At 37.5% G+C, this 72,089-nt stretch overlaps 2 protein-coding genes and 1 non-coding gene across 3 annotated transcripts; 2 read left to right on the top strand and 1 right to left on the bottom strand.

The window, feature by feature from the left end:
• The first annotated feature begins 7,976 nt into the window (after positions 1–7,976).
• Positions 7,977–8,999, top strand: LOC110791580 (uncharacterized). The gene has a single exon (XM_021996329.2). The coding sequence runs from the start codon at positions 7,977–7,979 to the stop codon at positions 8,997–8,999; it is 1,023 nt and encodes a 340-aa protein (XP_021852021.2).
• Positions 9,000–28,992: 19,993 nt separating this feature from the next.
• On the top strand, positions 28,993–54,368 carry LOC110791578 (DNA-directed RNA polymerase I subunit 2). Its single transcript, XM_021996327.2, has 27 exons — positions 28,993–29,448; positions 29,552–29,628; positions 29,722–29,841; positions 32,181–32,257; positions 35,243–35,306; positions 35,642–35,712; positions 38,179–38,256; positions 38,342–38,387; positions 41,042–41,222; positions 41,533–41,585; positions 41,688–41,764; positions 41,840–41,957; positions 44,129–44,216; positions 45,775–45,890; positions 47,470–47,597; positions 47,677–47,756; positions 47,865–48,106; positions 48,180–48,344; positions 48,821–48,985; positions 49,100–49,174; positions 49,908–50,011; positions 50,088–50,163; positions 50,928–51,056; positions 51,145–51,285; positions 52,258–52,470; positions 52,947–53,201; positions 53,706–54,368. Exons 1-27 carry the CDS (start codon positions 29,280–29,282, stop codon positions 54,117–54,119), a joined length of 3,522 nt encoding a protein of 1,173 aa, XP_021852019.2. The 5' UTR covers positions 28,993–29,279; the 3' UTR covers positions 54,120–54,368.
• A 5,816-nt stretch (positions 54,369–60,184) lies between these two features.
• Positions 60,185–60,291, bottom strand: LOC130466594 (small nucleolar RNA R71). Its single transcript, XR_008926781.1, has one exon. It is a non-coding gene; the product is annotated as a small nucleolar RNA R71 (small nucleolar RNA).
• Positions 60,292–72,089: the final 11,798 nt, after the last annotated feature.

Genomic DNA, 72,089 nt, shown 5'->3' with positions numbered 1-72,089 from the left:
GAAACGAATCTCCAAAAGGACATTATTTCGAGCAAACAAACATTATGTTCTCAAAAATTCGTGGTAGAAACAATACCCTTGTGTCTCATTTGAATAAATCACAATGAAACATATATCTAGACTTGGGCCTTAGTTTGTTGAATAACAAACACTAAGCTCCCACTGAGTTTAGCAACTCTTTAGATATATATAATTGAAAAGATATCCTGAAATTACTTTTCAATAGCTTTGACGAATTTGGTTTAGTTTGGTGGTAGTTGAGCATTTTGTTTTAGAAATTATAGGAAAAGTCTTTATGATTCATCATTGATCGAATCAAGTACTAATTGACTTCGATTATTCCAACTACGATATGCCATATCTTATGGACCTAGATTGTGAAATTACAACACACAATCATTGATGATCATATTGGGTCTCAAGTAATCATCAACATGATCTAACCTAGATCTTTATGATTTCTTGCCAAGTGGATTTTATACTTCTGAATCTTGGAACTACCCAAACAGATTCAACTTATATCACATTTGAGTCAATAAACCTATATTCACTCAAATCCATGTGAAATAATAAAGTCATAAAATCTTTCTTTATCTTTGAACTCTATCGTCTAGGCGTTCTAACAATAGTTCATATCTTTTGTTACTTTCAACAAGTAAGACTAGCTTGTCTTAAGTTGATCTAGAAATCAACCAACTTTCAAAAGTCCATTAAAATAGAGCTTTTGAATGTTAACTTGTTGATATGGTCTAAGCAACAATGCCAAAGATTAGTGGAACTCAAATCAAGGGGTTGATTTGAACCTAGTAAAGTTCTTTAAAGAGTTGTTTGTTTTAATCAAGCATATTGACTCATTCCGTAAATGACCATTTCATTCAAATAAACAAACAAACAAACAAGCATTGTTTTTGTTCTTCTGAATGTGAGTCTTTCTGTGTTTGAAGCAGAAATTTAGGTATGCTGATTATGGAACAAAATAGCCATTTAGTTCCAGCCTTTGAAAGGACTTAAAACAAACTAGATGACCCTACAACTAATGTAGCATTGCCATTCTTCATTTCCCACTTGTAGGTCATTAGTGTATCCTAGCTTCCATTGTTTGAGTTATTACCGAAGTAAGAACCTCAAGCGGTATATGATACCAAGGAAGTTTGATTGCTAGGTCACTTCTCTTTAAACATAAATTTATAGGTAGAAACGGAATCGTAAATTCCTTTCATTTGTTCCTCGTTTTCCTATTTCTTGTACCCTTTCTTATAGTCTTAAGAATTGAATTCTTTAGTGTTGACTTTTATACTTTGTTAGACATGTCCAATGTCACCAACAAGGTTCTTTACCATTTTAATTTATGTTGAATATTTTGTTTCAACTAGATGATCTTACCAGAAGCTTCTAAAGTTCTCTAAGCATCGATCTATTCGAATGTCTAGGGACTAGACTCATTCGAGAATTAAATGGACAAAGATATTAGGTTGTTAACCATTGGTAAAGCTGAGCGTATTAAACTCAATGCTTTATGATCTCAAAACTACATTGTATTTTGAATTCACAAGCACCAATTGGCTTGCCATTCGATTTTGATATTCGAAAACAACCATAAAAGTCGCTAAAAGAAACGTACATTTTAAATTGCTCACTTTCTCTCATTTCCGTGAATCGTTCTTGGATTCACTACCAATCGAGGAAATTTACTGTTACCTTTCTAAAAGGATTTATTGCAGTGCAAGATATTTAATTATAAACAATAATTAAAACATACATTGAAGCATGCAAAGTCTAAACATTTATCATGAATAATAACTTGAAAATCAAAGCAATCATGCAATTTCAACAAGTTATTAGCATTTTATTCGAATTTATTGTTCCGGCAGGTGTGAATAAAATGATTCCAAGATCCTAAAATCATTGAAGAACTAAGCACAATTTGTCGACTTAATCCTAAAACATCTTAGGTAAGCAAAAGCCTTTTGCTAATAGTCTAGAAACTACTCTTGGTTGATAGGTACGTCTAAGAACTTATTAGGTAAACCTATCGATTTTGCCACGACATAAAAGGACTCCTTACTTATATCGTTGAGTTTCACCAAAACTAACATGTACTCACAATTATTTGTGTACCTTGCCCCTTTAGGACCAATAAGTAACACCTCGCTGAGCGAAAACTATTACTAGATTGATGTAAAGGATATCCAAGCAAGTGTATATTTTGGCATGGCACCTTTTAACTCAATTTTTAAGTTTGGAACTTAAGGCTCTTACTATGTTGGTTAGATTTTAAGTGAACTAAAATCCTTAATCATACAACATAATCAAGCTTTTGATCTCATGCATTTTAAGACATATTTAAAAGCAATAAATAACTTAAAACATGCATAAGATAAATGTGATCTAGTATGGCCCGACTTCATCTTGAAGCTTTAACTTCAAAGTCCGTCTTGAAAATCTCCGTGGGAGGCACCATTTTCTTCAAATAGGATAAGCTATAATTAAAACTAATTACAACTATTTGATGGTACGCAGACCATATTTGAATTGAAAATCAACTTTGGTACTTTAGACCAATTACATTCAAATTAATGGTACGCAGACCATATTTTCTATCCTATTTGGGCCATACTAGTCACTTCATAACCTGCAAAACAGTACATATACAATATATACCATTCACCCATTCATTATCATGAATGGCCCACATAGCTGGTTAGTAAAACACATTATGCATCACGTAAACATTTGCAGCAATTAATCAAGGGCACCAATAATCTACCAATTATTCAGTCCTTATTAATTCTAATCAAGTTGTTTTAACCTTAAGGATTTGTAGACCTAATCAAGAGTTTATGACTAAAAGGGGCTCCCACTCAAACCCAATAAATTCATATGCTTTACTAATTTTAAACATAAAAATGTATTTCTAGTCTAACCGGAAACATACAAATTTAATTAAAATTTAAAGCTCATATAAATTTATAATTGAATCCAAAAAGTTTAATTTAATTTCAGTCGTATTTAAATTAATTCATGATTTTAATTTTATTAAAATAATTAGAATAAATAAAATTTATTATAATTACAATATTCAAAATTAAAATCCAAGAAAATAATTTAAATTATTAATTTTAAAATTAATTAAAATTACGTAAACTGAAAATTTCAAATTAAACATTCAAAACGATCTAATCGCAACGCAAACACCCTACGCATCGCACGCCCATGGGCCACACGCACACAGCCATCGCTGGCCATGTGCGCGCAGCCCATGCGCTGCGTCGCACAGCTGCTGCTTCTACCCTTCGCAAGCAATCGCGCGAGTTGGTGCTCGCTGCGCGCGCGCCAGCGCTCGTTCACGCGAGCCATCGCTCGCTGTGCGCGCTCGCCAGCGCTCGCTTGATGCGAGCCAGCGCTCGCTGCGCGCGCTTGCCAGCGCTCGCTTGTGCGAGCCAGCGCTCGCTGCGCGAGGCATCGACGCTGGGCGCAGCACTCGTGGCACGCGAGCTTGCGCTCGCTGCGCGCGAGGCTGCGCGCGCTTGCGCGAGGCAGTGCGCGTTGTGGCGCAGCTCGCTTGCTGCCCACACGCGACTGCCGTGCCTTGCCTTCGCCCATGCCCATTCGTCCATTGCTCATTGCCCACGACACAAGGCAGGGCTGCTGCCTTGTGCTCGTGCACCATGCCCTTGCTCATTGCATTCGTGCCGCATGGGCGACGAGCTCCCTTGCTCGTCGTCGCATGCCCGCACTATACAACACCCCTTAAGGGTAACACGTAGCGTCCATTGCTTTGTGCGTGCAAGTTATATGAATGAATCGCATAAAATTTAAAAAATTTATATTTAAAATTAATGACAAATTAATAAATTAATATTAATTTCATAATTTTAGGGCGAAAAATCGAAAATTTATTATTCAATTAATTTCCGATTAACATGGATTCAAGTCTTGGTCATAAAAATTTAAAATTTATCATAAATTTACAATTTTTATGGTGGTTTTTAATCATAGGTATCTAATTAAATTATAATTAATTATGAAAATCAAATTAATTCTAAATTATTCTAATTTTCAACAAATTAATCATAATTACAAATTAGATTGCATAATTAACAAGGCTAGGCATTCAAACTTGTTAAACATATACAGTAGGTCAATCAAAAATTCAAGATTTATCAACAAGAATCGCAAATATTTAATTTAACATCTTAAATTTAGGAAATTTTGCATTCGAAAAACTAAAACCTTCGAAAAGTCATAGTTAGGCTTCGAATTTGAGAATTCTGGGTTCGGCAGAAAATTATTATTTTTGTCAAAATTTTAGAATGCCTTTTACATGCGGAATTGACACAAAAATCACTCGATTTGGATGAGTAACGAAGAAACTGCCGAAAAACTGCGTACGTATAATTAAATAAACGCAATTTGCAATTAATTAACAATTACGAAAATTAATCTCCCCTTTTAATTCTTGCAAATTTGTAATATTTAACCATGTTCATGCAATTTAGATTATGAAAATAATAAGAGGCTCGTGATACCACTGTTAGGTTATGATACATATGACAATTCATAAATCATGCGGAAAAACCATTTAGCCAGGAATACATATTATTTACACATAATCATATAGCATAGTTTAGATGCATACTCTTTGTTGCGTGCCTTCCCTAGCTGCGCCCGAACCGAACAAGAACAAGTCTTTAGGACTCCAAGTGTCGTCCCTCCGTAGATAGTCCACAGCACGTCCGGATCCGCCTTAAGATTGACCAACTAGAATCGCCCTTAAGGTACTAATAATTTCGGCACTTTTAGGCAAGGTATGTGACTGAATTTTTCTCTCAAAAACTCACTTTGAATACTTGAAAACTCGTTATAAATTGTGAACCCAGGCCACATATTTATAGGGGTATGGAAAGAGAATTGGAATCCTACTAGGATACGAATTAATTAAATTAGAATCCTAGTGAAACTCTTATTTAATTAATTTATCTTTTAGGATTAGGAATTTAATCATTAAACGAATCCTGTACGTTTTAGGTTTCGTATGTGAACACAAACACACACGCACGCACAGCAGCCCACGAGGGGCGCCATGCGCGCGCGCACAGCCCGAGCAACGCAGCCCACGACTGCCGCAGCCTTGGGCGCGCGCTGGGCCTGCCTTGCGGTGGGCCTGGCGCAGCCTTGGGCTGGCGTGTTGTGGCGCGCGTTTCCCTTGCTGGACGTGGGCCTGGATTCGTGCTGGGCCTTCGTCTAGCAAGCTCGTCCGATGCTAATTCGTACGACGCGCTTCCGATTAATTTTCCGATTCCGGAATTCATTTCCGATACGAACAATATTTAACATTTCCGATTCCGGAATTAATTTCCGTTTCGAACAAATATTTAATATTTCCGTTTCCGGAATTATTTTCCGATTCCGATAATATTTCCGATTCAGACAATATTTCCGTTTCCGGCAATATTTCCGATTCCGGCAATATTTCTATTTCCGATAATATTTCCCGATACGTACCATGTTTCCGTTTCCGGCAACATCTACGACTTGGATAATATTTATATTTCCGATACGATCCATATTTCCGTTTCCGGCAATATCATCGTTTCCGGAGTATTCATTTCTTGCCTGTGACGATCTCAGCTCCCACTGAAACCAAGATCCGTCGATTCCGAATATCCATAGATGGAGTATTTAATGCCATTAAATACTTGATCCGTTTACGTACTATTTGTGTGACCCTACGGGTTCAGTCAAGAGTAAGCTGTGGATTAATATCATTAATTCCACTTGAACTGAAGCGGCCTCTAGCTAGGCATTCAGCTCACTTGATCTCACTGAATTATTAACTTGTTAATTAATATTGAACCGCATTTATTAGACTTAACATTGAATGCATACTTGGACCAAGGGCATTATTTCCTTCAGGTAATTCCGAATCCCTACTCAAATCTACAATGTTTTCTACTCTTCTATCTTAATTTCTAAATCCAAAATCCTATGATGTTATCATTAGGGTCACACCCTTGATTAACTAGGAAAAGCAATGCCAAAGGTGTAATCTTTGGGAGGTTTCACTCTTGAAACCCTCTCCAAATGATTGTCCAAAACACCATTTCCATTATGCCATACAAGATTCAATCTTTATTTCAAAAGTAATTAGTAAAGTTGACACTTTTACTATTAAAAGTGTTATTTACAACAATCACACATTTTTACAAAATCAAAACCCTTTTATGATTCAAATACAAGTTATGGATTCTATGATGTTTAAGGTTGTTTACTTGTTTGTAATCACTTCCTTAAACTAGAATTAATGTCAAAGTTATAGAGCACATTAAAGTTGAGATCTTTTTCACATTAAAAGATTTGGACTTTAAACATTTAGCCTCCTAAGTTCAAGATTCAATATTCAAGATTGAATATTCAAAATTCAATATTCAATATTCAAAGTTCAATTTCAATAATCAAAATCTAAGACACTTTGGAATGAGAAACTTATCCTAAAGTTGAGATTTTTAGAATTGAATCCGTGTCGGACGCACTTATTATTAAGTAGTCGTTTGCCGTTCGAATCTCAAATACAATAGTACAATTTCAATATCGTCATTTCAATACAACATTTCAATGTCGCACCTTTCAATAACGCATTTCAATACCACACCTTTCAATATCGCATTTCAATATTGCACCTTTATTCTTGCTATTTCAATTCCGTACTCTTTACTCACCTTATTTTAAGGTGATGTGGTTTTGTACGCACTTTCAATAATTCCTTTAATTATAGTGATGATGCTTTACTTGTTTATTGCTTTCATCACCTCACATGCTAAATTCAACAAATATACAAAAGGTCACATCACGCTTAACAAAGATAATTCTTGGACAAACCGGCCTTAGGTTCCTTTAATTAACTTTAAAGCAAGTGATCACATACAAGTAGCAATATTCGTGTTCTAAATGCATGTTCAAACCAACAGTGTCATGACTAGGGTTATCCGAAAATGCTTCTTGTCATGTACTCGAATACAAGTTTTAAAGCTCGCAAAATAAGCATCTCGTTTCCTATCCCGGATCTCACCCATCCGTTTCTAAGATTCAATGCCTTATCCACAAAGAGTCGACCTTGGTCTTTCCAAACCGGACCCTTAAATATTGTTTGGTGGCGACTCCTTCGAAATTCAAAAGCTTACAAAACCCCGTAGGGGAATAACATACGAAAACAAACACCCCCTACACCATTGATTTGTCTTCAATCCAAATAAACAAAATTTAGCCAATAGTATTGCAGCAACAAAAGTGAACAACCAATAAGAATCCAATATAAAAAAAAACGAATCACAAGTACAGTTGGGAAAATTCCCTTTTAGAGGGAAATTTTGGCACCAAGGGGACTTTTCCCTCCTTTTTTTCTGACTTACATGAGGAGAGAGAAATTTTATCAAATTTCATAGGCAAAAAAACAAGAGAAAAACAGAGAAAACGGAAAAAAAAAATAGGGGAAACATCCTTGCTTTGGCTTCTTTTACTCAGACCAGATGGAGACAAATGATGGAGATTAGTGGCAAGAAGCTGCTTGGAACATCAATGACCATTGGGTGCCAGAATTTGATGAAGATGGGAACAACATCAATGAGCAGGGGCATTACTTTGATTTGAATGAGGCAGCATAAGATACAGGGGACATGGAACATGTAGTGTTTTCACTTGACCTCAATGAACCAACATGCAATCAGCATCTTGACAATTTTCAACAACAAAGCTACGGGCCACGGGGTCATCAGCGCAAAAGGAAGCCAAGGCTCAGCTGCGACACACGGTTGCAAATACTCATGTGGTTGTTGAATTATCATCAAAATGGGGACAAAAGCAAACCATATCATGGGGCCATTAAAGACATTGCTCGAATCTATAATTGTCATCCAAGAACAGTCACAAGGATATGGAAGACAACAAGGGCACAAAAAGAAGCATTCAGAAGATACAATATGGCAACAAAGGCACAAAATGCAAGCAGGAAAAGAATACAATTAGCACAAGACAGCATCACAGAACAAGACATGGGGGACAGAACATGCATAAGGGATTTGGCTGAAATGTTACATATTAGAGCAACAACCGTTTGGAGAATGATCAAACGAGGCGATGTTAGACCACACGCATACCCTCTACATCCCGGTTTGCAAGACCCAAATATGCTACAAAGGGTTAAATGGGTTCTAGATCTACTTATTGGGGACAGTCCACAAGAGAAACGGGAATACAAAACTATGTTTGACTTTGTGCACATCGATGAGAAGTGGTTCTACTTGTCCAAAAAACAACAAAGGGTGTACTTAAGGAAGAATGAAAGAGGCAAATACAGATTAGGAAAGTCAAGCAAGTTTATACCAAATGTGATGTTCACAGCAGCAGTGGCAAGACCCAGGTTCAATGACAAAGATGAATGCACATTTGATGGGAAATTGGGCATATTTCCATTCACATATCAAGAGGCAACAAAGAGGACCTCAAAAAACAGAGGCAATGGGACACTGATAACTAAAGTTGTTGAATTAGTCAGACAAAAGGAGACAAGGGACATGCTCATCACTCCAATTGTACCAGCAATCATGGAGAAATGGCCACACAGTGAAGGTCACAAAACAAGATTCATACAACAGGATAATGCAAGAACGCACATAACTCATTCTGATCCACAATGGCAACAAGTGCATCAACAAGGAGACTTCACATTCATTCTTGTTCAACAACCACCAAATAATCCAGACTTAAATATACTAGACTTGGGTTCTTTTAGGAGTATTCAATCTCTAATGCACAAGAAAATGCCAAAGGATGTTGATGCTATGATGGATGCAGTGAACCAAGCATGCTATGAATTGGAAGCAAGAACACTTGGGAATGTTTGGTTATCATACCAATATGTAATGAGTGAGATTCTAAAGGCAAAGGGTTCCAATGATTATGATTTACCACATGTGAACAAGGCAAGACTTCTAAGTCATTGAATACTTCTAGTTCAAGTAATTGCACCAATGCGGGTTGTACATGAAGGATGGGAATTCTTGTATGGTACAGAAAATGAGGCAGCAAGGGATAATGCACAAGTCATGGCACAGATTCCAAATGCACAAACAGACACAACTGAGGCAGCAAGGGAAGAAATGCCAGAGAGCTCAAATGCACAACAAAACAGAGCAAGTCAAGCATGGACAGACATACCAGAGAGCTCAAATGCACAACATAACAGAGCAAGCCAAGAATGGGAAGACATACCAGAGAGCTCAAATGTACAAGCAAACAGATCAAGTGAACAATGGGAAGGATGTGAAGACATACCAGACCCTAACAGACCATCTAGGGACTTAGGATTTTGGGTTGATACAAGGGTGCAACACTTGTATGTTTTGGGGACATGTATTTTTTTGGGGGACAATTAATCACTTTTGGAAGCTTGATTGTAAGCAATACATGTATGCAAAATATTTTGTAAGCAAAGTAACCTTTTGAAATGAATGGAAAATTTGTTAATCTCAATTAAGTTGGTTTAGGGTCCAATATGAAAGACTCATCACAGATCAGACAACACAAGATCTTAGAATGTCCTCAAGCATCATTGACACAAACCAATCCAATAATACTTAGCTCCTGAAAAGCATCATTGATGCTAATGGTGCATGAGTATTACTGAAAATAACCGGGTTTGAGCCTCAGCAAATACAGACTCATCACAGATCATACGCACAATCACTAAAGGTAGTTATTTCAAACAAACATAAATCCCAGCAAAGCATGAACAAGAATAGGACATTAAGAATCAGATTCATCACACATTGTTCAAACAATGAAGGGTCATAAGATCTCATAAAATGCTAAGTTATTTTTTCCGTACCAAACATGGCAATTAGAACATCAACAAACAAGATCACCATTCTCATTTTATTTGGCATACATCATGTAATGTTTCAATGTAGTGTTTTCATCTCAACAAACATGGCAAGGTAGTGTTTCAATCTCAGTTTATTTGACATACATCTTTGACCATCATGTTTCTATGTTTATCACATCCTCATCATCCTTTTACCAAAAGGAATAAATTTTCACATAAGATCATGTGAAATGTCATTTACTCCCTTTCGCAAAAGGAGATGAGGGACATTTTAGAAAACCAATGGACTCAGAATATCACAATTAACAAACAATGACATCATTGAATATCACAAACACCACAAAAACACAATTGTAGCACAAAAAGATCTCAGAATGTCCCCAAGCATCACAGTCACAAATCCAAACCACAAACACTTAGCGCCGGAGAAGCATCATAATTGATACTAATGGCAGCACGAGTGTTTGTAGTTTATTGGATTTGTTTCTCAGCACAGGAAATACTCATCATTGATCACACACAAAGTGAATAAAGGGGACACAGTTAACAGGGATATAGACATGAATTGGTCTCTCGATCTGATGCCAGTTTATATGTGAAGGAAACTACTCGTTTCCTAACACATGAAAACTGGCAAAAGATAGAAAGACCAAAACAAATCTTGGTTTAAGGATCTCAGGTGTCACCAAGCTTCATTGAAGCACAACATGTTGATAAACCATTGGCACACAATAGCCTCAAACATCCAATGGCTGGATGCTAATGGTGCACTATGGTTTATTAAACAGATTGGCTTCTCAGCAAATTGAAAGACTCATCATAGACCAACACAACAGGGGCAAACAGGGACAATCAGGGACAAACATGGTAAAACAGGGACATTTCTTCATGGTTAACATCAACACAAACAGGGACAACTCATTAAGTAAAACACAAACAGGGACAATTCATCAAGTAAAACACAAACAGGGACAATTCATCAAGTAAGATTATGATTTTAGTTATTGGATTGTTTTCTCAGCAAACGAAAGACTCATCATTGATCACAAAAAAAATGGGACTTAAGGGGGCAATTTATACACCAACAGACGAGACTTGAATTGGCTCCACAATCTAAAGCAAGTTTTTATGTGCACGAATATAAATGTTATTCAAAACACATTAAAACTTGCTAAAGATTGTAAAGCCAAAACAAATCAAGTCTTGACTCTCATCACAGACTCATTACAAACCAACACATCAGACCAACACAACCGGGACAAATAGAACAACACAACAGGGATAAACAGGGACATATGATCACTGCTAGGGGACATAAGGGACATAAGATCACCTATAATTACCCAGTTTTTTAAACATGATGTTATTTTTCATGATTAACAGGGACATTTCATCAAGTAAATATTTCTTTCATTTCTTTTTTTTCATTAACATTTATTTTCTTTCATTTCATCAAGTAAAGATCATCACAAAAGGAGACATTTCATCAACTAAAGAACAACATAAACCGATCAACTTCATCGTGTAAAAATTTGATGATCAAATAACTAAAGGGGCATTGAATCATTAACATAAACATCATACAAGGGACATATCAACTTGAATAAAAATAGGGGAGTATCACATGATAAAATCCTCCAAACTTCACATGCATCAACAAATTCTCCTTCAACAACAACAAATCCAACCCTTGTCAGCAAGAGATCACACTTGCTGGCCTACAATTTCATCAACAGCTAAACATGCGTTCTAAAAGGAAAGCCAGAAACAGAGAGAGAGACAGGGAAGAAGAGAAAACCCCTCTTTGTAGACATGCAACACCAACATAGTTAGGACCTCGAACATGCACCCTCGGATTTTGAACCACCGTCATCAAGACCGTCGTTCACCACCACCGATTGTGGTGGTTTCTTAGAAATTAGGGTTTGAGATCCCCCCAACATGCACACCTTCAAAGCTGCCACCAAGGGACTTTGGTGGTGGTTGATCAACCTCAGCATCAGGAATTAGGGTTTTGGATCCCCTGTCTAGGGACAGCGGCGGCGGCGGCGGTGGTGGTTTTCTTTCCACCGTTTTTTCAGATCCGATGGAAGGAGAAGCACATAAAGAGTCATATCTCCAGCGTAAATACCAGAGATATTCATGGTTGTAGCTATGCTCGCCTTCGCAATACTCACCAAAATCACAATGATCATCGGTGCACTCATACTCGAACGTCTCCGTCTTGCCGACGTTATCATCGAAAGACGAAAAGCCATGAAAACTCTCCGTTTTCTTAGAATCCATCAAGCCAGATAACACGATAACCCAGAAAATCAAGATCACCAAGAAAACCAATATCACCCACAAAGACCACAAACACAAATAAACTCAGACAACCCAGATCACCAAGAAAAATCCAAGATCACCAAGAAAAATAAGAACAACCAAAAAGCCCAGTTAACCCAGATCAACCAGAAAACCCTAGATCTCCTCACCCTAAACCCAGATCAACTAGAAAACCCAAGATCACCCAGAAAACACGAATAAAAAAACCAATTTCACCAAGGAATCCCAGAAAAACAAGATCACCAAGAAAACCCTAAATCACCCAGAAACCCTAAAACACCCAGAAAACCTCGATCTTCAAGATCTACAACACAGAGACCCAGGAACGAAACAAAACTCAGAAAAACGAATATTTTTAACCATCAAAAGAACATGCATGGAAGATCTAAGCAAGAAAAACACGATTTCTAAGTGGACTTCAACTTTTTTCTAGGGTTTAATCTCAAAAAACCTTTGAAAACCTAGAGTGTAACACCCCGACAATTCTCTCATTTCTAAAATAACCTTTTAATATAAAACGTAGAGAATTATCAGGGCATTATCGCCCGTGTGAAAACGTAACGGCTTATTCAGAATTTTGCAGCGGAAAACATAAAACTAACTTTTAGGTTCATAAATAATCGATTACATATTAAGTCTAAAAACCAATTAACGGAAATAAGGAAATACGAATAGTACGACAAATTTCAAATCCAAATTAACAAACCAAATCACTTAACCAAACAAATCTAAATACAAGCTCTCTAATCCCGATCCCAATGATGCATCATCTTCAAACCTGTAGATGGGCAACGCTTATTGATCCTTAGAGACTGCTCACCAAAGATGGGCCATCACAGGATCAATAAGGCATAGCCATGATCAACACACACAAACAAAGCACATAATCAGCAAAGCTGAGTACTACATACTAAAACAATAATAATCCTAACATGATACTATTAAACGAACCATCCTAACATGATACTAATGAACATAAATAAGGGCAGACAAACATGATAATTTGACGACCATACTTGACTAGACTAGGCTAGACTTATAACAATAATATTATTTTAGTTGAAATGGACAATGGACCGAGTTTTCTAGCTAGAGGCTTCACTAAGGAAAACAAGGTACGGGCGCGACTCCGTAACCTCAGTGACCTGCGATATCGAGGAACGTTTGAATAAAAATAGAACACGGTGATCAATCCGGTCCGAATTAAAGGCCATGGGCTACCACCATGAACCCCAACTCCTGTTTGTCCGTCACTTTAGACGTGCACAGTCTAAAGCTATTGCTACTCAGTTTCACTTTACATGATTTACAAATTGAAACCCTGTTATGACTCAACAATCACATAAGGCATACAAACCACATGTATTCACAACTGTTTTTATCTTGGAATTAAGTAAGTGATCATAAAGGTATCAAACAAGACTCATTCCAATTAAATCCAACCTTTCCTTTAATACTAATCAACCCCTCTATATGGGTATAAGGTTTCAACTTACTAAACAAGGTCCACGGCCCTCATAAAGTAGTGAAAAGCTAAAAGGGAACAACGATCAATCGATCTGAATCAATATATATAAAATAATCTAGTGTTCCCAATCAAACATGTTTGCATCAATCATCTACTAACATGTTATAATTCTCATAATGAAATATATATGTTCAACATGTCCATCCAACAATATTAAACATGAAATTCCAACATAATCAAGTCCATCAACAAATTTCAACTTGGTTTCAACAGATAACACACATTCCAAGCACACAGGTATGTACGTACCTTGTGTAAACAAAATGCGAGACCACTTTAATAATTCAAAAGTTGCCTAAAGAGTATTCTCCTCCTAAAACAACCAACAAATAATCCCAATCAATTTCTAATCATTGGCAACCATAATAAAGCATTCTAAATGCATCCTAAACATATTTAGAACATTCCCCAATATCAAAACTTAAACCTTTGATTTCCTAGCATCATAATTATTGAATTAGTGATTGAAATTCGTTGAAAACTCTTTGCAAACATCGTACTTTAAATTTTCAGCAATATAACTAATTTCAAACTACTCCCAAAACTTTGAAATCATAAAAAAACAATAACTTTAATAATTTATAATCATCCTACCATGATTTCAAAACTATTAAAATCTTAAAATTCATGCTTTCAATAATTAAAAATCCTTTTTTCAATTCAATTGTATAATCAGAAAATTAAATTATTAACTATGCAAAACATATAATCTTAAATTCATAATTATATATAATAAAAACTATAATTTAACTTAAGAAAACAAGAATTAAATTGACAAAACATAACTAAAACCCTAACTTTCATAATTAACAAATCTGAAAATAAACTAATTTATAGTATCAACACATAATTGAATTCTAAATATACATAATCCAAACTAATAATTTAAATCATGAAAATATTACTTAATTTATCAAAACATAAATAATAATTTAAATAAGTTGAAAGGGGAAGAAATAAACCAAAGGAGAGGGGAAGAATGCCGGCGGCAGCAGAGAAATTGCGGTGCTACTGCTCGGCGGTGGCAGGCGGCGCAGGTGGCCGGCGGGATTGGTGGCGAGCCTCGGTGGTTGCTGGTTCTCACAACACAGAGCAACGAGTGAGAAAAGAAACGAAAGGTAAAGGTAAAGGGAAAGAACGAAGGAGAAGGAAAGGGAAGTTACCGACGGAGGACGACCGGTGGTCGAGTGATTGGTCGCCGGCAGTCGAAAGCTCGGTGGCTGCTGGGATTGCTGTCGGTGGTGGTGAGAGAAGCACGCAAAGGAGGAGGGAGAACTCCGTGCGAATTGAAAGAGGAAGGGAGGAAGTTGCGACGGTGAGGGTTGTGTGGTTGGTGGTTGCGCAGCACGCAGGTGGTCAGCCGCGGTTGTGGAGGGCGGCGGTCGGTGGTGGCTGAGCAGCAGATTGGAGACAGCGTGAGGGAGAATGAGAGAGATCAGTTTTGGGTTTTCACGTGAGTTTGCAAGGGGAAGGGCTTGCTTGAGTTTTACGTGAAATATACGTTAAAATATATAAATAAAATGTATAAAATTACGGGGATTACAATCTACCCCTCTTAAAAGAAGTTTCGTCCCGAAACTTGACACGAAAATTCACATATCTTTCCAAACTTTTCAACTTATTCTTATTGTAGAAGTACTTTGTGCCACTCTTGTGCACTCTTTTGCCAACTAAGAGTTACTTGTAATATTCACGAACACATTTTCTTATGCGGAGAATCTATTTACTTTCATCAACATGTATAAGTTGCTAAAAATAAGCATAAAATGCATAAAAATACCATAAAAATAGGTAAAAATCGCGAATTTCTATCGCATTCTACCCCTCTTAAAGAAAACGAGTTACGCCCTCGTAACTCACCTCAGGGAATAACTTTGGATATTTCTATTTCAGCGAATCATGTCTCCAATGCTATATTTCCACAAAACCGTAGCAAGTGGGATTTCTACACTTCTTGCCACACAATGCCTCAATAGGTGCTATCTTAAAGCTCACATAGAACTATTGTTGCAAGAAATTAAATCGAATCTAGATTGTCTTCCCAGTTACACTTAAGGTCAATAACACAGGCTCTCAACATATTTTCCGTTAGTAATCTCAGTTTGTCCATCGATCGCAGGGTGGAAAGCCGTACTCATTTTCAATGTCGTCCCCAAGATTCACTAGACCTTTTGCCAAAGCTTCATACTTTTATGGTAAGGATCTCAAATGTTGCCCCATAAAGATAATGTCTCCAAATCATTCAAAGTGAACACAATAACAGCTAACTCTAGTTCATGGGTAGGGTAATTGATTTCATAAGGTTTCAATTGTCGCGACGACAGGTGCGGAGGTCAAACATTCCTTTAAAATCTGGAAAGCTTCTTCACATTTCTCACTCCACTTGAATTTCGATTCCTTTTTCAACAAGTTGGTCATTGGTTTTTCTTTGTTCGAAAAGTCTTTCACAAACTCCCTATAATAGTCAGCTAGGCCTAGGAAACTTCAGATATCAGACACGTTCCTTTGGAGTAGGTCACTCACTCATAACTTGATTCTTAGTAGGATCTACAGAAACTCCTTCTACTCAGCTTTCTCTTTCTAGTGATCCTCATTACGCCTTTCATGGATGTATAACTCTTGGGCTTAACTCTTAGCACTTTCACCAATTCATACATTACCATCTTTTCAAGACAACAAATGATTTCTAACGATCCTGGACCGCTCAAATCTTCTCTTAAATTTATTCCCTTACGTAACATAGCTCTCAATCAATTTAGTCCTTCACTTTTCCGTCGGTGTCACTTATACACATATGACTTCAAGATTTATATACTTCATTTAATAAAACTAGATTCTTTCTAAGCGTCTCCAAGTAATTCTCAAGTGTTTGTCATGCTCTTTCTCATTCCTTGAATAAACCAGGATATAATCAATAACATAATAACGAATTTAATTCGAAATTCGTGGAAAATCTTATTCATCAAATCCATAATTATGGCAGGTGCATTGGTTAACCCAAAAGACGTTACTCTAAACCCTTAATGACAATAACGAATCCTACTGAGGTCTTAAGTATATTCTTATCAGCTACTCTCAATCGGTGGTACTTTAAACCCACATCAGTCTTCGAGAACACACTCGCCCAATTCAATTGCTCCAATATGTCATCTATCCTAGGCAAGGGATACTTGTTCTTGATGGTGTTTAGTTCCCTAAAATCGATGCATAATTCCATACTCTTATCTTTCTCCTTAACAAACAACACAGGAGCTCCCCACGGTGATGCACTAGGCCTAATATATTCCTTGACAAATCAACTCTTGCAACTGTGTCCTAATTAGCTCATTTCAGGAGGTGTCATGCTATACGGTGTTTCAGATATAGGTGTCGTTTCAGGATTTAACTCTATAGTGAACTCAAAGGCTCTAACAGGTAACATACTTGAAAGTTCACTCGGAAACACATCAATGAATCCACTCATAGTGACAACATCCTCGATTTTCACTCCAACTTCCTTACTCACTTCTAACACACTACAGAAAAAAATAGCTCACACCTCTTCTTAATCGATTTCTCACTTGCATTGCAGAAATAACCCCAAGGTTCTTGGACTTTTCAAAACGTCTATATGGGGTCAACTTCCCAACAAGGTTCCTTAAAATTACTCTCTGAATTTCACAGTCTATCTTAGCCTTGTAAAAACTTAGCCAATTCATTCCCGGAATTACAACTAGGTCCCTCAGATTAAACCTTATCAAATCAGAAGGAAAACGCAATCATTTATCTTCAAAGGCAAGTTCTTAAACAACTTGGTACACCTTAAGGTTACACCAGTAGGTACTAAAAGGTAAATCAATCACCTCAAAATCTACTAAATTCAGACTCTTAACAACAGATGACGAAACAAAAGAATAAGTTGCCCCCGATTGTTCCTTCCTTGAAAATTTCCCATTCTCATTCCCATTCATATTCTCATTCCTATTCCTCTTGAAATTCTCTTGGTTTTACCCATTATTAAAGTCTTTTCTTTTCTCCCCAATAACATATTTCTTGTCCCTTCTGGGCTACAGGCCAAAAATATGAGCATCTCTCCCATACACAATATCTAAAGACGTAAAGGTTTCCCCACCTAATCCTAAGGTGGTCATGCTATAAGTCTGTTATAGTATTCATCGATGGTCATGCTCCCCATACTAAGGTTTATGAATTTCTAAGCTTTTTCTTTCTCATAAAAGTAGGGTAAAACTTTCCCCTTAAGGCAGTAACAATTGAATCCTAATTGAATCTCTCAGCAGTGCTAAGCCTAGCTCTATTCTCTCTCCACCATAAATCAGTTTCATCTTTCAAATACAGTACGAATTGACCAACTCTCATGTTCTCAAGACAGTTCACATCCCAAACAGTTTCTCAAACTCTCTAACCCAGTTTTCTAAGAAGGTAGGACAATTGTTCCACAATTCACATTGAGTATGCAAACAATAAAAGAATTAATCCCTTGTGTGCTACTTAGAGCTTGGTGTATTATGGAATTCTCAAAATGAAAATAATACTTTAACTTTTATTGCTAATTCTATAAAGGTTTATTACATCCTTGAAAATAATAAATAATAACCCAAACTCCTATTGCTTTAACTTTAAACTGTTGTATCTTTGCTACTTATTCTCCAAAACATTTAAGAACAAACTAACTATTACAACTTCAAATGTTTGAGGCATCTTGTCTATTTGTTCTTTCCTTGGAAATTTGTGAAGTGAAATCTAGATCCTCAGTATTCGTCGATCTTCTCAAATGATCCTATGTTGGTATACTTGGAAAGAAACATTTTATTCCTGAAATAAACAATTCCATGTCTCACTAACGATTTTCCAACCAAATCATAAACAAAGTTCAATAATGCAATAAGTTTGGTGGAAGCAAACAATTCTTTATGCACATTTAAATGTAACATTAAACAATTAACACACGCACGTACATAACAATCAATTTCTTATGCTAGCATTGAGTAGCTACTAATGCACATATAATTTTATCTTATATGCACTTCTTATACTACCCATCTCTCATAAACTAAAGCATTGAAATAATTTAAATGACAAAGTAAAAGAACGATAATATAAGAAAATTATAACATAAAATAATAACATAAATATAAATATGAAATAAATAAAGTAAAATAAATTAAGGAAATGCGTAGCGAATAAATTCGAAAATAAAGTTATTAATTCGAAAAAGATTTATATTTCCTAAATAACGAATTCTAACTCTTGAAACAACTTTTTAAAAAAAATTGAACTTCTAAAAAAAAAAAAAAAAAAAAATTGTACTCAATTTTTTTTTGAATAATAAATAATAAGAAAAAGAATAAAAATTTCGAAAGTCACTTTAATTCGAATAAATAATTTGATTCCGAACTTAAATAAGAAATATTATATACTTTCAAACAAGATAAAAGGAAATCGGCCCCCCAAAAAAAAGTACCAATTTTTGAACACTATAATACGTAGAAGCTCGATTTTTAAGAAATTTATTTTAAATAACTAGATAGTTAGGCGCCTAAAAATTTATTAAAGTAAAACCTTAGCTTCTAGATACCACTTTGTAACACCCCGACAATTCTCTCTTTTCTAAAATAACCTTTTAATATAAAACGTAGAGAATTATCAGGGCATTATCGCCCGTGTGAAAACGTAACGGCTTATTCAGAATTTTGCAGCGAAAAACATATAACTAACTTTTAGGTTCATAAATAATCGATTACATATTAAGTCTAAAAACCAATTAACGGAAATAAGGAAATACGAATAGTACGACAAATTTCAAATCCAAATTAACAAACCAAATCACTTAACCAAACAAATCTAAATACAAGCTCTCTAATCCCGATCCCAATGATGCATCATCTTCAAACCTGTAGATGGGCAACGCTTATTGATCCTTAGAGACTGCTCACCAAAGATGGGTCATCACAGGATCAATAAGGCATAGCCATGATCAACACACACAAACAAAGCACGTAATCAGCAAAGCTGAGTACTACATACTAAAACAATAATAATCCTAACATGATACTATTAAACGAACCATCCTAACATGATACTAATGAACATAAATAAGGGCAGACAAACATGATAATTTGACGACCATACTTGACTAGACTAGGCTAGACTTATAACAATAATATTATTTTAGTTGAAATAGACAATGGACCGAGTTTTCTAGCTAGAGGCTTCACTAAGGAAGACGAGGTACGGGCGCGACTCTGTAACCTCAGTGACCTGCGATATCGAGGAACGTTTGAATAAAAATAGAACACGGTGATCAATCCGGTCCGAATTAAAGGCCATGGGCTACCACCATGAACCCCAATTCATGTTTGTCCGTCACTTTAGACGTGCACAGTCTAAAGCTATTGCTACTCAGTTTCACTTTACATGATTTACAAATTGAAACCCTGTTATGACTCAACAATCACATAAGGCATACAAACCACATGTATTCACAACTGTTTTTATCTTGGAATTAAGTAAGTGATCATAAAGGTATCAAACAAGACTCATTCCAATTAAATCCAACCTTTCCTTTAATACTAATCAACCCCTCTATATGGGTATAAGGTTTCAACTTACTAAACAAGGTCCACGGCCCTCATAAAGTAGTGAAAAGCTAAAAGGGAACAACGATCAATCGATCTGAATCAATATATATATAATAATCTAGTGTTCCCAATCAAACATGTTTGCATCAATCATCTACTAACATGTTATAATTCTCATAATGAAATATATATGTTCAACATGTCCATCCAACAATATTAAACATGAAATTCCAACATAATCAAGTCCATCAACAAATTTCAACTTGGTTTCAACAGATAACACACATTCCAAGCACACAGGTATGTACGTACCTTGTGTAAACAAAATGCGAGACCACTTTAATAATTCAAAAGTCGCCTAAAGAGAATTCTCCTCCTAAAACAACCAACAAATAATCCCAATCAATTTCTAATCATTGGCAACCATAATAAAGCATTCTAAATGCATCCTAAACATATTTAGAACATTCCCCTATATCAAAACTTAAACCTTTGATTTCCTAGCATCATAATTATTGAATTAGTGATTGAAATTCGTTGAAAACTCTTTGCAAACATCGTACTTTAAATTTTCAGCAATATAACTAATTTCAAACTACTCCCAAAACTTTGAAATCATAAAAAAACAATAACTTTAATAATTTATAATCATCCTACCATGTTTTCAAAACTATTAAAATCTTAAAATTCATGCTTTCAATAATTAAAAATCCTTTTATCAATTCAATTGTATAATCAGAAAATTAAATTATTAACTATGCAAAACATATAATCTTAAATTCATAATTATATATAATAAAAAATATAATTTAACTTAAGAAAACAAGAATTAAATTGACAAAACATAACTAAAACCCTAACTTTCATAATTAACAAATCTGAAAATAAACTAATTTATAGTATCAACACATAATTGAATTCTAAATATACATAATCCAAACTAATAATTTAAATCATGAAAATATTACTTAATTTATCAAAACATAAATAATAATTTAAATAAGTTGAAAGGGGAAGAAATAAACCAAAGGAGAGGGGAAGAATGCCGGCGGCAGCAGAGAAATTGCGGTGCTACTGCTCGGCGGTGGCAGGCGGAGCAGGTGGCCGGCGGGATTGGTGGCGAGCCTCGGTGGTTGCTGGTTCTCACAACACAGAGCAACGAGTGAGAAAAGAAACGAAAGGTAAAGGGAAAGAACGAAGGAGAAGGAAAGGGAAGTTATCGACGGAGGACGACCGGTGGTCGAGTGATTGGTCGCCGACAGTCGAAAGCTCGGTGGCTGCTGGGATTGCTGTCGGTGGTGGTGAGAGAAGCACGCAAAGGAGGAGGGAGAACTCCGTGCGAATTGAAAGAGGAAGAGAGGGAGGGAGGAAGTTGCGATGGTGAGGGTTGTGTGGTTGGTGGTTGCGCAGCACGCAGGTGGTCAACCGCGGTTGTGGAGGGCGGCGGTCGGTGGTGGCTGAGCAGCAGATTGGAGGCAACGTGAGGGAGAATGAGAGAGATCAGTTTTGGGTTTTCACGTGAGTTTGTAAGGGGAAGGGCTTGCTTGAGTTTTACGTGAAATAGAAGAAGGGGAGGGAGGATTGTTTTGGGCTTTATCCAATTGGGCTAGGAGTAGGATTAAGGTTGTTTGAATCCAAAATGGTTAGGATTGTTTTCTAAATTCAATCTATTTTCGTAATTCAAATTCTTTTCAACTTAAAATTCAAAAATTATTTTTGATTTCGTAAATCATTAAAAACATTAAAAATGTAATAAATAAATATACGTTATATATATATTTATTTCTAAAATTCGTAAATTATTTATTAAATATAAGTTAAAATATATAAATAAAATGTATAAAATTACGGGGATTACATAGAGAGTATTTCAAATTCTAGAGAGAGAAACAGAGAGAAACAAATGAGAGAAGGAAGATGAAGAAATGAAGGAGAGAGAGAGGGACAGGTAATATTGGGTGGGTGGGGGGATTTAGTGGCGGACATTTATGATTCCCATAAATCCCCAACCCCCCATGTCTAACTATTCTATTTTAAAAAAAATTGTTCTTTTTAATTTTTTATTATTTATTCGGCACATTTTTTAAGGTGAATGAGGTAAGTGGGGTAATTGTTGGGAAGATAAATGGTAAAATGGTAAAGTTTATGTGTTCAAAAATTGAAAAGTGATACTTATAAGGAAATGCCAAAAACGAAAAAGTGACACTTATTTAGGAACGGAGGGAGTATAAAATAATAGATCCATAGCCCGGTTTGCTGGATATATATATATATATATATATATATATATATATATATATATATATATATATATATATATATATATATATATATATATATATATATATATATATATATATATATAGAATTACACTCAAATGAGAAGGGAGCTTAAAATGAGAAGAATGAGAAGCAATCTCGTGCGTTCGCTAAGATTAGATCTAACCGTTACTACCGCGTTTTAGTAATGGCATTATTGTAAATATTGCAAAAAATCATTCGGCATCATCATGAAACAAAATAACAGCTATTTTCTCTCTCCTGACTGTTTCCTTTCTCTCTCCTCGCAAGTTTCCTCTCAGGAGCTCCTAGCTTATTCTCTCTCCTCCATTGTTCCTGTCCTTCTCGATTCTCTCTCCTCACCAGCTGCAACCAACGCGTCGGCACCATCTTCACGCTGCCATCATCCATCGCGCCGCCACAATCTCCACCCTACGATCGCCGACCGCCACCATATCTATGCCTTCTCCTATTGTGAGTTAATTGTAGGGTTTTATTAAAATTTTATGGTTTTATTAAATTTTTGGTTGAATTGAATTGAGATCAGGTTCAATTTGAAGTAAACAATTGATATTTGCATTGATTTGAGTCCCAATTAAACTCGAAGTGTCCCGATTTGATCCTCTCATTCATTTCTCTACTTGTGCGTTTGTTTTTAGTTTTCGCTTGTATCTGTGCTTTTCTCAAGTATTTTGTTAATGTTTTCCAGTATCAATTAAGTAAATAATCAAAGTTAGAATTTGAAATTGAAGGATTGAGATGTTGTATACAATTTTCGCAAAATATGATGAGCTATATATATATAAAAAAGAAATCAATTACCTTGAGAGATCGAATTGCTTACAATTTAAGGTAAACTTAGGTTGGAAATATAATTTTAGCAACGACATAGTCATGAATTAGTGTCATTGTATAGCAGTTTTTGTTTTGTGAAAATCTCAGTTAAATGAGGTTGATAGATGTTAGAAAAGAAGGATTTGATTGGAGTCACTATGAACTTAAGGAACTAGGTAATTTGTGAGCTATGGTTTGAGTTTGGTATGTTGTGTGTTACGGAGTAAGCAAACAGTTTGGATACACCTTGTCTCAGAGGCAACGAACAATTATACTACTGTTCAAGAAAACTTCCTCTAGAAATCATCAACCATTCAACTACAATTCTATTTCTAGTTCTAATTTTGCTGTTAGTAATGGCTTTGATAAGTAATTGTTGTCGAGAGAGATCCCACGGGGTAGTAGGGTTTTATAAGAGAGTTTACAAGGGATTTGATAGTGTTAATGGTATAGAAATTGTGTGGTGTTCGGATAAGGATAACAGGTAGAATAGATTAACGTCTGAGCATGATGTTACGCGTATGTGTACAGAATAAGCCAGATAGATCATACATCTGTATGTAGAGTAGGATAGATCATGAGAGTATACTGAAATGCTTACTATTTTAAGATCATTCATATCATTATTGAGATTTTTACTTGTGGCATTACATCAAGAATCATGTTCTTGTTGTAGGTCATACAGCAGGCAAGAATTGGTGTAGGCAGATTCTTGAGTGTTGACGTTTGATGAAAATCATGGTAGCAGGAAGAGTTTTGTAGCAAGCAAGCCTTAACAGTCATATTTTGTGTAATTTGGGAGATTTAACCTTCATTTAATGTTCTGAAATTATTAATTGCATTTAGATGTTTTTATTAATTGCATTTAGATGTTCTGAAAGTGAAGTAGACAAGACCTCTATTGAAGTTGCGGATGTAGCAGGGAAGCAGCGCCCACAAAATCCAGCTGAGAAGCAAGATGGTTTGCAGGAACATGTGAAAGAAGATGCTGAAGAAGGCAAGAAAGTTGCGACAGATGCAAGTAGGATTAGGGATAAGGAAGCAGGGGATCCTTCTCAAGTAACTACTACTCCTGAAAAGTATTTATACTAACAATTCTAATACTATGTATTATACTTCCAAAATAAAAGACTACTGATAAGGAAATTCATTGAAGCCCTCAAGTCCCTAGCTAAATGCCTTGTATTTTATTAAGCAGGTATGATAATTTGCATATTTAGTTTTCTGCTCATCTGATCAAATGAGCAAAAAAGTTACTCATTTGCACAAATGAGTAAATTTATTTTGCTTATTTGCACAAATGAGTAAAATTTATTTTGCTCATTTGATTCTATTTAAAAACACTAGCCTACTAGCTCAATAGGTAGAGCATTGTGCAAATGCACAAAAGATGTGGGTTCGAATCCCACGTAGGTCAATATTTACTTTTTGTATTATTTTATTTACTTTTGGGTTAATGTTATTTACTTCTTATCAATTCATGTTCTTTTTGAGCTATTATGTCTTTTTTTTGGTAAAGTAGCGAAATGTTATTACCAAAAGGTAGGAACAAACAAAAACCAAACAAGGAAACGACAGAAAACGTTAGAGGAGTACAACTCACTCCCTAACAACCAAACATAAGCTACAAGAGGGAAGCCACCCTACAACCTACAACCAGCAACCCACAACCCACTGCAGCAAACGACTGACCATAACCAGAACCCTGCAGAGACTCCAGCGACCTAACAGAGCCTGCAGAAAGCCAGAAACAGCAGACAGCAAGCCTGCAGTACCTACAGGCCAGCCTGCTCAAAGCAGAACTGCAACTAGCAAGCATTCGAGCAGTCTAACCCAGCAACAGACGGACAGGCAGCAGCCACACTAGAACAACCACCAGCAAAAACATGTACTCCCAACTGTACAGGCAGCAATACTCCACACAATAAGAAAAAACAGCAGCACGGAAGCACAAAACCACACACTGCACACTGAAAATAAAACGCAGCAGCTACACAAAGAACTTAGCAGCTGACTGTAACAACAACAACCTACAACCAGAAAAGAAGAACACAACCAAGACCACCTAAGGAACAAGACCCGCAAGAAGAGGCTTCTGCATACACCTTATGTAGGACATAAGTTGAATCTGCCTCAATAGCTCAACGCTATTCATTTGGAGCCTCTGGAATCTTTTCTGTTCCTTTCTTTCCAAACCAAGTAAACCGCTACACTGAGAACCATTTTGTAAAACTGGTGAAATCCATAACTTTTTTTAAAATGATGAAACATAAATTGAAGCTCTGACTGCCAATCACAAGGGCAACGAGTAATACCCATCCACCTTAAAGCTTCCTGCCACATACCTCCTGTGAACTCACATTGAAAGAATAAATGAGACACATTCTCATTTTCTTTTTTGCAAAAAATGCATAGTGGCTCACACACCACGCCAATTTTTAAGAGATTATCACAAGTTGGTAATCTACCTAGCACAACCAGCCAACAAATAAAATACTCTTAGGAGGAGCAGGATTATTACAGATTAACTTTAATATTTGCTCATTTAGACTCAAGGAGCATAAATTTCAAATCGAAACTATAATATTAGCTCATTTAGACACAATGAGCAAAAGTTTAAAGTTCGGATTTTAATATTTGCTCATTTAGACACAATGAGCAAAATTTTAAAATCCGAACTTCAATGTTTGCTCATTTAGACTCAATGAGCAAAATTTTCAAATCGAAACTATAATATTTGCTCATTTAGACACAATGAGCAAAAGTTTAAAGTTCAGATTTTAATATTTGCTCATTTAGACACAATGAACAAGACTTTAAAATCCGAACTTTAATATTTGCTCATTTAGACACAATGAGAAAAAATTAAAATCGAAACTATAATATTTGCTCATTTAAAAACAATGAGCAAATGTTTAAAATCTGAACTTTAATATTTAGCTCATTTAGACACAATGAGCAAAATTTTAAAATCTGAACTTTAATATTTGCTCATTTAGAAACAATGAGCAAAATTTTTAAATTGAAAATATAATATTTGCTCATTTAAAAACAATGAGCAAAAGTTTAAAATTCGAATTTTAATATTTGCTACAATGAGCAATATTTCAAAATCAAAACTTTAATATTTGCTCATTTAGACTCAATGAGCAAAAAATTTCAAATAGGAATTGAAACTATAATATTTGCTCATTTAAAAACAATGAGCAAAATTTTAAAATCTGAACTTTAATATTTGCTCATTTAGAAACGATGAGCAAAATTTTTAAATTGAAAATATAATATTTGCTCATTTAAAAACAATGAGCAAAAGTTCAAAATTCGTATTTTAATATTTGCTCATTTAGACACAATGAGCAATATTTCAAAATCCAAACTTTAATATTTGCTCATTTAGACTCAATGAGCAAAATTTTCAAATCGAAACAATAATATTTGCTCATTTAGACACAATGAGCAAAAGTTTAAAGTTTGGATTTTAATATTTGCTCATTTAGACACAATGAGCAAAATTTTAAAATCTGAACTTTAATATTTGCTCATTTAGACTCAATGAGCAAAAATTTCAAATCGAAACTATAATATTTGCTCATTTAGACACAATGAGCAAACGTTTAAAGTTCCGACTTTAATATTTGCTCATTTAGACACAATGAACAAAACTTTTAAATCCGAAATTTAATATTTGCTCATTTAGACACAATGAGCAAAAATTTAAAATCGAAACTATAATATTTGCTCATTTAAAAACAATGAGCAAATGTTTAAAATCTGAACTTTAATATTTTTCTCATTTAGACACAATGAGCAAAATTTTAAAATCTGAACTTTAATTATTTGCTCATTTAAAAACAATGAGCAAAAATTTAAAATTGAAACTATAATATTTGCTCATTTAAAAACAATGAGCAAAAGTTTATAGTTCGAATTTTAATATTTGCTCATTTAGACACAATGAGCAATATTTTAAAATCCAAACTTTAATATTTGCTCATTTAGACTCAATGAGCAAAATTTTCAAATCGAAACTATAATATTTGCTCATTTAGACACAATGAGCAAATTTTTAAAGTTCGGATTTTAATATTTTCTCATTTAGACACAATGAACAAAACTTTAAAATCCGAATTTTAATATTTGCTCATTCGACACAATGAGCAAAAATGTAAAATCGAAACTATAACATTGTGTCTAAATGAGCAAATACTTTAAAATCTCATATTACTTAACATTCAAAAAAATTGCTCATTTTTTATAATTTTATACAAATTAGCAAATATTTTTACTCATTTTGATATTTTACACAAATGAGCAAATATTTTTAAAAGTTTGCTCATTTTGATATCATAAACATAATACAAAGAGTTGCCTATGTAGGATTCGAACCTACACCATTGTGCAATCGCACAAAGCTCTACCAATTGAGCTAATAGGCATTATTAATACCCGAAAAAAACGAATAAAAACAGCTCGGTATCAGCTCACAAAGCATCCTAACGATGGGTGCGCCAGTAGCAGCAAACTGCTTCCACAAACCGTGAATAACTACTCTTGCTCATTTGATAACTACTCGAGCACAAACAATAACTACTTTATCAGCATCTACTGCTACTTTATCAGCACCTACTTTAAATTAAAACTCGAAAACAACTGTTGCTCATTTGCTCATTAGATTTTAAACACTTCAAAAAACTATCAACTGGGTCTTAAACAGCAGCAAAGCATATGTATCCCTATTGTTGGACTCTATTCAGCCTGTATTCAAGCCTTTTGCAATTAACAACTTCATTTTTTTTGGTTATTGAAATTAGCAAAACACAGATCATATTAATATTTGCTCATGTTCTTCCCTTTTTTGGTGCTTAAACCCCCACTTCACAAAATTCAGAAACAGGGATAAACCCCCACGAAATTCTACATTAGCAAATCCAAATTAGACAATTTCGCAATCAAATTTTAATAGTTGTGCAATAATTTGAATGGCCGGTGCTTATACCCACACTTTAAAATAATACAACAACAGGGCTTAAACCCCCACATTACAAAATTCAACCACATGGCTTAAACCCCCATGAAATTCAACATGAGAAAATTCAAATTTAACAATTTTTTTATGAAATCTAACAATTTCGCAATCATAGTTTACTAATTTCGCAATCAGTTTTTTCTAATTGGTTCAATTTTTAATTGGTTCAATATTTCGATACCTAATTAAAACCAATTGATTACAATAAAAAGAACCAAATACCTTCATGATGGGGAATGGTTGACATCGATTCTGAAACGTCGTTTAGCGAGAAGAGAAGATGAGATGATGATTAAATCTTGCCGCCATGGAAGAGTAAAACGCAAGCAGAAGGAAGGAAGAATCGCGTTTTATTTTTCCCAACTTTCTGGGTTCATTTTGTCGTTCTTTTTCTGTTTTTTTCACGCGTTTCTGGCCGTCCGATCTGGTTCATTAGGATGGTTTAGATTGCTTCTCATTCTTCCTATTTTAAGGATCTTCTCATTGGAGGGGACCCTATATATTTTTGAAGAAGGTTTGCTAGATATTTGAGTGTGTCCGTACGCCAAAACAAATGACCGCTTCCTAAACCCTAAACCTTAAACCCCCATTTTTAACTTGTTCGTGTTCTCTGAGGCAGTCCCGGACCCAGAAAACAACAGAGAAAATTGAAGCATCAACTGGCAAATCGCATAGTCGCATTTCCTCTGCATCTCCTCTCTTCAGCACTATCCCCCGCTTAAAACCCTAACAACAAAAGCAGCTTCTTATAGTTGTAGTTGTATCTACTGGCGGCGCCGCCTCTCCTTATTTTCTCAGGGACGGGCCTGGAAAAGTGAAGCATCAATGGCACACTCAAAAATGGAGAAGGAGCCAAATTTTGAAGCTTTGAAGGAGCAATTTCAACATCATATTGACTCCTTTGATCATCTGTTAGAAAGTGGTTTAGAAACCATGATGAGCAGTATTAAGCCTGTTTCAGTTCATAACCCCACCACCGGAGATACACTTCAAAATATCCTTTCGTAAATTTTAATTTCAATTGTTGTGAATTGCAGCTTTTTAATTTCGACTTTCGGTGGTTTTGTTGTTGTATTTCCCTTGACCTTGTTGTTTACTTTCTATCGAGCATCCGGAGTTGTATCCTCCTCTTAAGGATAATAGGGGAATGGCTAAGCCTTTACTTCCATATGAGGTGAGCTAATTTTCGTATCGTCGTTTCATTCTCTTCTGGGTGTCCGGAATTAAGGTCCATATCATGTTGAATTTGTTTTTTGCCTGTTAATAGTGTCGTCAAGCGAAGGTATCATATTCCGGGAAGTTGAAGGCTGATGTTTGCTTTCAGTATAATAAAGGAGCTGTTGTTAGGGACAGTTTTAATTTCGGGCAGTTTCCTGTGATGTTGAAGGTTGGTGGGTTTCCTCTTTTTTTCGCCCTTTTTGAATTGTTTTGAACTCATCTATTAATTTCTTGTGGCTATTCGAGCTGTTAATTGCGGTTGTCAAGAACAAAATCATATGTTATCATACTTTACATTGTCATGATACCTTTAGGTGAATTACCAAATCTATTTTGGAGGTATTGAGCTAGCTTATATGGGAAAAACTAGGTAATAACTCAATGCAGGTGTTGAATTTTTCTTAATGGATTTAGACCATTAAGCATAGGATGCTAGATATCGGATGCAATGTCCTCTTCGATATTTTGTTAGTGCGGTTCAGCGGTTGGTGGTTGGATAGTTCCGCAAACTATGAAAGAATTGTTATGGGGAATTTTGTAGGAGATAGGAAGAAGGAGCGGAGGCTATGCTGGTTTAAGGACTGAGAAGTATTTCAAAAGTTGTGGAAACATCCATTTGCAAAGGTCAAGAAGTCCTACCTATGAACTCTATGAAAAATCTAAGGCTCATTTCCTTTTAGTGTTTGGTTGTTAGGTTTCCATAAGGATGGAGTAGAGCTTAAATCCCTGCCAAAACCACGGTAAATCAACTCATTTGTAGCCGGGCAAACCTCACCTTTCCTCTTCTTTGTAGCTCCACCCACTTATGCATTGACCCAAATGTCCCAATTTTCCCTCTGAATTGTGCATGATAGCATCACTTCTGCTTTCCTATGTTGCCTTTCCAATCCGCCGAAGCATTGCTTCATGTCACTGTCAGTCCCTTATTTGACTTCTTTAATGTTTAATCTAAACATACTTACGCCTTTCGAGTTTCTATCAGATATGTTAGGCTTTTGGAGGGGCTACGGTGCAAGGGATTCTCTAGCTATATACATGTTCTGTTAGTTTTGTGGGTGTTTTAGTTAGAAAAGGATGAGATGATATTCTGTGGCAACTATGGCAAGTCCAAGGACGTGTTTATAATGGGTTGGCTAATCTACTTCCTTGTTTCACTTTGGTCCCTTGGGCCTACTGAAGGTTGCTTTAGTTATGGTCAATGATTTTAATGTGATTCATTTTCCTTTGTATTTTTAGTATATTTGAGTCTTTTGGGAGGCTTGCTGGTCCTTGGTGCTCATTATTTATTTCCTTAAAAGAAAGTTATTTCCATTCCCATTTATTACGGACACACCGCTTGATGGAGTTGCTGCTAATTGGTGAAATATCTTATTGAAAATTAGCCTGTTGTCTGATTGGTGCAATATCTGATTGAAATATCTGATTGGTGAAATATCTGATTGAAAATTAGCCTGTTGTCTAAAGATTCTAAACCATGACGTTGACCGGTTAAAGGAAATTACGGGGTACCAGTCATTTCCGTTTTCTTGTTCATTCATTTTTGCTACTATTGTCGAGCTTAATGCAATAGTAAATCTTAGAATGAAGTGATTAGAAGTTTCATATCTCACATGTTATTCAGTTTGCAATTGTATCAATCTCATAGAAAAAAACGCGGATGTGGTCGCGTTCGCTTCAACGGTTACGTTGTCGCGGAAACCGTTTGTAATGGAAGAATAGAACAGATTGCGGCTGACGCAGATTCACATTAGCATGTCTAAGCCTTATTATTACATTTTATGTCTAAAAAGTATTATATCATCACAATATTACCAAACCTATGACCTATCATGACATGAGTGAGTATTATATTTCGTGAACAAATAACCACTCGGAATATCATGTTTCATAAACTACATAACTAATTACTAAAATAATCTTGGTCAATTTGTGTAGAAGAATGGTGTAACGGGGAAAAAAACGTACTAACGCGGCGAGCCACCGTTACGTAACATACGACGAGGGGAGAAAGACGTGATTTTTGTCGCACCGATATGTAACGGGGTTTCGCGAAACGGCGAATCCAAAACCCGTTCCAGAACGGCCGTTACGTAAAGGAACGACCGAGTTTTAATTCCATGATCTATCTCTAGGCTTGTGCTGTGAGCAATTTTGGATTGACTGTGCTACACACATACGTTGCTACTATATTGTTGGAGACTTCACATTTTATAGATGATTAAGTATTACTTCTTATCCTTTCCAAGTAGGATAATAAGATAGATGTTTAATTTATTGATCTTTAGTCTTTTAATACAACAAATATGATTAAAAATTCAGAAGCTACAATTTTAAGATGGGTTGATTGACACCGACCAGCAGCTATGTATCCGTGAAATCACTATGGCAGGCAAATTAATTGTTCAAGTATAAAGTTGTGTACAAATTTATTTTTGTTTATCATGTTACCCTTTTGAAGCTTAATGTTACATTAGAAACCTAATGGGTTTTCTTTCCGTTTTCTTACAGTCCAAGATCTGCCATCTGAGAAATGCATCCCCTGGAAAATTGGTTTCTAACAAAGAGGAGCCAGCAGAGATGGGAGGGTGAGTGTCCTTGCTTTTGTGTGCTAGTACATATTTGTACTTGTTCATGTTATTTATTTTTATTGAAGCAATTATTAGCATAATGATATTTTACACAGTGCCACATATAGTGCTAAGGGTATTAACGTTGCGTTAGAATTTTTTTCTGAATGACACCAAGGAGTTGATGCTGATGCTGTGAAGTTATTCACCGTGAAATGGAAACTTTAGTGTCCTAACTCCCTGCTCTGGAGACACATAATTTCTAACTACCGCAGTTAGGGGCTTGATTTTATCTTACATATTAGACTTTGATGAGAGAAGAGCTTATAGGCATTTTAATATGACTTAAGAATCTTAATCAACAGACATGAATAGATAGATACTGCACGAACTATTTTAAACATACTTCCTCCGTTACAAGTAATTCCATCATATTCCTTTTTCTGAAACCTGATAATAATTGCACCATTTTCTTTCTTGCTATGGTTTTTATTATGAAATGACTATAATGCCCCTTTGAAATTGATAGTGGGGCTCGCCTATTTGATGCACTCGCCTTTTCCTTACCCCTCATTCCTCGACTCCGTGCATTTCCCATCATTTATATTAGAGCTTTGGAGGTTTGTTGAACTGCTCCTGACCCTTGTATGGTTGTTACCTCACACCTTTTAAATTGAGCTTCGATGTTAAAGCTAGATCAACTCATCATGGTAGGGGAAAGGGAGGTTAAATTGATTTGTGTTTAGAGGCTGATGCCTTTTGAGTAATGTATTTTTTCTTATCAAGGGAGATAACATGATGGCCAAGCTTGTCCTTTCAAAAGTGGAATTAGGGGTTTTGAATTTGAGCAATCGTTTGGTGTTAGCTATTAGTGTTTGGGGAAAAAATTTTGAGACGAGTATTTGAATTCGGTCTTTGCACTGAAATCTTCCCATTTAACTTTCTATTTTGAATTACGTATTATGGGGAAATTGGTTCTACAGGGATAAATCATTGGTTTCTCTATGGGATTTTGTTGTACTTTTTAATGGACCTTCTTTTGATGTAAAATTGCAAGGTCATGATGAGGAACACAGTGGTAAATGTTGATCCCTTGTATTTTCCAATTTCTAAAAAGTCACGGAGTGTTTGTCTTTTTGACATCGATGAAGTTCTTTCATGTGGTTAAGTTATAGCTAAATTCAATGATACCCGGAACGTGGTACGTTGCCCGGTTCGCTCGTTCTCGGTTCTCTGAGATTCACGACCCAGATAGATCGCCAGAGGTGATGCACCGGAATTAAAAACCCTATCTCTGCAATTGAAGAACTTTGATACAGATGAAGAAAGAGGAAGATAGCTTTTTTTTGTTTGTTAATAAAATAATAATGGAGGTCGCGTGTTGAAGAAGACGATGAGAAAGAAACGCCTTTTTTTTTTTCCTTTTACGAAGTATACACCCATGTTAAATGTTACTCCGACACTTCATCTAACGGTGGGTGTCGTTGTTGACACGACCCGACCCGCGACCCGACACTCGACACGTGTCCGGGGAGGTGCCGACACCCGGTGTCGGAAAAGAGTCCGAAGTGCAGTGTCGAAATCGGGAGTAGAAAAGAAGAAGAGGAAAAAAATCAAAATTTGTCGTTCAAGACGAAGATATAGTGATAAAATTCGTCTGGATCTTGAAGAATTTGAAACCCTAGATCTAGAAGTTGATGGTCGGGGAAGACGAGAGAAGAAAATATATATTAGGGCTTTTATTGTAGAAGAAAAAACGTGGTGAATGCACTCTTCAACCCTTATTTTCATTCATAATTAACTGAATCAACCATGGTTTCCGGCGACCTCTTCGTTGGGTTACTGGGCTTTGCACCTTTTCATTATCTTTTTTTAACCTTTTTAAAAAATAAACTAGACCTAGGGAGTGGGTCTGTCATATGTGGGAAGTGTGAATAAAGTAACAAACCCACGTGATATACTGATATCATTACCCAAAAGTCTCAATTTTCAATTTTCAACTTTTTATGTTTTATTTATTTATTACTCCAGGGGATATTATATGTTGACTTTTCAACTCTTTGTAGTTTTAATTTTATTATTTTATTACTCCCTCCGTCCCAAATTAGTCGTTACACTTACCTTTGCACAAAGTTTTAGGTGATAAGTGGTTGTTTGGTTATCAATTGTTATTTTATTGAAAAAGTAGATGTGATAGGAATTAATAGGGTATTTTTTAAATTGAATGAGAGAGGGTGTGGGGACAAAAAAAATTGTGGGAAGAGAGAAACAATATAATAATTGTGGAGTCATTCCTAATTTAGAAGTGTAACAACTAATCTGGGACGAACGAAAAAGGAAAGTATAACAACTAATCTGGGACGGAGGGACTAATATTTTAATCTTTATCTTTTTTGTTAATTAAATAACTATTTTTTTTTTAAAAGTGTCGCTTTTTTTTTCCGACATTTTATATGAGAGCCGTGTCTAAAATACAAGTCAAGACACTCCTTTGACCGTGTCGGGGTGTATAAATTTGGATCGGAGTGTCAGATACCTTGACACCGTATGTCTGAGTAACATAGGTTCTGACCCTTCCCCTTTTATTAATTTTTTACTATTTTAATTTTTCTTTTATTATTTATTATAGTTAGGTAGTGTGTACAGCTAGCTGTCTAGCTGTTTTTGTCCCTTTTGAGGGGAGGTATTAATAAAGTACAAAGTATCACTAGAGTCCTTATAAAAAACGGTTCCCCAATGTGATAGATTTCTTTATTTATTTTTATTTCTTCATATTGTTTTTGGTTTTAATTTTTACTGATTTAAAATTTAAAGTCCCAAAAAAAATTTAAAAAATTAACCCAACGTACCGGGAACGAGGCGGCGTTCCGGTTCCTGTTCCCGTACCACGTTCCGAAACGTCCCGTGTTCCATGCCACATTGGCTAAATTATTTAAATTGCATTTAAGCTTATTGTTATTAATAAGCTCCTGGATTTGTTAACTTCTTACACTTGGTGTGCAGGTTTTTCATCTTAAATGGAATTGAGAGGATCATTCGACTACTAATAATGCAAAAACGGAACTATGTGAGTGAACATTCCCTTATTCTAATTTTATGTGCCCTTTGTAAATTGTTTGTGGACCGTTTTCTTCTTTATGAATGAAGTATGCTAAGCTGGAAATACGGTGTTGACTTATCTTATTATCTATGTATGTATTTCTACTGCTAGTCTTAAAAATGAGATGTCTAAACTCTAAAGCAGTGATGAACTCGATTAGATTACTGTAGTTATTATTACTGCTGTCACTGTAACTCTGTAAGATAAAGAGACTGGTTTATCTACTTTATGTTTTTTTTATGAATTTTCATGTTGGTTATCTTTCTTATAAATATGCTGACTTAATATCTTTTATATTTCAGCCAATGAGCATGGTTCGTAGTTCATTTCGTGCCCGTAGAGAAGGTTATAGTGATAAAGCAGTTGCCATAAGGTTTCATCTAATCTCTTTCTTACATAATAAAGTATAAATATTCTTCTGTTTTTGGATTCAATAAAATCCACCTCTACAGCCCCATCATTACGAAACACCTACTGCCATAATCTGTAATTTAGATTCCTGCTTAGACAACTTGTCCTCTTTCTCTGTAGTTCTTTCTTTATTTGATATAATATTTTTTTCATAATAAAAAACTACCGTGTCCCGCTCCTTTCTGGTTTGATTGGTGACAATGGCGATCTCCTACGACGATTCATGTTAGCCGACCCCAAAACATTTTGGGACTAAGGCTTTGTTGTTGTTGTTGTTGTAAAAAACTCCCGTGCTTGATAAAGAAGAAAAATGAAAAACAAAAATAAATTAGGTCATCAAATGTGAAGTTTGAAGTATCCGCTCCATGAACTGCTGGATTTAGTCTTGTAAATATGACTACTGAACAATGAGAAATATTCTATGCCAAAGATTATGTTGGGCCGTGCCATTCACTGTCCCAGCCAATATTCCAAAATCCAATCACTGAGAGCTCTGTGAGCCACTGCCTGCATCAGGGCTACAGCATTACCTACTAGCTTTGGGTGAACGTGATGCATGTGGACATTTTCAAAACTCCTATGCAATCAATGTTCCAACACTTCAAAAATATTTTTTAATAATTTAAATCTTTATAAGGGTATTATAGATATTGTATGTGAATACTAAAGTTCTCGAGAGTTCCTTTATATAATAGAGATGTGTGAAGGCTCTCTTGAAGACATTGCATGGCCTGCATATGGAGTTGAGGGACCATTGTTTGATGAAAAGCCTCTGTGCTAAACCCTGTCATCCTCTGTAGATCTGGGAGATAATTCACACAGCCTTCTGTTTCTTTCTTTGATCTCTAATTTGACAGGGTTAACCAATAACTCTCTGGTTTCCTTAAAATTTTGTTTCCAGAAGAAAGATAATGGTACAAAGATGACCAAGAAGGTACAAAGATGACCAAGAAACAATCAGTGGCGATGAAAAGTTCTTGCCTTGTTAAGAGTTCCACTCTTAATGAGATCCTAGTTTTAACGTGGAAAATTTATAGAAAAGGAAATTGTCTGGAAGAACGCAGAAAGGAGAGAGTGAAAACCTCCCTGTAAGATGAAATCATGATAACAAGTTTTATATATCCAAATCCTTGGCTAGTTAAACCTTAGTTTTAAAAAGCGCGCTTTTTTGCGCTTAAAGCTCGGAAGCTCAGAAGCTCACACCAAAACGCTATGCCAGCCGAAGTCTAGCGACATACAAGAAGCGCGCGCTTCCTAGCGCTTCGGTGCTTCTGCGCTTCCTAGCGCTTTTGCGCTTCTTGTAGTCTGGGCACATCTGACCCTTCTTTTTTATAAAAAATAAAGCCACGTGACTCTAATCTTCTTTTTTAAAGTATCACGTGATTTTTTTTTTTTGAAAAGCGAATATTTGGGAAGCTTTTGATAATCCTAGTGCAATTTTCTCCCTTAGCCCGATTTTTCTAGCCTTCTCGCCGGATATCTCCCGTCGGATTCTGAATTTTTTTTTCATCGTTTTGATTTTTTTTTTTTTTTCATCTTTTCTTTCCATATTTTCTGAACTTTTGAAATTTTATTATTCCTTTCCGGGTGCGCTTCGCCTACGAAAAGCGTGCGCTTTCGCTTTGCGCTTAAGCTCCAGGGCCCTTTTGCGCTTCAGTGCGCTTCGCGCTTTTTAAAACTAAGAGTTAAACAGGCCTTGAATTTGCTTTTTCTCTCGAGTTCTCTCTTTTAATTAGATCTTGTGGTTGTTGCGGCAGTTGTAAGTCGTGATGGCTGACTGGCTGTGGATAGGATATCTCCTGGTGGTTGGGTTGTGGGGTCGGTCATCGGGAAGTGCTGGTGGAGTTGGGTGGTGAAGGGTTTGTTTATGTTTTTGGTAAGGTTGGTCAACTTTTGTGACTCTTGTCATGGTCTAGAGGAGTTTGAGGTCTTGTGAATCCCTCTGGGGTTGGGGGGAATCAAGGAAGAAAGGATTTAGGTTGGTCAGTGGGGAAAGGCAACAGAAAAAAGGAGCTACTAAACATAATAAAAAAAAGAAGGCTTTTTTATTGTGTGTCCTTTAACCCCCGCAACAAACATCTCCTTGGATCAAGAAGAAAAACACATGGGAAGTGTTGGAAAAACACATGGGGGGGTGGGGCTTGGAGGGAAATTTGTTTTCTCTTCTCTGGATAACTTTAAATAATTCCAGTGGAGCATGCTCTTTCATTTCTCCCCTTATCTCACTAAGAAAAAACAATTACCCCTATTAGATTCAGATCTTTCGTATGTTGCCATTTTTCACTGTTCTCTATTTTCATTTCCTTGTACTAGCCTCCCAGTATGCTGCAAATTTTCAATAGTGTATGCTGTCTTTCCATGTTGCTGATGTTTTCTTGTAACTTCTTTGATTTACGTAGTGCTCATGGTTGTTGTTGCCCATTTGTAGATGTGTTAGAGAAGACCAGTCCGCTCTTACCGTGAGACTATATTATCTAAATAATGGTAGTGCTAGACTTGGATTCGGGTGAGATATGCTGACTTTTATTGAATTGAAGTATATTGGCTGGTTTGTGCTGGAACTAAATTATAATTATTGACATGCTTTGTAGGATACAGGGGAGAGAGTTCTTGCTCCCTGTGGGAATTCTTCTGAAGGTTGGAATTTTTTTTGTGTGTGCCTTTTCTTCTTTTAAAGTTACGCTATGAATATATATCTTTCTAAAATTGGCAGGATAGCTTTCATATTATCTCTGTTTGCTGGCTGACTCTGATATCACATTGATTTGGTATGTTGGGAAGGTTCTACTTCCTCTCAAAGTGTTGCATGTTAATTCATTTTGGGATTCCACATATGTTTGCATGATTTTCATTTCCAAATTTCAGGATATTTATACAATTGATTAGTTTTAATGAGGTTTAAACTAGTGCGCACTTATGTGATGGAGAATTGCAATTGAGGGGAAATTTAAAATCTTGATTTCTATGTACTAGTGGTATGTTGGGGAATGTTGTGAAGTTAGGGTGAGATTGGAATGACGCTTCTGGTATGGGTTGTACTTGTATTTTTCCAGTGTTATGCGGGCCACAGCTCAAATCTTGAATGTAAAATTAGTCGTGTATCCTGAAACTGTGATCGAATACTGAACAAGTAACTGTGATCCATTTACCTAGTTCATCAATTCTTGATACCTAAATACATATATCTTCCTCAAAATCCACGCAATTGTGGGGATTTCCTTATCTAGTGCTTACATTGGGAACTTAGGTTGAAAATTGAAGCATTAATTGACAAGTCGGAAGTACGCAAGCACAAGGGCTGTTGCTTCCATGAGTTTAGTGACCGGACCTTCAGGTTTGTTAGCTCTTATAGTTGGTCATTGATCTGCTCTGTGCATGTTTAAGAGAAAGGGAGGAGATAGACTAGAGAGATTAACGTTACCAGATTCGTGGGTACTGAATTCTTGAATCTGTTCGCCCGTACTGAATCGGGTTCTCCAACGATGGTTTGCGAACCAAATTGCTGGTATTGTTTTGCCGAATCAAAAACCCTAGTTTTAGCTATTGAAGGTCAGGAAAGGCGAGAGAGGAAAAAACATGTTGGGGCTTTTATTTGAGTAGGATTTACATGTTATTCCGTACCGAATCGGGTTCGCGAACCAAATCGCTGGTATTGTCTTGCTGAATCAAAAACCCTAGTTTTAGCTATTGACGGTTAGGGAAGTCTAGCGAGGAAAAAAATTGTTGGGGCATTTATTTGAGAAGGAAATACATGTTATTTGAGTATGAGTATCAAAATAAAATCTTTATAATATATGATATTTTGAACAATTTTATAAAAAACCCAGAAAAGAAGTTCCAAACCCATCTTGCGAACCTAAAACCAGCCAACCTGCCAACACGAACCGTACCCCGTACCAAAGTGAACCACGAATCAGGTAACCACGAGAGAGATAATCAACTACTTTTTAGATCTCTTATGTTTCTTAGCCCTTAGTTTAATTAAGAAATGGTACAACTCTGCTGTATCCTTTAATGGAAGCTGAACCCCCTAACTACGACTCATAAACTATTCCTTCTTGTTGTTCTTTTCCTTAATTAAGGAAGATTAGACAAGAATAATTCCATCTTTGCTACATCTTAAACAGTCTCACCTTTAGATTAACTTAGATAATCCCACGTTTGGGGATTTCTCCTCAAACTAGTTCATATTCTTCATATTGACCTTAAACTTGAAAAGCTGGTAATTTGCAAATTATCATGCCACGAAGAATTATTTAACTGGTTCCTTCGATTGAAAAAAATAATGATATAAAATATTCTCTTCCAACCCCTCTCTCTGTCATGGCTAGAAGGTCTAGAACCCCAAAAATCACTTCTCTGACAACGGTAACTCTTCTCTCTCCTACTTGGGGCGGTTGGGCCATTATCACCATAAATGTCATCCAACCATCTCTCTTCTCACCAAACACCTCTATATCTCCTGGAAAACAGACAACCTTTTTTCACCACCATACCTCCACCTCTCTCCTTCTTCGAGTATCATTAAAACCAATCTCCAGAGGGAGTTCCCACCACATGATACCCTTCCTTCATGAATTTCTAAAACCTTCCTTCACGGCTCCACCTCCATTTCCTCCCTATTCTGTACTTCGTATAACGTATTATCCTTTTTTTTTGTTTCTACAATTACTTTAAGTGCTTCTTCCTCCTCCACCCTTTCTCTCCTTCTATGAGTCCTTTACATTTGAACTGTTGCTACTTTGACCTCTTTGTATTTTTTTGGTTTTTCTAATTCTTATTCTAGGGCTTTCTTTTACAAATTTTAGGGGGTCAATTTTTTTTTTTGAGAATGTTCTTTAATACTGATCCAAGGTTGGACAGCTTGGGCCTTGTGGATGGGGAACAAAGGAGTCTTGCGGATTGGACAAGCAGCTTGGCTGTGCTTTGGGGCTGCAGGGGGGGGGGGGGTTGCGGACTAGCGGTGGCCAGTGCACCAGTGGAGATAGGTTGAATATTGTTGCTGCTAGAAGGGAAACAATAGGGGAATGGTGATAAATTTTTTTTGTTTTTGTATTTAAATAAAATTAGAGCGCCAACTAGAATGCGCCAGATGACAGCGTTTACCTGTTAAACTGGTTGATAGAGGTAATAGTACCATTTGAGATAACAACTCTTAACACGGGATTGTTATTAGTTAATAGTACCGTTTCACTTTATTTGTCGTCTCTTATTGCCATTCGCCTCTTTACAAATACTCCTGTAGTCCTGTGTATATTTTGTTGATGGAATAATGTGGAATCTAACGGCAGGCACTTATTGAGGCAACTGATCATGAAATTTATGTGGCACTGACATGTTCCTACAATGAACAATATGAGGGAGTTGAAGGTGCCGTCGGCACACAACTTGTTGGCGAAAGAGCAAAAATCATTCTTGATGAGCTGCATGGATTATCACTTTTGACACGTCGCCAATGTCTTGAGCATATTGGTATGGTATAAGTTGTTTTTTCTTGGTTCACTTCTGGCTATGTTAATACATGTAATCGAGATTTCCTTAACAGGTAAAAGTGGGCGTCAGACAATGTCATAGTCATTTTTCTCGTAATCCAGCCATTAACTTTTTCTGATACCCAATAACCCGCGATATAATTGAGGGGGATTGTTCTATTGAATGATATAAAAATACTATTGTCCAATATCTATTTGTCTGAACGTATGATGAATAATGTCGCCTGCTATTTTTTTTTTCATGTCTTAAGATTATCTCTGCAGAACTGATTCTTTTGCTCATTTTTTAGGACAGTGCTTTCAACCTGTCATGGAAGGGCTAGAAAATGAGAGCTCTGTAGTTGTAAGTCTTGTGTTTTCCGGTTGCTTCCATGATAAGTGGTTTTTGAACCGGTGTCTATATGTTTCGTAAATCCTTAATCAGTGTGGTCTTATTTGATTTCAGGTTGGGGACTCTGTGCTCAACGATTTTATTTTTGTCCACCTTGGAACCAATAACCATGACAAGTTTAATCTTCTAATGTTGGTCTCACTATCTCTCCTAAGTCCATTTTCTTCTTCCTGGCTTTTTAATCGATAACATGAAATTTGTTCTAGATTCATGTTGCAGAAACTCTTTTCATTGGTAGATCAGACATCTGTTCCAGACAATCCGGATGCACTGCAAAATCAAGAAGTTTTGCAAGCTGGTCAATTAATTTCCATTTATTTGAAGGTATTACTTTTTACTCTGAACAAAAGTCATGTGATTTTGCGTGCATTTTTGTCTCCCTCCATTCTTGTGATAAATGGGGTAATTTTCATTATACTGTGTATTAGTCTGTTGCCCCCAAAATTAGTCCGCATTTTCCTTTGGAAATTGTTAATTCAAACCTTGAGGGTACTACCGCCACATTCATTTTCTGTGGAAAAAAAATGAATGGCTAAACTTGGAAATTAATAACTACGGAGTATAATAGATCAAATCAAATAGCACATTGACATACAAAACCAAATCAGATATTCTAATCAAAAGTTTTCCCTTGTCTAGATGATTATTCTATAGCGCATCCTCACTCACCAACCGTTCATCAACTTGCAAATATAAATGGAAAAGGCCAAGAAAGGCGAACTCCCAAAATTCTAATTCTTAAAGTAATTCTGACTTGATTCTGTTAGGTAATGATTTTTTTGGAAATCTGTTGCATGCACACCAACAAGGCAACAACATGCTCGCTAAATAACATCAATAATTCCATTTTAAGTCTTCAGACTCTTCACTAATGTCACACTTCCGCTGCTCCCAACACTTGATATATAACGACAACGACAATCATAAAGTAAAGAGGTGAGAGAAGGAAAGTGAGGTAGTTTACCCCATGTGATCACCCAAAAAGCAAGTGTTATGACTCCACTTGGATAGTTGCACTCAGAAAACTCCACCTTCTTTCAGAAAAACCCACTTGCACTCAAACAAAGTTGTTATAATGTAAATATAATGTAAAAGTTACTATTTAAGGAATCGTTGCACTGTAAAAAACAAATATAAGGAAGTGTTGCAATTTTAAGGGAACGGAGGAAGTACATAATTATTAGTAATTGAAAAAGATGGAAAGAGAGCGCTAGTAGGCGCCACTGATTCTATAACCACCTAATTCACCAGGGACATCTGTCACCCCTAATGTTAAACTTAGACCATGGCCAAACATTTTGAGAAGATATGACCCCAGTCACCCAGTGTGCACACCCCTCAGTAATAACCTAACATGATAAGTCACTGTAAACAGTCTGAAACTGGTAATAAATATTCTAGTAATCAAACATCACTAAGTTCACTACTAAACATGGCAACATATCTTCACCTTCTTGGGTATCCTTTAGGATTGTTTTTTTAAATAAAATATACGAAGTATGTGTCAGGTTCCTTTGTCACAGGTCTCCCCTCTTCTTAATGTTTTCCCAGAAATTCAATTGGTGCTGGCTGGACTATGGATAAAGTATAATTTAATGCCAATGGCCTAATTGGTAGTTGGACTTCCACCAGGTGGTAAACGAGTAAGAATGCAACTATAATGTTAACATAGTTGAATTGATGACTTTTAGTTTTGTGTGTTGGAGGTAGGTAATGCTTTCCTCTGTCTTGCTCGGTTCTCATGCTACTACATGCAATATGTCTATAAACGTTAGTCCACATGTACTATTATGCCTCGCAAATCTCCAGCAAGTCAGCAACCAAACTCTTACTATTTGAACTCCAATGTGTCTTTCAATCCCTACATTGCACACCTAGGGTTTTTGTTCTAAACCATAGATTTAAAATTTCCATTGATTTTGTATGACAAAGGTCCAATTGGATGAGTTTTAGAGGACCGAGGAAGAACAATTTTGGATTTTCAAGAGTAACGTGTGGCTTGTGGGACGTTTTCCGTGATTTAGGTAACACTTTGTTTTAGGGATGCCGTCCGTGATGTAGGTAACGCTGGCTCAAATTTTCGTGATGCAAGTTATCTACAGAAAAAAGGAACGTCAAATGTTGCTTAGAGGTTGGAACTTAACTCTAGATATACAAAAACATTAAAAATGGAACTTGAAACCTTGAAGAGGGGAAGATAAACCGTTAAAATCAGGATAACATAGCTATCTTCCACAATTCAGCAGGCCAACTTTTCTTACAGGGACGCAGCAAGATGTTATAATTGTAGGGGATGCGGGATTATTGGCAAAACCTTAGTCCAAGAATAATTGTAACATTTGAAATTTTACCTTTACAGGGAAAATACCATTAACTACATATACTTGTTAGAATTTAATGTCTGCCATGTTAAAAGGTCATATTTTCCCTTTACTTATATTGTGTTTTGGAATTTCATACTTTGTGTATGCTTTACAGTTTATGTTTCTTTTCAGGATAAACTACAGGAATGGCTTTATAAATCGAGGAAAATTCTTAATGATGAAATAAGCCAAAAAGGCGAAAAGTTTGATTTCAGCAGCTGTAAGCCATACTCTTCACCTATTTTCTCTTAGAACATTGTGCTGATTGATTGTTTCTTTCATTAGTTCTAATATCCAGTATTGCAATTTTGTTTCTGAGAGGTATGCCTCACTCAATGAAACAACTTTCGTGTTCTGTACAAAACCCTACTGACTTTTGCACCTTGAGACCCTTAGCTTTATTTGTTTAGGTTATGTAAGTTTTTATTATTTAGGTGTACTGATGAGACTGTCAGTCATTTGTTCCTGGTTGTGATATAACATCTTTTACTAGAGTAGGTACTCAACCTGTAGAGGGAGGATTGAGTTAAAATGTCAAAGAAGTGGTTGGTTGTCGCCTTACCGGTGGTGCTGAAGAATTTTGGTTTTGGGGTGGTTGCAAGGATTTGAGTTTATAGGGGTTGTTATTTGGTAGGGGAGGGTTGTTGGTGTTGTGATTTGGGTTTTACTGTGTTGGGGTAGGAATACGGGTGGCAGGGAGATGCTGGTGTTGTTGTTGGGCTGTTGATACCTGATAGTACTGGGGTCCAAATTTGGGCGATTGAGGATTGCTAATAGCTAATGTTGAAGGTGATTGAAGGCCGGTGGTGGGGGTTCTGGTGGGCTTTTGGTGGAGTTAGGTTTTGATGGTGTTTATGGTGGTGGTCAAAGGCGATCACGGTATACAAAGGAGTCTGTCGGTTTTATGAAATGGGCAGGTTGGAATCAGATTAGAGGCATTATTTTGGGGGGTGGGGTGGGGGAGGGATTTTAGAACCGAGAAAGAAGAAAGAGAATTCCAAATACGTCATCCAAACACAATCTTAGGGAATCATGGCTGTTAATAACCTTTCCTTGTCTTGAAACACTTTACCAAAGAGCCACTAAGAGTGAAGGATTCATTAGCTTTGTTGGGTAGTGAAGGGCAAAGGAGAAGGTTGTAGAGAATGCTATGATGGCTATCCTAGGAATTATTCTGTTTTAACGGAATGCACACACTTTTCTGGGAGACGTTGCTTCCCCTGATAGGTTATGGGATAAGGTTTCTTTGTTAGCGTCTTTGTGGGAAAAAGCAGCTGGAGCATTCACAAATTGTTACCTTGGGGAGATGCAAAGAAATTGGGCTAATTTGAAAAAAAATATTTGAATTTAATGAGGATATCTTGTCCTATGGCTGTACTCCTTTCTGTTTGCTTAATAATATCCTTTTTTTTATAAAAAGATGATTGCATGATATTGTTTCTGTCTCTCTTAGAGATAATCTGCCTTTGCTGTGACACTAATCTTACTGCGATTGAATCCTTTTAAGTGATCTTATTCATTACTTTTTGTTTCCCAAAGTCTTTTGAGCTTTTAATTTCTTTATATTGTGCTACTTCTGGATGCACTTTTTATTTCTGAAGAACAAAACCTAGCTGTAGTTGTTTGCAAAGTGGTTTTTCTGATTACTCAGTTTCTACTCATTTCCCTTCCCAATGAAACATCTCAAAATAGTTTTTTTTTCAAAATGTCCTGCACAGGTATGCAAATTTGTGAAATTGATTAATGATTTATTTTTCCTGTGCACTGAAACAATGCAGTAGGCGATGTCAAGAAGCTGTTAAACAAAAATCCCTCCACACAAATAGGTACTGCCATCGAGAATTTGCTGAAAACGGGAAGATCGGCTTCATCGTCAAGCCTTGACTTGCAGCAGGTATCAAATTCTGAGCATATTTGTTTCCTCATAGTCTTCTATTGTTATTTTACACTCTAAGACGAGTTCTAAATAAGTAACAGTTATTATGATGTATGAATAATTTTGTCTTGCAGTCCTTCCATTTGGTAGTTGACTAGTTATGGACGAAACTGTAGTGTGCTGGATTTTGATGTTCTTGTTACTATCTGGTAACTACATTAGTTTTGTTTGAACCAACGTTACCCGGAGCGAGGGAAGTTGCATTTTTCCACGACCCAAGTCATTTGTCCTGGTTCGCTGAAACCGACGACCCGGAGTACTAAACCCTAGATCTAGATATTGAAGGTGCAAAATGCGAAATTTATTTCTTGATATCTTAGGGATTTTGTCACCCATGAACGTTCATTTTTCGGTGTTTGACGGTGGTTGAAGAGAAGTTTTTAGAAGACTACGTTTGTTCTTTATTTTTAAATAAAAATTAAATGTGGAACGGGTAGTTGGAATCTTGGGAAAAGATAAAATAGTAAAGTAACACGTGACAAATACCCATTGCCAAATTATACCGTTCATTTTTTTTTATTATTTGTCTTGTCTGCCGGTACCCTTATCTTTTTTCTTTTCCCTTTTTCTTACAGGCTTATCTTTATCTTTTTTTCTTAACATTTGACTTTTCAACTTAGCATAGTTTTCACTGTATTTAAAAATAATAATTAAACCCATCGTTCCGGGTTCTCCAATGGTCGCGTTCCCGTCCCGCGTACCGCTATGTCCCGCGTTCCATGTAACTTTGGTTTGAACTTCAAAAGCCTTGTGAGATTGAAGGAGCAAGAAATTGACGTGACATTGTTTAGACAGAGAGTTTGTTTGCCTGTATTTCTTAGTGAGACCAGTTTTAAGTAGAACCTCCAAGTGACATAAAGAACTTGAAGTTTAAATTCTTAACAACATATTGTTGAGTAGATTCCTTACATATCTTCAATCTGAACATGTTATTCAGTATTTATAGTGATGCATTTGAAGGTATACAAGTTAGTGGTTTACTGCGATGGCTAGTATCTTAAGAACATTAGTTTCTTTCAAATCTTGATCTAGTTCTCACTTCCCAGATTGCCACCTGTTTCTGTTATTCTCAAAATCTGGGATATAATGGACTACTGACTTACTGAGACCCAGGTGGTAGGCCTCACATAGTTGGCAAAGTGTGAACTGTTGCAGGACAGTACTTGAACTCTATTCGCAAAAATACACTGAGCAAACTTTCTTTTTTTGTTATAAAAAATCTTCATTGTTGGAATAGTTTTGGGTCGGATCGGGAGAATATTCTATCCAATATATCGTGGTCCATAATTTGTTTTGTAACTACTAAAACAGTGAGAATCCTTGAATTACTTCAACATTTGCAACTGTCATCGTCAACTGAATTTTGGCATCTTTGTTGTTCATTTTCAGCAGATATTTTGCAGATTTCTTAAACGTTTAACTCTGCCTTTCTTTGTTGAACTTTCCTGTCGAGTTATTAAACTCCGGTGACCATAACTTTCTTCTGCATGCTCCCTAACCACTTTGGAATTTTTAACATCATGTTATATTCATTCAGAAAGCAGGCTTTGCTGTTCAGGCTGATAGGCTTAACTTCCTGCGCTTTCTTTCGAACTTCCGAGCTGTTCACCGAGGTGCTGCTTTTGTTGGGGCTCGTACGACTACTGTGCGAAAGCTGCTTCCTGAGTAGGCTTCTTACTTAAGTTCTATTTCTTCTTCAAAATATTTTCTTAATTCTTTGTTTAACAATATTCAATTCATGCAGGTCTTGGGGTTTTCTATGTCCGGTGCACACACCTGATGGAGGGCCTTGTGGATTGCTGAATCACTTGACATGTACATGTAGTAAGTGGTTACATTGCTTTTTCAAAAATAAATAAATTCTACTTTAAGTTTTTATGTGTTTCATGGCCTGGAAGAATAATAGGAACGTGTTTTGTTTCATGAATTCAGGAATTACATCTTTCTTTGACCACCGTGGAGAAATAAAAAACTTTGTCACAATGAGATCGTCTATCATTGAAGTATTGGTGAGGATGGGAATGAAGTCCTCATTGCCAAAGCTTGTCCAAGCTGGTCCTCCTAAAGTTCTTCCTGTCCTCCTTGATGGACGAGTAATTGGGTCTATACCGTCTGGTCAAGTTGAAATTGTTGTCAAACACTTGCGGAGATTGAAGCTGTCATCAGCAACAGCGGTTCGTTTCTGGGCATCTATGTGATTTCTTGAAATTTACTTGCATCATGATGTTCTTTGCTTATATGTTGCAGGTTCCTAGCGATTTGGAAGTGGGTTACGTTCCAATGAGCTTTGGTGGAGCTTATCCTGGATTGTTTTTATTTACTAATCCTTCTAGGTTTATTCGTCCAGTTAAAAATATTTCTATTCCTTCTGAAGACAGTAATGATGTTGAACTAATTGGCCCATTTGAACAGGTAAATGTTGACGCTATAGTCTATTCCCTCACTCTTTAAATCTACTTGGTTCCATTCAGTTACGTGGCCGAATAACCAAATAGGTGACAAAAGTAACCCTTTTCCATATTGGTATTTAAAGTGCCCCTTTTACCCCCTTTTCTTCCCCTTCAATTCTCTCAGTTTCCCCTTCTTTGAGTTGATTTCCTACCTCAAAGAATGGTGAAATTGGGGTGAACAGAAAAATGAGGGGAACTGAAAAGAAAAAATAGTTTTGTATTTGGGTATTCAAGGTAAACACATCTCTAAAGTAAAATCCGGTGTTTACTTTTTGTTATTGATTGATATTTTGTAAATATTCATATGGCAAAGCAGTGCAATTTTACAATCTGTTTGGTGGTTTGGGTGCAGTTATGTCGTATATGCTGTTTAGAGCTGTTTATCCTTTCCGTCTGCGAATGAGCTTGTTAACATGTTCCCTTCATTTTCTTTTTAAGGTATACTTGGAAATCCGATGTCCCGATGGTGGAGACGGAGGGAGACGAGAAAACATTTCTGCAACTCATGAGGAAATACATCCGACTGGGATATTAAGTGTTATCGCTAATCTTACGCCGTGGTCTAATCACAATCAGAGTCCACGTAATATGTACCAATGCCAGGTTCATCCTAAATTTCTTTTTGTTGAATCCCCTCCTCTAGTACTGGCTGCTTACTACTTGCTTTTCTCCTATAAACCTATGTGCAATTTATTTCCGATTTTTGCTCAAGTGTAGATGGCAAAACAAACTATGGGTTTTTCGGCTCAAGCAATCAAATTCCGTACAGATCAAAAGGCATACCATCTTCAGGTTTGTTGTTTAAGAACCTGGTTGTTTTTTTGCATTGTCTAAACTTCTTGTAGTAGCTTGAGCATTCAGTGTGTTATTTAGATATGACAACAAAAGGCTTATTGTCAACATAATAATTCTTTTATTTAAGTATTTCTTTTTTGGGGTGTGCTTGCTAACTACGGAGTATCAATTTCCTAGAATACTTTTGGTTTATGATGGGGTTTCCAAATGAAGCCTTTAATTGAATAATGAAGAGAGAGCTGGAATTGTCTATACAGGTTCTTTGAGTGCTACCATGTTATATCCTTAAGTTTGAATGTTTGGAGCGATGTGACAAGAATTTACGTACAGAATAAACTTTTGTTGTCTTCAACCATTTTGAATTTTAGTGAACAAGTTACGAACTTAATCCATTTTTCTATTCAATACTTCCTACATTTTTTTTAACTTGCACCATTTGGTTGGGCACAAAGATTAAGAAAAATTGTAAATATCAAAATTGCCCAAATGATAACAAACAAAACAGAGGGAATAGGTTAGGCAACAATGGTAAATGTGAAATGTCAGTAAGGGCAAAGTGGGTATTTAGTGTGTGACCAAAAGGCATGTGAAAACAAACCATAAAAGGAAATGGTGCAACTAATATGCAACTTCCATAAAAGGAAAATGGTGCAAGTAAAAAAAACCGGAGGAAGTTAAAATTTTGTTCTAATATTTTCTTTCAAAATAAAAATTTACTGGGCTTTTGCAGACTCCTCAAAGTCCAATTGTGCGCACACGTTCCTACACCAAGTATTGTGTCGATGAATATCCCTCTGGGACCAATGCAATTGTAGCAGTTCTGGCTTATACCGGGTAAAAACAGCGACAAAAAGATATAGTTATATTTTGATTCAACATTTACATTAACTCAAGTTCCTCCTTTCTCCAGATATGATATGGAAGATGCCATGATTTTAAACAAATCTTCTGTTGATCGTGGAATGTGTCATGCCCAGATATATCAGGTTTGCATATGAATCCCCTTTTTCTTGATTTTTTTTTATCTGTTTGATTCTTCTGTGTTCTCTGCTGGCGAAGTGGCAATAACTCAGGTTTATAGTTTTAGCTTAGTCAAGTCTGAACTCTGAAGGCATACTATTTATGTTGTAAGAAGACAAGTAGTTGAAGTATAGTATTTTACAGTTGGTTTTGGGGAAATGCTAAAACAAGCAACCTCTTATTGTCCAGAAAGGTTTCTGCTTGTACATCTTCTCCTTGGTTCTTGAAGTCACATGAGCCAACTTGATGGGAAGACATATCTGGCCTTTGAAAAATGCCATCACTTCTGCATGGTACTCTTGGTGTCGAATTGATCCTGCCAGGGTGCCCATATAGTTGATCCGGCTAGAAGCTTTTATATAGAAAGTCTGTGAGGTAGACGACTTGTTAAACTCAGAGTGAGGGTATTTGTTTGGCTATTCATTTTTAAATGACTTGCCATGCTGAATGATCCTTATGGTCTTCAGCCAAAGAACTGCCTTTGTCAGCAAAGAATACTGGATGAAACTACAGATTCCAGGGCTTCTGCTTGTAACCTTATTGCCATGCTGTGATTCTTATTTGAGCTTTGGCCAGGCCCTCTAACACTAGTTCGTAGTCAATGACCAGTAGAGCTATTGGTCACGAGGAATCTTTTAGCATATTTGCTAGTCAATTTAGGAATATCAATGTACTTCACTTTCTGCAATGCCTTCTTATATTGCATCTGCTCATATGGATGATCTTGCAGACAGAGACTATTGATTTGGCTGAAGAAAGTAGCAGATCTGATCGTTCAAGCAAAACTTTTCGAAGAAGTACTGTTGATCAATCATCGCATTCTTTGATTGATGTAGATGGACTCCCTTATGTTGGGCAGGTTGATTTGTGTTTTCTTTTGCATTTACCTTGACCATTTACAATGTCTTCAGGATTCATATGGGAGCTAACAATTTATTCGCATTCAGATGATTCATCCTGAACAGCCATACTGCAGTGTTTACAATAGCACAAGTGGCACAATTTTTACTCAGAAAATGAAGGGTTCAGAAGCGTCATATGTTGATTATGTAGGCATTGATGGAAAGAACAAGAAAGAGCTTCAGAAGGTACTGTGTGTTCTTTACCGGTGGTGTCTTTTTTGATAAAACAAACTGTGAATATGCTGTCAAAAGAAAAAAAACTGTGAATATCAATGTTAAATTATGCACCATATAGAATTTTTAATCAATTAAATTACTTTTTCATTTATACTTTGTTTGACTTTCACGTATCAGCAATCCAGTTTTTGTTTCTTGTCATTTGTTGTGAGACTCAGTTACTTTTCAGTTATTTGTCAGCAATCCAGTTTTCATTTAGAACGCTATTTTCACCATGTTGCACAAGCTAACCTAACTTGGGTAGTTGAAGTATAACCAAGAGTCTGTTCATTGGAATATTGTTTTCTTACCCTATTGTTAACGATTTGTATGTGGAGTATGTTTGTCTCTTAATTTTCTTCGTACGTGGTTTGGCATGGAGATTAAGAGTGGTAGTGATAGAATAAATGACTGAAAGTGGACAGAGAGAAACCAGTAACAAAAATGTTGGGACCGAGAGAGAAAAGTGCTTGATGTGATAAAAGAGAAGTGCGAAGAAATATTTTGTGATAACAGAAAAGTAGAAGTAAAAGTAGAAGAGCGGTCCATTTCCGATGGAGCCAAAGATTCATTTGTTCTTTTGGCTGTGGGATGTAATGAACTAAATCAAAATGGCTTTTAAAACCTCTTCGCTTCCTTTCCATGAAGGAGAAGATGGTTGTCCCGTTGTCGTCCCGTTATCGCTTTTGGGTCAATTGGAAACAACCTCTCTGCAATTGCAGGGGTAAGGTTGCGTACACCCGACCCCCCCTTACCCCGTTTCTTGCGGGAGCCTCTTTGAGGCAATGGGGTAATGATAATGAGAAAAGTAGAAGTGTAAAAAATATTCAGGGACAGAGAGTGTACTCCTATTTTCTGTACAAGTTGCCAGTTTGATTTCTCTATGGTCTGTACATGCCTTGGTAGAGAGAAAATATTATGGATTGTCTCTCTGATTATCAGGTTAATATTCGGTTTCGGCGTCCAAGGAATCCTATTATTGGGGATAAATTCAGCAGCAGGCATGGGCAAAAAGGTGTTTGCTCTCGGTTGTGGCCAGATATTGATATGCCATTTTCTCATAATACTGGGATGCGTCCTGATCTTATCATCAATCCGCATGCATTTCCTTCAAGGATGACAATCGCAATGCTTTTAGAATCCATTGCTGCAAAGGTAACCAGCAAGTCAATCCATATTTTTTTATTTCTACAGATGTGTTAGCCTTCTGATTTCCTGCTCAGTTCTTTTTGAGATATTATTGATAGTATGCAGGCAGCAAAGTGGTTGGAGCTCTCCTTGTGTGGGAAGTGCTACCCCCCTAGCATAAAATCCATGTTGCTGTCTATTATCAATTTCATCAGTTTATACTAAAATATCTCTAAATAATTTTGGGTAGCATTGTTCATGATCACAAAGTCGACAAAAGAGTTCTGTTCTGATCGCAAGGGTTGTAAAATTAATAAGTTATGTCTTCTCTTACATAAACGGGGAAATAGGCTTTTGATTTATGTTTGATAAATGCAAGTAGTAATTGCGTACTTTCTAAAAGGAGGCCAAACAGTATTTGTTGTCGTGTTCTCGATAACAGTAAGGTGGTAGTGATATGAACAGTCAACACTAACATTGTGTTCTCTCATATGTTGTAACAGGGTGGCAGCTTGCATGGAAAGTTCGTTGATGCAACCCCATTTGAGGAATCACTCAAGGGCGCTGATGGAGAACATGGATCTGAGTCAAGTTCACTTGTTGATGAACTTGGTTCCATGTTAACAGCTCATGGATTTGATAAATATGGTACAGAAGTCTTGTATAGTGGAGTTTATGGAACAGAGCTAACATGTGAGATCTTTATTGGGCCTGTTTATTATCAAAGATTGCGACACATGGTTTCAGACAAATTTCAGGTACGTCCGGTCGCACGTCCTCTTCTTCATTTTTTTCATATTTGTTTTCTCTTTGTTATTGCACATCGCAGTTTTCTTGATTTCCCCCTAGAGAGCAATAGAAGATGGGAGACTAGCATCAAATGTGGAAAATGCACAGGCCGGTCTTATAGACCTAATTTTCTTTAGGTCCTTATTTCATAGATTGGCAAATGTGTCTTGTATGTGGAAAGGAACTTGTCAGGGGTAGACTCGGCATATAGAAGCTGGTTTGAATATTCTCGAACCGGTAGCCTTCCACCTCTCGAAGCACTTTATAGTGTGCTGATCTTCTGGATGGTCCCTCGCTATGGGTTGAAACAGATTTTCCTTTGAAGACTCCGCTATCTCAACCGTAGCTTTTGAGCTAGAAGAGTCTGGCCCAGAGATTTCCTCTAGGACTTTCCAAGCTGGTTGGGCCAGATGATCCAAGTACTTGCTCTTCAAAAATGGTTTTCATGTAGCCTTTTTGTTATTGCTTTGCAGGTTCGTTCAACTGGAAAAGTGGATCCGATGACACGACAGCCTATAAAAGGTAGAAAGTTTGGTGGAGGTGTTCGGTTTGGCGAAATGGAAAGAGATGCGATGCTTGCACATGGAGCTTCATATCTACTGCACGACAGGCTACATAAAAGCTCTGATTATCACATTGCTGATGTGTGTTCTCTCTGTGGAAGCCTTCTCTCTGCTACAATTATCGAACCACACAAACAGGTGGTGCAAAAAATTAATGGATTACCTCCAGCAAGGGCTCCCAAAAAGGTTTACTGCCATTCTTGTAAGACCAGCAAAGGAATGGAAACGGTCGCCATGCCATATATTTTTCGATATCTAGCTGCGGAAATGGCTGCTATGAATATTAAGATGACCCTCAAACTAAGTAAAGGAGCAGGAGCTTGAAAATTGATATACAAGCTTGTTTATGTGATTAAGCTAAGCTAAGTAGCATGTTGTATCATTCGAGGCAGTGCATGTGGAGAGTACATATATTCTTGCTTGATCAAAGGGGCAAATGCGCATGCATATGGCACAAATCTTCTCTCCAAAAGTTCTCAATTTTGCTTATTTTTACGTTTTTGTCAGCATACAACTACGATGGTGATTGTATCAATTGCATTCTAAATTTATACCAAGTATTTGTTTAAATCAGTCTCTTTTTTCCCTCTGAATCCTGAGTCACTTTCGCCCCCGTATGCTGCAATCGTGTCCTTGTCATCTCATGGGTCTGGCATATTGATTCTGTGCAGGTATTAGTGTCATCCTGTTAAATAAGGGGAACAAGAAAAATTATTCCTTATGTTGATTCTGTACAGGTAATAAAGGTGGCCGTGGGGCTAGGGTTCTTCTGGTTACATGAACAATTCCGACAGCGATGGTGCATAAGTTGTATTTACTGATGATGGGAGCTAGGGAAGCCTCTGAATTCCCCCCACTATTGAGCTTCCTTTTTCTTTTGTTTTTTTGAGTATGTTCAAGTTAAAGTAAAATCGCTAGATACTTGAAGAAGTCAAGATCGCATGAAAACATTGTGTGGTAAAATTGGGAGAACTTTCTAGCTTAAAAATAAGAAAATAGATGTTGTCAGGAGATTTCGAGTGTATAGATTACGAAGTTTGTGGAAGAAATTATGGTTTGTTACTGTAACTATTTTTATACTCAAAACACTTTGTGACCAAAGCTAATCTTGATTGTAAAACATTTGTTACCATGGATTTCTCCCTGAACACTTGACAATACTCCCCTAAGGTTGAAATAGAGTACTCTTTGATATCATCCTGCTTGCGTGCCTGATGTTTGCGTGTCCGATTACTTCCTTTTCTTATACATGTATAATTGTTGACAAATTATTATGTAAGTTTAGATGTTTTCTTGTACTAATGCCCTGTAACTCTGTAAAGCTAATAGGTTATAAACTAAAAGGAGATGGAGGAAGGGATCTTAAAGTAGGATTGAACAACTCGTATGATAGTGCAGAAACTATATTCAACCGGTGATGGAGGGAAGCTTGTGAATTTCCCTCTGTTCCGATTGAACAACTCACCAACTATCTCTTCTTAAACTGGCTCAATTAACTGATCTTTTTGCTTAAACTAACAAAAATAATGGCATTATACTTCCTATGTCTTAATATCTTCAATTATTTTTAGAATGTACAGGAATGAACATTGTCTGATGTGGCTATCCAGTTACTAAACTTGTAATTTGCTAGTCATCAAGTGTGTGGCCAATTGGGATTTCAAGTAAGCGATGATTGATGACTTCGTACAACCTAGAAAGCCTGTTATATGGATAATAAATAGGATAACTACTTCTATATATACTACTGATATATAACATGGATAATATGGCATATAGCTGCTCTCAGAGCTTGAAACTAACTTGGATTTTAGTCGTTATTTGACAGTTGTTAGGTTGAACCTACTTTTCTTTGGTCGCAAGTTCAATACAGACTAGAACAATCAGACCTATTTCTACTAGAGTCACTAGTTGTGTAACATCTTATGATTCTCTTCAATATATTGTTACAAAGTATCCTTGGTCCACTAATTACTCAAATGCAACATCCTATACTATTGAATTTTGGAATGGTATAGGAAATTAACTTTACAGGACAAATTCTTGGATTTGCAAGCAGATACTCATGCTAATTGTCATGAAGCATAGAATTGTTTCAAGTTCAATGTCGAATCTTTAACATCATTCACAAAAGAGTCTGAGCAGGTAATGCTTAAAAGAGTCCATATGCGTCTCATGTGAGGTTTTTAGGTGGTAAAAAACAACTTTTAATTTATTTTTTTAGACAGTAAAATACATGTTTTTTTTAGGTGGTAAAAAATAATTTGTCCTAATAATTTTGTGTTTTTCAAAAATATTTTTATGTTGATATTTCATTTTCTTAATCAAATATTTAATTAAAAGAGAAAAACAATAAAAATTATTTTCATAATTTAAATAAAATTAACAACAAAATTCAGAAAAACAATTAAAACTAATTTCATAATTTAAATAAAATGAAAATAAAAAAGACAAAAAATCAGAAAAAACAAAATAATATTTTTTAATCAAAACAAAAATAAATAAAAAATTAAAAAAAGGAAAATAAGACTTTAAAATAAAAAAGCAGGAAAAAATGAAGTAACGAAGGAACGAAGTGCCGCACAGATCTTGCGGATCCAACCATGGAACTACCGCACGGTTTTTGCGGTGACAACCAAGGCTATGCCGCAGATCTTGTGCGGTTGGCCATGGTCTCGGCCGCAAAAATCCCGCGGCCCTGTTTAAAAAAATAATGTACCGAATGAAGCGACGTCAGCGGTGGATTAAGCGGAGGTGGCATCGACGCTCCGTTCTTTAACGACATCTATTCGGCCTGGTAGTTCTTCGTTTCCCGACGTCACGCTCCTCTGTTTCTGCGCTACACCTTCTTCTCTACTTACTCCTACTACGCAAATGTAACACCCTAATAATTCCTTGCTTTTTATAAAACATTTTCCAACATAAAACAAGGGTTACCAAGATATTACCGCCACTGTGATAACGGTTAAGGCTATTTACCAGAATTACGCAGCGGAATTTAACTAACTTTCAAATCATAATAAATAGTTAATGGTCATCGTACAACTCGGAACCATTAAAGCCCAAACAAAAACATTAAATAGTTTAAAATCCATTAGCTAAAGTTTAAGAAATCAATGTAGTCATGACTAGAAAATAAATGTAGAGTTTATAAAAAAATACGGAAGAGAAAAACAATCTCTCCAACTCAATCCCATGATAACTTCTCCTGTAACTTATCTCTATAAACCTTTTTACTAAAATCTACTCCCCAACAACGCAAATGCAATGGTGGATCATCATAGGGTCATTACGGAAAATGCCATGACCAAAAGACACATAAAGCACGAAGTCAGCGAAAGCTGAGCACGAACAACATAGAATGAAATCTTATTCTAACATGCTTCATTCAACCGTATAATAATCCACATGCAAAAGCCTAATCATGGAGACAAGACTCGATACTTGACACGACTCTTGACTCACAGATTAATAAGAATTAGCTTCGAACGGGTAAAAGAAAGTATCCATAAAAGGAAAGAAAAATGTGTTGGAAGCCAACCACACAACAAATTCAATAAAGGTCGGGCTACTACCGACAGTCACGCCATACCGACGGAATTCCAATGCATAAAAGCATAAAAGAAAAAATGAAACAACGTCTTGTATCATTCAAGGAGTACAAGTTTTCCGGAAAGACTCCCCCCATTGTTCATAATCAAGGTATATTTATATGTTCATATTTAATAGTGTTTTTACCCCCGTCCCTCAGTACTTTTCGATCTCAAATGAGCTCTTCGAAGCGATTTTTAGTACTAATGTGCTCCTTGTAGTGTGTTCGTAGTTTCAGGTTCATCATTGTCGGAATTAGCATATTTGTGTGCATTTCCTACTCATTTGAATCAATACAAGAGATTATGTGCTTTCGAGAGCATAAACATTGAGTTGGAATAGTTTTCAAGCAAAGTGAATAGTGAAAGAAGAAGAAAACTGATTCTCGTCCACTCTTTTGATCATAACTAAAGTTATACAACTCCAAATTCACCGATTCAAATTGGGTTGAATTTTAAACTTCAAGATCTTTCCAACGAGTGGTTACCCGCCTAATTCCGACTTATAATGAAGGAGATATGGTGTTTTTAAGATACGGGATCGTGCAGTTTCACGAGCCGACCGCCCGATCGGGCGGCCCATTGCCCGGTCAGGCGACGACAACCCCTGGGCGCGGACTTTAGTTTATTTCGTGTTTTTCGCTTGTTTTCTTGGGCAAGACTATAAATAGTAAGCCCTAAGTTATTTGTAAACATCTTATTTTTCTAGACTCTTAGTTTATTACTTAGTTTTTTTTTTCTCTCTAAACTTTGGTCAATTACTTTTATTATTCAATTCAAGTTTCATTCTTTAAATTTCATCCTTCGTTCTTCAATTCGGTATTGGTTTGTTTCTTATTTTATTATTCAATTTCAATTATGCTTTCATTATATATGCTTGTTTGGTTTAATCTAAATATGTGTGAGTAGTTTATTTTCTAGGGTTTATGGGATCCATGAATGTATTATTGGGAGTGGATTGGGTTTATTATTGATTGATAATCGTGATTTCTATAGTCTGCTTTAATTGTTCGTCAATTCTGTTCGGCCGTACTATTTTGATTGAGTTTGATTAACCTTAGATTATGCGCCGAGAGGTATAAATTTGATGTTTTTGATATGTGGCTATTAGATAGGATTTATTCCTAGTACATAGCGAGAGCCTGCTAGTTGTATTCTGTAAGGAATTCATAAGATTCGAGACATGCATGTTTTCCTAGTTATGATTGTTAATTGTTTATTATTGCCTGTTTTCCAGTCCTAGTCTGCATTTATGGTGAACTGTTGCCCTAGATTCCTTTAATACTGATATTTTCCTATTTCATTATTGTCGTAGTTATCTCTATTATATAAGGGAAGAGCTTAGGGTAATTTCGTAATCACACTTTTGGTGTCCTCTATGGAAAAGATAATAATACCCTCAGTTAATTCACAATTTAATTAATTAATGCCCTTACTAATTACAAAGTTTAAATTACTACTCCATTAATTATAAAAGGCAATATAAGAGGCAAAAGAGAGTGTTTAAGACTTTAAGTTGATAATCAATCTCTTATAATTACGTTAAATTATTAAAAAATTGGTGGGAATATTAGTTAATTACGGAATTATTATCATTTCGTTTTTTAAGTTTTCAATTTATGCATCATTTGCGTTAATTTTCAAACTATGATCATGCATAATTGTCTCAACAAATTTGGTGGATCTCAATCTATCGTTTCGGTTTTTTAAGTTTTCAACTTACGCCTTTTGTTGCTATAGATCTTTCATACCATTTTCTTAACTATTCGCTTAGTTACGAAGTCTTGAAATAGGTATTAAGAAATTGGTTTAGATGCTTTCAAAAGAAGAAGAAAAAAGAAGAGGTAATCATTTTACGATAGTAGATATTAATTTCTCAATATCGGCCTACATGCATTCTAAAAATTCACGCACGCATCGCGTGGATAAAAGACTAGTAATCATATAAACCAACCCCTTTATTGTTACCAATAGTCTAGACCTTTACTTTAATTGTAGAAAGAACATTGTTTCCCTGTGGATACGATCCCTACTTCCCTTGCAATATTTTTAGTTGGTGAACGTTAGGTTTATCTTTGATAGGAGTGCGATTTAGCCTGTCAAATTTTGGCGCCGTTGCCTGGGGAACGGTTTTATTTTCTGTTATTAATTGTTTGTTCTAGATTATTGTTTGTTACTTCTCAAGGAACTCCCGTTCCTTGAGACTGGATCTCACACTCGTTTGTAGTTTCTTTGTTAATGCCCAGGACCGTAGGTACTAGTAATCTTACTTCGTTCGATCCTGAGCCTGAAAGAACCTTTCGTAGACGAAGAAATTTTATCGCAGAGTGTGGGAATTACTCTAACTCTGATGCTGATCATATTATTGGCAGTCTTTTTCCTTCAGATACAGATATAGTTTTAGAGATAGAGATGGCTGACGAAACAGTTGAGCCGAGGCTTACAGACTATCCTAAGCCCAATCTGTCTGTGCTACCTAAGGCAATCATGCCTTCTATTGCAGCTGAGAGTTTCAAGATTGAGCTTGCATTGATAAATATGATTGAGAGGCACCAATTCGGTGGGGAGAAAGGTGAAGACCCTAATCTTCACATTCAGTCCTTCATCCAATATTTCTCTACCATTAAGCAGAAGAATGTGACTCCGCAACAAACTATTGAGATGCTTTTCCCATTTTCTCTGAGTGGAAAAGCAAAGTTGTGGATCAATGGGTTGAATCGAGCAGCAATGAAAATTACTAACTGGGAGTCTTTGGCCCTTGCATTCTATGTAAAATACTTCCCACCTGAGAAGACATCTTGTCTGAGGAGCCAGATCATTGCTATTACTCAACAGGCAGATGAGAGTTTGTTCGAGGTCTGGGAAAGGTTCAAGAATTTGCAGAGAGAGTGTCCACACCATGGTCTGCAACAGTGGTTCTTGATTCAACAATCCTATAATGGTCTGGGTAATGAATCTAGGCTTATTTTGGATTCTGCTGCTAGTAGGAGATTCATGCAACTTGCTGTGACTAGAGCTATTGAGGTGATTGAGGAGATGGTGTTAGGTTATGATACATATGACAAAACATAAATCATGCGGAAAAACCATAAAGCCAGGAAACATATTATTTACACATAATCATTTAGTATAGTTTAGACGCATACACTTTGTTGCGTGCCCTCCCTAGCTGCGCCCGAACCGAACAAGAACAAGTCTTTAGGACTTCAAGTGTCGTCCCTCCGTAGATAGTCCACAGCACGTCCGGATCCGCCTTAAGCTTGACCAACTAGAATCGCCCTTAAGGTAGTATAGATTTCGGCTAAATAGGGGCAAGAGAGTGACTGATTTTTCTTGAAAATCTTACCTTTGAATACTTCAATTCTATCTATAAATTATGACCCTAGGCACCTATTTATAGAGGTATGGAAAAGGAATTATAATCCTACTAGGATTTGGATTTATTAATTAGAATCCTATTTGAACTCTAAATAATAAATTTAATCTATTAGGATTAGGATTTAATCAATACAAGAATTCCGATAGGATTAGGATTCGTCACGAACATGAGCATCGTATGGCCACGAGCAACGCACCACCCGCGCAGGCCTTGCGGCCCACACGAGCAGTCGCTGCTCGCAGCCCAACAGCACGCTCAGCGTGCGCGCACCAAAGGCCTTGCGCTGGGCCTGGCGAGGCTGTGGCAGCTCCATGTTGGGCGCTCGGCTTGCTGGGCGCGGGCCTGGCTTCGTGCTGGGCCTTCGTCTAGCAAGCCTCCTCCGATGCTAATTCGTACGATGCTCTTCCGATTAAATTCCCGGTTCCAGAATTCATTTCCGATACGAACAATATTTAATATTTCCGATTCCGGAATTAATTTCCGTTTCGAACAAATATTTAATATTTCCGTTTCCGGAATTATTTTCCGATTCCGATAATATTTCCGATTCTGACAATATTTCCGTTTCCGGCAATATTTCCGATTCCGGTAATATTTCCATTTCCAATAATATTTTCCGATACGTACCATGTTTCCGTTTCCGGCAACATCTACGACTTGGATAATATTTATATTTCCGATACGATCCATATTTCCGTTTCCGGCAATATCATCGTTTCCGGAGTATTCATTTCTTGCTTGTGACGATCTCAGCTCCCACTGAAACCAAGATCCGTCGATTCCGAATATCCATAGATAGAGTATTTAATGCTATTAAATACTTGATCCGTTTACGTACTATTTGTGTGACCCTACGGGTTCAGTCAAGAGTAAGCTGTGGATTAATATCATTAATTAATTCCACTTGAACTGAAGCGGCCTCTAGCTAGGCATTCAGCTCACTTGATCTCACTGAATTATTAACTTGTCAATTAATACTGAACCGCATTTATTAGACTTAATATTATATGCATACTTGGACCAAGGGCATTATTTCCTTCAGATGGCCATTCATAATGCCCAGTATGGGAATCCTAGAGGCCTATCTAACAAGGGCGGTAAGTGTAGACACCTACTTTTGTCCCAATTCCCAAAAGGGAAGGTTCGATGATGAGAACATAAATCTCCATTTGGCAACGCATCTCCTATAAATTAACGAATCTCAATCACCCTTTCATTTCAGCCAAAACTGCTATTTATAGAAACCTGCTAAAAATAGTAACTGCCGTAAGAAGTAGTTGTTAAAAGTGGCAAAGTCATAAAAGATAGAAATATGTCAGAATTAGGTGTTGCACTCCAACATAAGTCCTAAAAGAGATAGAATTGGCAAAAGGAATTCTATTCCTGTTATAATTCGAAAATAAGAGTTACGTATTAATTAAATTCCTAACGAACCTAGAGTTCGTAACGAGCCCAGACGTATTCCGTCATAAGTTGATACGCACTAAGAAACTCGGATAAGTCTCAAAGCTCCGTGTTTAAGAGTCCAGATCTGACAAAAGGCTCGACCCAGATCCTATTTTCAACGCCTGGGTCTGGGCGCTGAAAATACCTGGGGCCGTGTCGTCTCCGAATTCTTTTTGGATTCGTATTCTAAAGATCTATCTTTCCACAAAATCTTTCCCTATAAATACAGCCAAAAAATCGACGTGAAGAGAACACACAATTCCATAACCTGAGTATTGACTCTAGCCTTAAGCCTAGCCTCACGATGCGAAATTGATCCCGCGTTCTGTCGCGATCGACCCAAAAGTCGAACAGAACGCATCTTGTCCCTTGTAGCTGATGAATTAAGCCCAAATACTGGAACACTGCTTAGAAACCTGAGATTCGTTAAATAAAAGGAGAAATAGCAAAGCCAAGTGGTTAGTTTTCTGGGAACCGTGACGCACCTCTCAAGGGTGCGTTGTAATGTGTCCCTCATATGATTTAATCGCTTTCATCACCCTTTTATAAAATTGTCAAACTATTAACTTGATTGATCTATCACGCCTAATAAGATAATACCCTGGACAATTGAATTATCATGCTAGGCACCTTAAATCAATCTAAATAAGATAATCACGATCGATTTAGTGTTATATGTTGCATATTGCTAAAATCAATTCAGAATAGTTTAATAGTTTAATGCATGTCCCTTCAATTATTTATGCTGAGCTAGTAAGGATAACCTGCCTCTGGAGTTATCGATGAGCACTCCTCTCGGTAGTTACAGTCCCCCGAACTCTCAATCTCTGCCCTGCGGGTGTACGTTGAGCGATCCCCACACCAGGGATCACAAGGGAACCTATGGCCGTCGTGGTCGAACATAATTGCACTCCCTTTATGTCACGATAACCGGGTTTTGTCAGTTTTTCTCATTGTCGTTAAAAACTGAATGGCGACTCCTATATTACTAGTCGATTGGGTGTAAACTCACAGGAAATCTAACTACACTTGATCTGACAACGTCACGCCCACGAGGGACGAGGTCACGCATTAGCCTCGCGCTTTTTCGACCCCCTCACAGTGGCGACTTCACTGGGGAACGTTAATGAAATACTCGTGCTCGTAGGTAATCAAAATAGCCAAAAGGTGAAACGATCCTACCCCGCGTTTATTTCCCTATCAAGTTGGGACGACCTGAAAATCAGCATATTAATGTGAATGGACAGAACCGCATAACGAATCTCGGCTCCCTTGGCATGTTTCATCTCGGGAGTTGGGACTAAGGATACCCATCGCCAACCGGGGGGTGCATACGCTTCGAATGTTGTCCACTCGACACTTTTCGCTAGTAGTACACCCGTCGCAAACCCAATCGCTCGCCCACTAAGGTCCCTCTCATTGGTGCATGCCCCCTTGGCTTACATCGTGATTGGCCTCTTGGGACGAAATTCGTCTGTTGAATGCACTACCTCGACCGGGGCATGTGTTGGATCTACGATAGAAGCGGTACCAAGCCAGGCGCAAATATTACCCATAGAAGCCTATCATAAACTACGTGACATATTATTTTTTGCTTCATGTTGTAATGCTAGTTATGTGTAGCGAATTATGTGATTATGTTGTGATTGTGTGTGACAAATAATACCGGAAAACCAACGACCCTAAAAATTGCCCAAACATTCATAAACACCGATTGGCAAAAAAGTTATACCAAAATACGTGTTCCGCAACCCTGGGCGATCGCCACAAAAATAAGCGACGCCCAGGACGGCCTGTAACGGATCCCACGATGCTACATAACGCGCAAAGGACGTTATTGGGCAAGCACGCAAAATTAAGTCGTATGTACAAAAAAAATAGACGAACAGAATACGAGTACCAGTCAGGGACGCATTTTCAGCGCCCCTGGCTAGGCGCCAATTATTTCAACGCCCCATGCTGGGCGCTGAAGTTGCTGCTTGGCCTTTTGGCCAGGCACCGCAGCCTCGGTGCCCGCACACAAAATATACGTAGCAATAAAAAATTCGTAACAAATTTGCTACGAGGGCGTACGGAAAAGGCACTCAATTCTAAAAATGACTTATAAAATAAATAACTCCTTGCGTCGTCTTTAGACCTCCTATGACGACAATGTTCGGCACCAAAACCGAGCAAGCTAATTAAAATAACTTTGAATGTCACGCGGACAAGTGTTTCGAAAACCTAAAGAATGACCAAAAGAAAAGCCAAAATATACCAACAAGAGTGAGAATAGAAAACCGATAGGAAGAGTCAAAAGTCTAGACTAAGTAATGCTTAACTTTGGGCCTAAACTTTAGCTTGTCTTATGCATAGGGCTGGTTCTGCCACTTGGCGTCGATCTGAAAATCAAAGGTTAGTACGTCTCGAAGATACATCACCAACACAAGGTTTAGCAACTCCAAGCTCCATTCGTCACTCCCCTTTTCAAGGATCTCCGATTCCCCAACCTCGATTCGCACCCTCAAACATGTCCATAGAAGAGCTGCGGGACCAAATGGCCCAAATGACCCTACTTATGAATCAACTGAAAATGGAAAACGAATCCTTAGCGGCTGCGCAAGCCAAACATGACCTCGATAACGAGAAGAAGATCGAAAAAATGGTTCTGCAAAAAACTATGGGGAGTAAGTACTTCTCCCTCGATCCTGAACCTTTTCCCAGCAAACTACCGGAAAAGTTTAGTTCATCCGACTTACCGAAGTTCAAAGCCACGGACAATCCCCGTGATCATCTCTTGAGCTTTGTGAATGCCATGAACTTGAAAGGTGTGGACAAGTCTATGTATCTGCCTACCTTTCCTTTGTCCTTGGAATCTGTGCCACTCAAATGGTACTACCACCAGGACCCTAAGCTCTTCCCCACTTGGGAGGACTTTGTCAATGTCTTCATCAAACAATACTCGTCGAACATGGATTTTCAAGTCACCATGCGCGAGCTGGAATTCCTCTTCCAAAAGAAAAATGAAGGTTTCACGACCTAGTTCGCTAGATGGAGGGACCAAGCGGCCCAACTAATCAATAGGCCTCCTGAAAATGAATTGGTCCAAAAATTCATTGACAACCTAGACCCAGCTTATAAACAACATCTTAGATACTTGGGCCTTGATACCTTCAAGAGGGTTTACGATGTGGGAATAAAGATTGAGGATGACCTCACAAAAACATTACAAAGCAAGCCTGCATACAAAAGTAATACCTACAACAGGGGCCACACGCCTCAAGCCCAAGAGGTCCACGCCGTAGAAGAAACCCCAACCCGAAGGATCCCCGGAAGGTAGACCCGAGACCGAAAGTTTGCCCCACTCTGGTCTACTCTAGTACAAGCCTTCCAAAGACTAACCAAACAAGGAAAACTAAGGCCCATAGGCCCCACACCCGACCCTCCATTCAAAAATAAATACTGGGTCGAGGGCGCCCGCTGCGAGTTCCATCAAGGAAATGGGCATGATACTGAAAACTGCAGGAATCTAAAAAATACGATCCAGGATATGATAGAGGATGAAATAATACCTCTCCCTAACGTTGGCAAACCCAACAACAACAAGAGCCCACTCGGCTCTTGTCACATCTCTCTCGATCAACCAGAAAATATGAACTTTGACCCTACGGCGTATATTACGCCCCAAGGCGCACCACTCGCCATGGTCCCCATGGATCAAATCGAGAGAGAAGTGTGCGGTGTGTGGGATGATGATGCTGAAGATATCTACCTGTACCAAGTATCGGGCCAAGACATTTTTACTGAAACTTCGCCCAGGCATGCTCCCATTGACACCATCCCTCAAGAGCCCGAAGTTGACAATCTCACTCGGTCCGGAAGGGTATACCAACAGGATATTCGCCCACCTCCCATGGACGACATCCCAGTCAGACAGACTCCTGAAAACGTGCGGCACACCACCGTCGCAGAAGTCATCAAAAATCCCCTCTTGAAGCAACTAAAAAGAACTAAAGCCGAGATTACCATCTGGGATCTCATGTGCACTTCAAAGGAACATCGTGAAAAACTTATTCGCTCACTTGACCTCATCTCAGTCCCTACGGACATCACACCTGACTCGTTGGTTAGCCACGTCACGAGAGATGTTGAGGAAAAAGCGATAGTTTTTACTGACAAAGACTTACCTAAAGAAGGAGGCGCCCACAATAAGGCTCTCTATCTAGTGGTTGGATGCAAAGGAAAAAACATCCCCCTAGCACTCGTAGATAACGGTTCAGCGGTAAATGTTTGCCCATTGCGAACCGCCCATTGCTTGGGGCTAGGAAATGATGACTTCCAAACCTCCACGCAAGGGGTGCGAGCCTATGATAACTCTCGAAGGCCTGTGTTGGGAAAAATCAACCTCACAATACAAACCGGGCATGTGGCACGCACCACGGAGTTTCAGATAATTGACATCAAGCCCACTTTCAACCTCCTCTTAGGGCGCCCTTGGCTCCATGACTTAGGAGGTGTGGCTTCTACCTTGCACCAGATGGTTAAACTTAAACCACAATGGGGTAATTCTGGAAATACGCGCCCCTCCTCTCGACGTCAGTTGTACTATGGTCGGAACCACCGACGCTGCCGAAGACCTTTACGGTTTTCAAGTGGATGAAGTCATCCAAGTCATTGAGGACTACAATTTAGCATTTCTAGATCCGCGAGCGTCCCGGTTCATCCATAAAATATTGCTAGCTCAAGGTTATTTCCCGGGAACTCCATTGGGCATAAGGAAGAAGAACAACATGTTCCATCCCCCACCCAACAAAACTACTCCCTTTGGTCTAGGCTATACACTAACGGAGGAAGATATGGCTGACCACTTGTCTAGGCTACGCCTTAAGCCAGCCAAGACAAAACAAACCACCCTTCTTCCCCCATTACCAAAGGACCCTTAACGGTATGTTTGTCCGAGAAGGAGAAGAACACCCATGCTGCGACTTCCTTGAACCCTTTGTTCAGAATGGCCTGCTAAAACCCGGACTTGAGATTTTCCATGACTGTCATACTATGGATGAGGCACCCCACCTCACCAAGACTGAAACAGCTGAAATATTAGACAACCAAGCTCTATGGACATTGTTTAACGAATCGAGGCCTATGGAGGACAAGACTGTAATAACCACCCTAGCCCTGCAAGATGAAGGTTTCAATCCAACCCGGTTAATCACTCCTACATCAACACCAGAAGAGACCGAGAATGGATGGGTGAAGACATATCAGTGGGTCAATGCGAAGGGAATAGAATTCAAGATGAGTACAGGCGAAGGACCAAAGTTCTACGAGACTAAACCCAAGGCTTGAGCCATAGAGAGCACTTTAGCAAAACGCCTAGTAGTTCTTTAGATGATAGAAAAAATAAAGCTCTAGAGATGGTCCTAAGACCCCTTAGAATATAGGCTAATTTATTTCAGTGTGTTTTCCTTACTTTCCAAATTAATAAAGGCGTAAGATTTCTCCTAAAAAATTGCTCTAACACTAAACAAGCACTAATCATATTTGCAAAGATAAAATCAAAAAAAATATAAGGAAGCGGCCCACTTTAGGCCCAGTAGCAAGACCCACTCGGTCTTGAATCGTGACATCAAAACCAATTCTCGAAATCCACAAAATAAACAGTACTTCCAAGACATAAAGGTCAAACCGTGCAATCATAAAAGTCAACCCGTGCAACCCAAAGAAACCAAAGCAAATCAAATCCAAAACAAGTGAAAATGTTGCTTAAAAAGAAAATTAATAAAACGTAACCCCACCATACCCTTCATTAACAACTCGCACTTCAACCCACCCAAAAGCCCTACACAAAGATCTTCACATCTTTCGCACCCTAACTCCATTTTCAAAGCCGTTTTGAGTCACGAATAGAAAAAATTAATCCGGACGAAAATGCATCTCACGCTAACAGTCCAAAAAGCTTCCGAAATAGTGTCAAAATTGATTTCTGACGAACAAAAAGTAAAACAAAACAAAGAAAAAGAAATAAAAGCAAGAAACATGTGAAGCATCACGCCCAAAAATCACCCCAGAAATCATTTTCAGCGCCCAGAGCTGGGCGCCGAAATCATTAACGCCCCAGTCTGGGCGCTGAATCTCTCTGCTTGCCAAATTTTGCCCAGAAGTGCTCGTCATTTTATCCGCACATACACGGAAAAATAACGAACACTTGGGGGGTACAGCACGTATTCAGATATACGTACCAAAAAAAAAAACAATAAACTTCACTTATGTTACCGTTTCAAATAATATGTTTCCATCTCAGAACATACTTATCGAATTCGGCATCCTAGAATTTATTCTGGCTAGAACTACGCGCGACCTGATTCTAAGTTAAAGTTATTTAACAAGGATACGTAGGCAATCCTGTTTACGGATTCGGTCCAATCAAATAAAAAATATAACGTGCATGAGTGTTGGAAATGAGCAAATAAAGAAGAGAAACAAAAGGAAAACAAGAAAAATAAAATCACGCCTTTATTAATATTTAAAAATAAATAAGAAGGAAAACAAAGTGCTATGGAATGAAAAACAAACACAACTGAAATAAATAAAGGGCACCTACACCCTAACAAGAACTACACTACTCGAGTTCTTCCGGATCATCAAACAATATTTTGTAGAGGGCAATGTTCGCAGGGTCCTCCTCCACAGGCTTCTGCGCTGCCCCTATATCAATCTCCATAAGAACAGGCTCCTTGACACTAACTTCCAAGGATGCCAAGGCCTCAGAAACATTTTCAGTTTGAACAGCTATAGCCCGCTCAGCCTCGAGGGCAAAAACAATGGGAGGGGAAGGATTATCAACATCAATTGGATTAGCCACTGGTTCTACTAGGGGCTGAACTTTCCAAACCCATACATTATTCCGGCGACGATCTCCGCGAGAGCTTGCATTTCTTTTGGGAACAGCAGGCCCCTTCATGTTAGGTACCTTTTTAGGCCTAGAACTGGAACGGGGAGGAATTTCCTTTCGCTTTCGATCAGGACGAGCTTTCACAGTCTTAATGCCATTTTCGCGAGGGTTAGTAGGATTACGGTTTTCATACTTAGCCCTACCTCGAGGTATCAAAAGTTCAGCCGGCTCTTCATTTCGAGCCTTAGTTCGCACAACCTTATCATCGGAACTCATCCACAACTTATAATTCTCGGAAAGACCCACAAAGCCATCTGTAGTCACGGTCCAACGCGGGAGGCCACCATAATACTTAGCCCACGCTTGAACCCGTGCTCGTGAAAAGACCGCTACTTTAGGTGGTACCGTATCAGCAAATGGGATAGTCTGCCTTAAGCCGTATTGTCGCATGACTCGGTAAGGAAAGATGTAAACAGGCCGAGATAATCCCAACAAAGAAACATGAACTAACGTCTCGGAACCCCCCGTCATATTAGTCAAACCCCACCACGGTACCACCCACTTAATAGAGCATATGCCATGAGTAAAATAGGAGGCCCATTCGGCCTCGTCCTGGCCTTGGTGCAAATACTTTCGGTTGTCTAACGCTATAGGGCGATAATGTTTAGGATCGGCAGGAGCTTCTAGAAGCCTAAGTCGTTCCATGAGCCGCGTCTGCAAAAAAAAAACGGGTACGATCAGAAAAATAATAAGGCCTGGGACGCATTTTCAACGCCCAGGACCAGGCGCCAGAAATACCGACGCCCCGCCCTGGGCGCTGAAAATCAGCTCCAGGCAGAGGCAAACAAAGAAAAAAAAAAATTATATGCGCGCAAATAAACGATCAATTACCTGCAGCAATAGGGGGCTCCCCTTAAAATTTTCAGACTTGGCATCCTTCTTTAACTCATCCGTACCCAACAAGGTCTCGGCAACAATCAACGGCATAATAGAATAACAACTCTCCATCTGACTGATCAGGGGGATCAACCTTATATCACCAAACTCACCATTGTTATTCGACAGTAAATAGTGGTTCAACAAGCAAAATACAAGTGCCCGGATATTCAATTTCTGTTCAGTCATATTTTTACTAGGCCTAAAGTGATGTTTTGCAAGCTTCGCCAAATTAACCTTATCACCCACAATGATCTCAGCAAGCGTGTCATCATCTAGTCCTAGGAAAGCCCCTATAGTTGTTTTACCCTCTTCAACAGTGCCAGGGGTAGCAGGAGTAGCATTGGTAGGATAACCCAGGATTGCGGCAAATTCATCTGGTAAAGGGCATACCTCATTGCCCCGAAAAACAAAAACATGGTGATCTGAATCCCAAAAGTTTAGGGCGGCATACAGAAAGTTATAATCAATGTTAATTTGTTGTAAGCCTAAAAGTGCCTCTAAGTGGTATCCTTTCAACAAAACCTTTTCTGTGGAATTAAGGGCTTTAAGCCAGCGCCTAACAACTCGTTGGAGGGAGAAAGGAGGAATCGACATGGCAAGAGTAGAAAAAAATAAAGCTAGATAATTGAAGGAGAGAACAAGTTGGCGGTGGTGAAAAAGAAAGACGTACTTAACCCCCTATATATACACGAAATCATCCTGATCCCATTCGGAAACGCGTTGAGAAATCTCGAAAAATAAAAAAGGCTGCTAAGGTAGCATTTTCAGCGCCCGAGGCTGGGCGCCGAAATATCTAAAGCCTGGCCCGGGGCGATGAAAATGCAGCCCAAGGCCCAACTCTTCCAAAACGCGAACCAGGAAAATGCCTAAAACCGTGTTAGTAGACACGGGGCCCTGTTGTAATCAAGATCAAGCCCAAAGCACTTTTAGAGCCCAAATAGTGAAAGCAAATGTCGAAACTTAGACTCGTCTCAAAAAATATGTGTACATTTTTCAAAGAAATATAAAAAAAAACGTAAAATAATCAAGGTCATTCTCCGAAACAAAAGAATCATTACGTCGTTGGTTTCTCAAATTAAAAGCGTTTATTTGTCAAAAAGATCAATCCGGGCCAAAGTAAGCTCGATGTATTAATCATTGAAAAATGAAGCAGACTTTGTAGCCCGGAAAATGAAGTCGCACTCCACGATTTCATCAAAGTAGCATACCACTACAAAGGTCGCTCGCACTTACGAGCACGATCTCAAACACGATCAAGGACGTTATAAAATACGCACTTTTCTTGAAAGAGCAACCACCAAGTACGAATGCTTGGAGGCTCGAAAGAAAGAAAATACACGATGCAAGTTGAAACAACGCTTCCAGGCTGCGTCCCGTGCTTGGACAAATTCAAAAAACGGACTCGACCTCAAGGCAAAGGTCTCCGTTAACATTCGGTCCCACCAGTCATTCCGCAAGGACCCAAGTAATGGCATAACTAGGCTAGTTCTAAACGGTGACATACATCCTATGGGCCGCAAAGACTTGTTCAAAACCATGAAAGGCAGACGGCCACGAAACGATGGTCCGTTCAGACACGTTGCCAACCCACATTCAGGTTACAACTAAACCCGAGCATTTCTCGAGAGAACTCGCTCTTACAAGAATGAATGAAAAATTCTCAAAAGAAATCCCAAGATAAATGAAATAGGTTCTGGCCCACCTCGATCAGGCAGGATCGTGTCAGAACCATGCGAGTCCCAAATAAAGAAAAACAAATTCAGGTACGCCCACCTTCAGCGGGCGGGGTCTGTGTCACTAAAACGCGCAGGTCCTCAGTTTTCGAAAACAAAAAATAATAATAATAAAATGAAATCTTCAAAAAAAAACAAGCTCGCCATCTTCAGCCGGCGGGGTCTACGTCACAAACCGCGTAGGTCCTTATTTTCAAAACATCAAAGAAAATTCGTCCATTCCTATCGGACGGGGCGTCCACCCTCAGCAAGACAGGCTCGCCCACCTTCAGCGGTCGGGGTCTGTGTCACTAACCGCGCAGGTCCTTAGTCGCTGCAACGATAACTTTCCTG

Source organism: Spinacia oleracea, chromosome 1 (genome assembly GCF_020520425.1).
Source record: "Spinacia oleracea cultivar Varoflay chromosome 1, BTI_SOV_V1, whole genome shotgun sequence".
Classification (NCBI taxonomy): Eukaryota; Viridiplantae; Streptophyta; class Magnoliopsida; order Caryophyllales; family Amaranthaceae; genus Spinacia; species Spinacia oleracea.
The sequence above is the reverse complement of the archived record's forward strand: the minus strand, read 5'-3'. Positions and strand labels throughout refer to the sequence as shown.

Excerpts from the sequence above, each read along its gene's own strand:
- LOC110791580 (XM_021996329.2), top strand. The coding sequence starts at position 7,977 with ATGGCAACAAAGGCACAAAATGCAAGCAGGAAAAGAATACAATTAGCA.
- LOC110791578 (XM_021996327.2), top strand. The coding sequence starts at position 29,280 with ATGGCACACTCAAAAATGGAGAAGGAGCCAAATTTTGAAGCTTTGAAG. Across the intron at positions 35,307-35,641 it reads TAATGCAAAAACGGAACTAT|CCAATGAGCATGGTTCGTAG; the intron begins GTGAGTGAACAT and ends TTTATATTTCAG. Across the intron at positions 48,986-49,099 it reads GTAATATGTACCAATGCCAG|ATGGCAAAACAAACTATGGG; the intron begins GTTCATCCTAAA and ends GCTCAAGTGTAG.